Source organism: Pseudochaenichthys georgianus, chromosome 15, assembly GCF_902827115.2.
Source record: "Pseudochaenichthys georgianus chromosome 15, fPseGeo1.2, whole genome shotgun sequence".
In the NCBI taxonomy this organism is placed as follows: Eukaryota; Metazoa; Chordata; class Actinopteri; order Perciformes; family Channichthyidae; genus Pseudochaenichthys; species Pseudochaenichthys georgianus.
Window position 1 is genome coordinate 24,720,262 of NC_047517.1, and position 72,089 is coordinate 24,792,350.

The 72,089-nt window shown below is 41.2% G+C and overlaps 4 protein-coding genes across 5 annotated transcripts; 2 read left to right on the plus strand and 2 right to left on the minus strand.

Annotated features, from left to right (window-relative positions):
• Positions 1–20,458: 20,458 nt before the first annotated feature.
• LOC139435172 (uncharacterized) lies at positions 20,459–23,553 on the minus strand. Its single transcript, XM_071205601.1, has 3 exons — positions 23,306–23,553; positions 21,102–22,948; positions 20,459–20,509 (listed from the first exon to the last, which is right to left on the minus strand). Exons 1-3 carry the CDS (start codon positions 23,551–23,553, stop codon positions 20,472–20,474), a joined length of 2,133 nt encoding a protein of 710 aa, XP_071061702.1. The 3' UTR covers positions 20,459–20,471.
• A 15,847-nt stretch (positions 23,554–39,400) lies between these two features.
• avpi1 (arginine vasopressin induced 1) lies at positions 39,401–46,187 on the minus strand. Of its 2 annotated transcripts, none has more exons than XM_034101200.2 (3): positions 45,967–46,187; positions 40,831–41,206; positions 39,401–40,638 (listed from the first exon to the last, which is right to left on the minus strand). In XM_034101200.2, exons 2-3 carry the CDS (start codon positions 41,178–41,180, stop codon positions 40,380–40,382), a joined length of 609 nt encoding a protein of 202 aa, XP_033957091.1. In that variant the 5' UTR covers positions 41,181–41,206; positions 45,967–46,187; the 3' UTR covers positions 39,401–40,379. The 2 variants fall into 2 exon arrangements, with proteins under 2 accessions (XP_033957091.1, XP_033957092.1); XM_034101201.2 differs by having other exon boundaries at positions 40,831–41,153; positions 45,967–46,185.
• On the plus strand, positions 41,189–48,767 carry marveld1 (MARVEL domain containing 1). The gene is made up of 2 exons (XM_034100860.2): positions 41,189–45,313; positions 47,008–48,767. The coding sequence occupies exon 2, from the start codon at positions 47,435–47,437 to the stop codon at positions 47,930–47,932; it is 498 nt and encodes a 165-aa protein (XP_033956751.1). The 5' UTR covers positions 41,189–45,313; positions 47,008–47,434; the 3' UTR covers positions 47,933–48,767.
• A 5,378-nt stretch (positions 48,768–54,145) lies between these two features.
• Positions 54,146–58,452, plus strand: LOC117460058 (phosphoglycerate mutase 1-like). The gene is made up of 4 exons (XM_034101278.1): positions 54,146–54,429; positions 55,192–55,466; positions 56,456–56,636; positions 57,142–58,452. The coding sequence occupies exons 1-4, from the start codon at positions 54,291–54,293 to the stop codon at positions 57,309–57,311; spliced, it is 765 nt and encodes a 254-aa protein (XP_033957169.1). The 5' UTR covers positions 54,146–54,290; the 3' UTR covers positions 57,312–58,452.
• Positions 58,453–72,089: the final 13,637 nt, after the last annotated feature.

Consider the following 72,089-nt stretch of genomic DNA (forward strand, 5'->3'; position numbering starts at 1 on the left):
GTTCCCACAATATTGGATTTCTCAACGTATGCAGTCGGGAACACCGACCGTCCCAGCACGTCGGCCGCGCAAGACAATGACAGTGTCAACAAACGTGAAGTTCGAGCCACCAAACGAGTTGCTTCAGCTGCCGAGAGAGAGGTAAATATTGCAGCACTACCAGATTACTAGCTCACACATGTATTTACTGACACAGTGTGACCTTATTAATTAACGCAATCGCGTCCAAACTAAATGGTAGCTATTATTATGATGCACAATAGAGAATTGGGGGTGTTCTATAGCTCAACTAATTAAACTGGCATACACACGCTCATCTGTCGAAAACAGCCCTAAAAAGGCTAGTATTGCTATTGATGGATGGTATTGCAGGACCCAGAGCGCACGGAGCACAGAGCGGACAGCAGATAACGGAATTGCAGTTGTATTGCTTATAGATTATCAGAACATTTCAAAGGGGACACAGCCCCATTGTATATTAACCTATGGATTAACTACATCATCGTTTTTATCGTTGTAATGCCATTGAAGACCAGTTTAGACCAGACAATGAGGAAGGTAAGCCGTTAGCCTGGCGTATGTTAGTACCTAGCGCCACTTGTTTTGATGTACGTTTTTGTGGATAACCTCGCGAGTTTGTATCTTTCAGTGTTGAGGTGGGCACCGTTAGATTCTGTGTCTCCTTGCGATCATAAACGATGTGTTGGATGTGCGGCTAGGATAAGTAATAAGGGAGCTATCGGTGCAGTAATAGGTTAGCATTTTCGCTCGGGGCTAATTCAGAGGCTCACTGTTAGCATTGTGTTTTTTTTATTTTTTTATTCCGGATCGTATGCCACTCTATTCGACCGAATCGGTTCATAAGCATAGGCCATGGGATGCCTGGTAACTGTAGATGCTTCCACATCAATGTCATCTCCCGACGAATAGTCAAATTCATCGTTCAAAACGTCGATCTCATTGCAAAATTCCTCCATCGCTGCCATATCTGCTACGTTGTGTTGACTTTCGGTGGAGCGAAAACACAGCCAGTGACGTCACCATTTGGGACTCCCCTAATGGCGGCGGCCTGGTCCCGGAATTCCCCACCCGGCCGGCGGATAATTAATTTTCTTTTTGCGAGTAATATCATATACAATAAATATTACGATCAATATCCATTGTAAAATGAATAAACTACCGGAATATTATAACTGTAATTGGTGTTTCCTTTCCCCTTTAAACTGTGTACACCCCTGGAGGTTTAGGGGATAGGAAACACTCACATTTAAAACATATAATTAATAAATGGGTGAAAATTGCTTGTGCCCAGAATGGGCAGCATTAATATATATACCCACATGCCAGCTAAGGTCAGAAGAGCTTTATTTAACAGCTGGTCTTATGTTTGTGACCCCTCCTGTTGTTAATTGATAACATTACATTACATTACATTAATTGATAATCCTGAAACATGCACTTGTCAAGGTTCAGAGGCACATTTTGCAAATATGGCAGTAGCCATCGATCAGTTTAAGATAAGATATACTTTATTGATCCCAAGTTGGAACATTTGCGTTACATCAGCATGTGTAACAGTTAAATATGCAGTGGTGTTTATTTGAAAATCATTTAGTATAATCACACAAATTCTGTGTTTTATATTCAACAATTCTGTGTTCTTTATTTATTGATTGTTCAATACCTGACAAGAGCGGAGATGAAATATCTACATACATGTTATAAGAGTATAATACATTATGTATAATATCAGTTAAAATAAGTGCTTCAACATAGTTAACATTGCTGGAGGTATGCACAAATATTGATAGATGTCTTGTAATGCACTATTGAGGAACCTGCGACCCAAGTTTTTCATTCAGTGCAGAACTACACCATAGTTCTTGAAATCTTGAAATCTTGAAAGGGATGTGCAAAATAGTCATTATATACAGTCTTTAATTAACTATTAGTAGCGAATAATGAGTAATGAATATACTTTATAGGGATCCTATTAATATCTAATAATAAAAATAATGAAATTCAATAACATGCTTTAACCACTAGATGTCCCTTTATATCAGCTGTGCACCTTTATGGTGTAAATACAGCCTATCTACCAATTGGATCAAATATAAAAGTGAGCCGAATTAGTGTTGATACTGCAAGGAGACGTATTGTGTGAAAAGAAATGTAAGATGTTGTTTAATGGCTGATATATTTATAATCCACGTCACGTTTTCAGTTCCTCATGTTTGTCTAGAAGTCTTCTCATCAGGGCTCTATAAATACAGAACTACAGCAGATGTGTAATATTTAATGCAGCCGAACCGTGTATTACAATGCCGTTATGTGATGACTTTCAAAGAGAAAAGCAAGCACACTCGGAATAAAGTATTATTTATTTATTTTTTTAATGTTTTCGGTCTGTTTCCGGTATTTGTTAATGACGATGTGCTGTGAGATGTGAGACTGGAATTGCACAGGGGAAAATAACGTAGGCTATCTTTAGATGCGGATTTTGTTAAACTAATATGTTTGCGCTGTGGACCAACACTATACATTGACGGGGAAGGGGGTAGCAATAAATATAACACCATTAAACAGTTACACAACATAACAGAAATAATATCGATAGCAGCGTCCCTAGCAACCACCTTGGTAACAATGAAAACGTCGCGATTTCCTGAAGTAATCTTCGTAATAACTAGCAAACTAAAGATCATGTACATCCACTGCACACATAATCTGAAATAACAACTCATATTTCTCGCATCAAATGACATCAAAACGCATTTTAATGGCCAAACTAACTTTAAAATAGGCATTTTCCACCGAGAATAAAACGAAGTTCGGCCATGTTTTCTTTTTCTGCAGGGAGAAATTTGAAGATCACGTGACAAAGACGCCAGCCATTGGAATGAATGGTGAAAAAAAACAGGGTTTGTCAAACAGAGCACATGGTGTAGTCCAAACGATAGCTGGGGATTCTGGGTAGTGTAGTGTCTTCTGCCATCCTTTACTCCGAAAAAATATTTGTTTCTCCGAATCGAAGGGGAAAAATACAAAAGCATTGCACACAATTTAAACCAATCAATGTTTTGTCGACAGTAAGAGGAATACTTACATCCGGGTGTACAATTCTCCGTTATCCAATGGGAATGGACGCTCACATTGCCTTTAAGGGCAGCCGACACAAACGAATGCCGTGCTTCCATGAGCGTCAAATCCCGACGCAGATGGGAATACATTGCAATCAGTTGAAAGCTATTTGCGTCCCTTTATGACGCTGAAGGAGCCTAGGAGCGTCACAATTGGACGCCACGGACACTGACCAAACGTCGCTCCTGGACGCTTAGGGAGTGAGAGTGTGTTGGTTATTTCCTCTTTTTGTTTGCCTTCAACATGGTCTCCATCACTTCAGTCATGCATTCTTTTATACTTCAGTTATTATCCAGTGGAATGTCATTACCTACAGGCCTAGTTAAATCAAAGTGGTTACTTTTTTTTGGCTGGGCAGTATAGTTTTACACACCGTCTTATTTGACTTTCTCAAGACTTAAAACTGTTTTTTGGGGGAAAACCCCCTCAAAGAAAAAAATATATTTACACACGTAAGGTCATCATCTTAATAGTTTTGTATGCTCATCCGTGAGCAGAGCATCAAGTTGATGCCTATAATGTTGCTGAATGCGGTGATTACCATCTTGTTCAGCAAAATGCCTCACAAACTTATTAAGATCAACAGCTTTAGTGCATTGTGATTCAATGCTGAGTACAGCCAAACTGACAGTCTCTTCTCTGTCTTTGTAGAACGCAAATACCTCATTCCTTCAGTGCTTGGGTCCGAAATGAATGCTTCTCGTTTTGCGCCGTCCCGTTGAAATGAAATCGCCGCCAATCATATGTCCACGCTCGCGCCAGGACAGGGGGAGGGGTTACATGACGTGCATCTTGTGCTGCATTCACTTGCACTCGGACATTAGATATTTTCTCTCATAAATGTCCGATGAGCCACAACTTTTCTTTCAAAACAAAGCTGCCAACTGGGGTGGCGGCTGGGGTGGCAAGGCCTATTTTTAGGGTGTCAGTTGCTACCCCGGTAGGTGAAACTAGGCTACTAGCTACAGTACAGATGGAACTAGATGAGCTGTTAACTCTCGCTCTGAATTTTATTTTTTTAAACTCTCGCTCTGACTCTGGTTGCTTCTCAGGTCGACTATTTTCATTTCCTCGCTCCTCGGTCCTCGGTCTCACCGGAAGTTGATTTGCCTGCGCCATCTTGAGTACCGTCCCATGGCTCTTATTTCTGCCGGAGGACCGAGGATCGAGGAGCGAGGAGCGATCATGGAGGAGCGATAACCGAGGAACCACCAGACCATCCTCCGATGAAATCCTCAGATACTCACCCCGCCACCTTACTGTGTATCGCTCACTGATTGGACGAGGCAGTGCATGCACTGATCTGATGCTTCTTGACATGAGAGCGATACCCCAGCGGAGTGAAGAAAATACATGAACCTCACGGGACTCACTCCTCAGTTTATACCGTGTTTTGTTTCAATTAATGTATCATTTAGTTACAAATATGTGATCTGAACAAAAGTGGTCAAAAATCATTATTGGAAACATTTTCATGATCGCTTTTTTCGTTTTACAGTTTAATCTCTAATCAATATTAATCAAACTATTGTTCGTTTAAATACATTTTAAGAATGGCGTTTATCTTTTTTGAGAATGACTTCTTATTTTATTTCATGTATTTGGATCTACAACAGATGATACTAATGTTTATGTCAAACGGACGTCGCTTCACGTGACGCTCCGGAGGAAAGGACGTCCCATTGCTCTTAAAACTCATTTCCCTGCTTCTCGTGGTTTCCTTGCGTCCCTCCATCAGTGGCGGCCGGCCCATAGGGGCGCTAGGGGCGCCGCCCCACCTCTTGCCAGATACAAAATAAAAAATAAAAATAAATATTAAATAAAAAAATATATATTTAAAAAAAATATATTTAAAAAAAATATATATTTTATATTTTAATTTTTAATGAACAAGGTAAATATCATACAATTAGTATCACAAAAATGTATAATCTACAATACAATCTCGTTTAAAATTGTGTTACGATGTCTAAAGTTACTGATAAGTCACCTGTTTCCTGCCTGGCCTTGCCCATGGCATTAGTTTATCATTACGGGGCAGAGCCCCCGAGCGAAACAGCAGCAACCAGCAGGTTGCAAAAGTCTCAATAGTAAACTGTGCCGCCGAAACATAATTTCAGCCAATCAGCGCCGTCAAATATTTTAGTCACGTGGGCGCTCACATTGGCGCCCATGTTGCTTACGTGCGTGGACGTGATTTGTTTTTTAGACTCGTGAGTAACCAAGGTGACGCAGTATTTGGATGAGAATGGTGTGCAGGTGGAGTCGCCGGAGCCTTGGTCCGCCCAAGAGCTACTCTCCAATCCTTTTGAAAGGAGAAGTTTGGGAGATAAATTGATACTTAAAGACCTTGGACCGGACCAACCCGATTTGTATATATCACAGCAGGCTCGTGAAAAAGACAAAACGTATCAACAAGGCTTCTCACATGGCTAGCTGGATGCAAACAGGTAAATGCTATCTTTTCTTTCACATGCTTGCTCTTCAAACAGCCGGGGACAGATACGATCTGTTCAGAAACTAGACAAAAGTTAAACAAGTACAAACCACAGACTGTCTGTGTCATGGAGAATACAGTCGCTGGTTTATTTATGTCTGTATAGGCCGTTGTTGTGAGTGTGTACGGTCGGAGCATATATAGCGTTAGCTTAGCCAAGCTCCATTCAGGGAACAAGCATTCTAAAAGGTTTTTCGCCTGCCGTCTGTCTGCAGACTTGTCAAAGCATTAATTCATGGTTTTTACTAACCGGTATCAGTATGTTGTTACGTCGGCATCATTTAGAAACGTGTATTACAATTTAATCACGGTAAAATATGTTCATGTTGTTGTAGCTCCCGAGCCAGCGCGTCTTGTTTGAATGATGCGAGTAAACACAGCTGACAGCTGCGGTGAAACTCGAGCGACTAGAGCGATGCGATAGGAGCGTTTAGAGCGAAGCGAATATTCGCATCGCGTCCGGTCTGAACGCAGCATTAAAGCGAGCTCCACGCTGCACTGGAAATGCGCCATTACATCACCAGAAGTCCTAATTTAAGTGGTCATTTGTCCCAAAAAAAAATGTTTTACTCACTCTATCAATAGCCCCACCAAAAATATTTTCCACCAGCCGCCACTGCCCTCCATGCTTCCCTGGTGGGAGGGACTAAACGCAGGGAAACGACGCAAGTGAGGGAAGCAATTTAATCGACCTGAGAAGCAGCCTCAGACAGGTTGAAAGAGACGAGACACACATTTTTCCCACCCGCATTCCGCGAAGACCCGCCCTACTATGCCTCTGATTCGCAGATTGTTTGGGGGGGGAAACGCTGACAGGTTGCTGAATGTGATTGGACCAATGCGTTGAAAGATACACACAGACAGTGGAACAGGACATGCAGAGTGCAGTTTGCAGTCTATGGACATAGCGGATCATTTTTGACTCGTTGCGTTGTGGCGATGTCTCGCAGATAACACAGATAATCAGTGGCGGCGCCAGAGTATTTGTGTTGGGTAGTCTATGGTAGGGCTAACCCATACAGTGGTGAGGCTCGAGTCAGTATTTGTAATGTAATTACATACACGCTATATCGCACCCCTTGCCAGTGAAACGCCACGCGTGAGGCTTTTATTAGCTTTTATTAGTCTCCTTTTATCAGCTAAATTACATCGAGAGCAACAGGTGTGAGTTAAACAATACAATAGCCTATTCTGCTAATTCCACGTTGTTACAACATGCTACGCAGCGGCAGAAACAAGAAAAGTTGGCATATAGAATTGACACGGAGAGAGAGAGAGAGAGAGAGAGAGAGAGAGAGAGAGAGAGAGAGAGAGAGAGAGAGAGAGAGAGAGAGAGAGAGCACACAACAGGTGGCCTGTGTCTCTATTGTCATACAAAACACTTTTTCAAATGATCCATTATTACAAAAATATATTCAAAACTCACTATTGACGTTCTCAAAGCAGCACGATCCGCCGGTTGTTGTGGTTGGAAGCGAAAATGTCAATGACACGCTGGACATCCAGTGCCTTACGGAGCGTCCACACTACAGCTCCAAAAATAGCTTGGAGCTGGGCGTGTCTGGAGCTTGGGGATTTTATTCAAGCAACACGGCCAACAACCAATCACATGAATCTCCCGCCCCCGACATACAAAGCAAAAACCCCCGGGGATTTTATGCGAGCAATATATATATAAACTCCCCAAACAGGCGAAAACCTACCAGTTTCCCCCACTGTCTCTGCCACCTCCCTCCATGCCTGGTTCCTCCGGTTTGTATCCCGGTAGGTGAAGAGGGTCTGGACTTTTTTTGAAATATAGAAATGAACGGCGGGATATCTCTCCCAGCTTAGACGCGGTTTGATTGGCTAGCGCCTCAGCTGTCAGATTTTGGGAAACGGGATTTGATTGGCTGGCGCTGGCTACTCCGGCGTCCAGGCGACCAGAAGTTGAACAATGTTCCAGAAGTTGAACAATGTTCAACTTCTGGTCGCCTGGGACGCCTGAGACGCCTCGCTCTGCTACCCACAATTCAGTTCGGCAAAAAAGCGCGGCTACGTGACGTCACCCCATTGAAAGTGAATGGGCAGCTTGGAGCAGCTTGGAGCTTTCGACGCTGTCGACGCTGTAGTGTAGACGGGCCGTCAATGACACGCTGGACATCCAGTGCCTTACGGAGCGTCCACACTACAGCTCCAAAAATAGCTTGGAGCTGGGCGTGTCTGGAGTTTGGGGATTTTATTCAAGCAACACGGCCAACAACCAATCACATGAATCTCCCGCCCCCGACATACAAAGCAAAAAACCCCGGGGATTGTATGGGAGCAATATATATATAAACTCCCCAAACAGGCGAAAACCTACCAGTTTCCCCCTCTGTCTCTGCCACCTCCCTCCATGCCTGGTTCCTCCGGTTTGTATCCCGGTAGGTGAAGAGGGTCTGGTCATACAAAACCGGGTGATTTGCTACGGCGATAGTTAGTTTCTCCTCCAACTTTTTTTGAAATATAGAAATGAACGGCGGGATATCTCTCCCAGCTTAGACGCGGTTTGATTGGCTACGGCTTCAGCTGTCAGATTTTGGGAAACGGGATTTGATTGGCTGGCGCTGGCTACTCCGGCGTCTCAGGCGACAGAAGTTGAACATTGTTCAACTTCTGTCGCCTGACGGAGCGTCCACACTACAGCTCCAAAAATAGCTTGGAGCTGGGCGTGTCTGGAGCTTGGGGATTTTATTCAAGCAACACGGCCAACAACCAATCACATGAATCTCCCGCCCCCGACATACAAAGCAAAAACCCCCGGGGATTTTATGCGAGCAATATATATATAAACTCCTCAAACAGGCGAAAACCTACCAGTTTCCCCCACTGTCTCTGCCACCTCCCTCCATGCCTGGTTCCTCCGGTTTGTATCCCGGTAGGTGAAGAGGGTCTGGACTTTTTTTGAAATATAGAAATGAACGGCGGGATATCTCTCCCAGCTTAGACGCGGTTTGATTGGCTACGGCTTCAGCTGTCAGATTTTGGGAAACGGGATTTGATTGGCTGGCGCTGGCTACTCCGGCGTCTCAGGCGACAGAAGTTGAACATTGTTCAACTTCTGTCGCCTGAGACGCCTGAGACGCCTCGCTCTGCTACCCACAATTCAGTTCGGCGAAAAAGCGCGGCTACGTGACGTCACCCCATTGAAAGTGAATGGGCAGCTTGGAGCAGATTGGAGCTTTCGACGCTGTCGACGCTGTATTGTAGACGGGCCTCTACTTATTGATAGCCAGCAGGCCCAGGTTGCTGTTCCATGCATCACCACTGCTGTTTCTTAGATAATTCTTGATGCGACGGAGACAGGAGAAGCTGCGTAAGTCTGTGTAAATCCGTAAAGGCACCCTTGTAGGGTCGCATTAAAGCGCCTGTTTGACTTGTTGTACCTCAATGCGAGGGCGTTTAAGAACAAATCTATCCATCCGAAATATACAATTAATCCTAGAAGTTCTGCTGTCTGTCTGCAATTTACTCGGCGCGAGTTTGGGGACTTTTCACTGTGAACGTGACGTATCAGTAATGCATGACGCAGCAGACCCAACGTTTCGTTGCTCTGATTGGCTGTAGGTCTATTCAAATTGCATTTGGAGGCATTTTGATCTGACCGAGGCCGCGCTGATATTATAACACGAGAGAATTTTCACACTTTTAGTGTATAAAACTCCCCCACTACTTAGACTATTCCTTACACCCCTCTAGCATAAGCCCGAATGGTCTCAACCATATTGCGTCAGTAACGTGCACTTCAGGATCAGTTTGTGTGTTGTGGACACGACCGGTAGATTTTCGCAATCCGTGTTCTCAACATGCTTACTTTAACATAATTTTTCATGGTCGGGCTAAGGTAGGGCTAAGCCATTTCTTGGTATGGCTATAGCCCTACCCCAGCCATACCCTGGCGCCGCCACTGCAGATAATACAGATAATACATATGAAAAGTATAATTTGCTCAGAGTCCAGAGACAGTTGTGGTTCGGTCCGGATCCGGACCGGAGTCCGGACTGCTAGATGTTTTGGCTTTTTCAACGAAATACAATATAACGTGTACTACTAAAGATTATAACAAAATCTGTAAAGCAATTCCTATACCACTTATTGAAATGATTCATAATACTTTACTGTACTCAAATGTTGTATCAGTTTTACCTAGTTTGGAATTTATTGGCGATACTCTTAAGAATAACAAATCTATTAATGCTTCTTTGAAATCCCACATTTTTCACAATTTGAACAGAGGCTTATTTCCACAAGGGACCGATTTAGACACTTTATCTGTAATGGAAAAAGCTCTATCTTATTTTATAAAATGGCCTATTTCTCCTAAAGCAAAAGAAACTTATTTTTAAATTGTTCATAAAATCTACCCGGTTTCTACTTTTTTAAATTCAAGATTTAAATTTGAAGTGGAACTGATGAATCGTTGGAACATTTATTTTTCTCATGCCCTTTTTCTAAATTGTTTTGGTCGAATGTGAGAGATTGGTTGTTACTTAAATTAACAAACATTCCGGCCTTCAAAATACATCACATTTTATATTATATTGATAATTTGGATTCTCCCATATCTGATTTGGTAAATATAATTATTATGTTGGGTAAATACCATTTACATTGTAGTAAATGGAGAGGAGGCAAGCCCTCTTTTCCCTGTTTCATAAATGAGTTCAAGTCCTTTTTTCTGTCCCTATAGGAAAATACAATCTTGTAACATGTCTATAAAGATTTGCAATGACATTTCCAAATGGTTATTATTTTAAGTAAGCTTAATGCCTCTCAAATGTTTTTGTGCCTTTATGCTTTTTTCTCTCCCCCTGGCTCTTATTGGATGTATTATTTTTGTCTTATTGTGAATGAATGTCTTGCACTTATGTTGATAAGTTGATGATATCCTCACCAAGCTTTTGTATGTTTTAAAAATGTTCAATAAAACATTTTTTTTTTTTTTATTAAAAAATAAAATAAATTCGAACGGCACTTATCATGGCTGCCACTGAGGGACTTCCGGGTAATTTCACTCCGTTAGGAAGGTTCCTAAGCTAAATGGACAATTCGACTTCGGTCCGGCTTTTCTTGGCTTGTTTGAAGGTGGGTGGTAATGAACAATGACTAAGCTGCCAGTGCCTCGAGTTTAAAACCTAATTAGACAAAAACAAATATAGTTAACTAAGGTAGGCTACTAGCTAATGGATAAGTTAGCTCAAGGTTTAGCTGGCAATTTATCATGGACATGCAGGCTAATGTACTGTAGGCTACTTAAGGGGAGACTAAATACTAAATAAATAAATATAAAATGTATTTAGTCTAATTACAGACTAAATACAGTCAAATGTGTATAATAACGTCATCACAATCGCCACATTGATATGCAAATTAGGCGTTAACTAGGCCTGATTTAAAATGCGCTAATTTGCATGCAGTTACCAAGGCATTGCAGGTGAAAAGGATCAAACAAAAAACATATCACCTCACAACTTCCCCAGATAGTTACTTACGTCAAGTCAGTATTTTCCCCTGAAATGTTATGTTTAAATATGCAGATTAGCTTTAAATCTATAGATGAATTCAGACATGCAGTAAAACGAACACCATTTATATGTGTTTTTTGGAAGTTTTATTTCCATTAGAGTGAAAAAAAACATGGAAGCAAAATAGACCAAAATAAATAACCCAATTTACAATTACATGGAAAGATGATCTTTTTGCCTGTAATGTCCTGCCTTAAACAATAACTTAATAATTTTGATTGTTGGCTCCTCATTTAATAACTATTAATTTCACTAGTTTGTTGTCTGCTCTTGTGCTTAGTGAATACTGATTATTATGTAGAATTCTGTTGAGTATTAAACAATTGCGTGAGTGTGAGGGTATTAAAATAAATTGGTCAGTAAGTCAGAGATGTGCTACTATATTTAACTTTTTGTTTTAAAACATTTTTTATAAATGATTATGGGAAGTGCCTTTTTTCTCACTTGAGCTCCCGCCCCCCAAAATGTCTGTGCACGTCCCTGCTGCTCAGTTCATTTGGAGCCTTTATCTGTCAAGCTGACCACTTTCTTCTCCTCATAGCACAGCAGATGACTCACAATGAAGACAATCTCCTGCATGACATGTGATATTCTGCCAACCTAGGCCCTTTACTGTTGTTTAAAAGCCATGTTTGGCACCAAGCAGCCACTTGCCTTCTACATGAGGTCTCAAATAAGTTATATTACCAAAAGTGACAATGCCTGCGGGGAACTGTGTTCATACATATTTGCGTTTGTACCCTTTGAAGAGAGCAATGTGAATGCAAAGTGATGGGAAAGGAGACGTCTGCAAAGGTGCAAGGTTTTATCTGCCACACACGTTCTTTGTGTCCTCACATTGAGTCGGTGAGGGTAAGAGGGCTTCAGGGGTATTTTTCCATTAGGGATCTAATTCGTTTTAGCTCGCCTTCACACTCTCCCTGGAAGCTACAGACTGACTTCAAAGCTGTCGGTGGAAACAGTCTTACAGTAACCGGGTTCTATTCTTGTGCCTCCATCCTCTCTAAGTGATGGCTTAGCACGTTACACAAAACACACTCACACTGAAATATTTTACTCTTGTTCGTTTTCAAGAAATTCGTGGAAAATCTGTATGTGACAAGCAAAACGTTTGAAATTAAGTTCTTAATGCTGGTGTAGACACATTTTGAGAAACGGGCAAGCATTTGAAAGTATCCAACCATGAAAATCCCAGCCTCTCCAAAGCCACTCCCACATTCAATGATTTAATGGGGGTGAAATTAAATGATTAGATGTGACTATTAAAGGTCTGATACCGTATTTGATTTTTTTTGTGAGTATTTGCTGAAGAACTTGCATGATAAAGAGAGGAGTTCAACAAAGTCTCCAAGAAATGCTAACATCAGCATGCGAAAATATGACCATGGTTTCATGCCAACCTGATCTCACCAGAATGCGTGACTCACGTCACGAACTTTGTTACATTTACGTGTCTGCACGACGCAAACAACCCCAATGTAAAGTGAATGAGGCTCCTTTGTCGTGGTGCACACACGCATTTCTACCACATCCTGCAGTGAGCTTTTATTCTATAAAACGTTTTTAAAATCTACTTTATAGCTTGTAGTAACTCACGGGAGGCTTCTTTTATTTTATTTGTATTCATAATCATTTTAATTTTTCGTCAGAATGTATTATGGTGCATTAGTTACGAATTGTTGTTCTCAAAAAACAGTGCATTGTGTGTAATACAACTGTGATTTTTATTACATTAGTTTGTTTTTAAGGAAGGCCAGAGCTTCAGCTGTGTCAAATAGATTGTTCCCTTTAGTTAACGTTTTTTAAAAGAACATTATATTCCGATTTGATCATGTCCCCTTTATTGTATTACGGAGAGCAATGTGAGCATCCATTCCCATTGGATAACGCAGAATTTTACACCCGGAAGTAAGTATTCTCTTTACTGTCGATTGATTTTACAGTGATATCTGCATTACTCATCAACTCAAAAACACCAGATTATCCTTGTTGATTACACAACATTGATTGGTTTAAATTGTGTACAATGCTTTTGTAATTTTCCCCTTCGATTCGGAGAAACAAATATTTGTTCAGTTTAGGATGGCCGAAGACACTACACTACCCAGAATCCTCAGCTATTGTTCCGCGTTGCCTCAAGCTCTGTGATTGGTTGACCTCCAACTGCATTCCATATGAAAAAAACGTTTCGTAAAAGATAAATCATACTTTATTCAGCAGTGCTTGCTTTACTCTTTGAAAGTCATCACATGAATGCATTGTAATAAATGGTTTGGCTGCATTAAATATTACACATCTGTCGTAGTTCTTTATTTGTATTTATCTACAGAGATCGGGCTCAGAATAGACCGGAAACTATTCTTTTACCGTTCTGTTTTAATTTCACAATAAAGTTAGTAGTAATAATTTGTTTTGATATTATTGTTTTTTATTAACTACTAGACCGCTGGTTCATGTTAAGACCATCTTTTCTGTGTTGCTGTGGGGTTTTTCCATTTTGTGTTACAAATATCAAAACAATAACTAAATATATCCGTCGTAAACTAAACCAGAAACAGCAGTATATTTTATTTTGTTAACACTGTAAACTTGACAGCTTTTTAACCCAAACCACCTACTGGTTAAAGCACGTTATTACACGTTTAGAGTAATATTGAAATCTTGAAAAGGGATGTCCAAAATAGCAATGATATACAGTTTTTAATTAACTATTTGTAGAGAATAACGAGTAATGTATATACTTTATAGGGATCTGCAGATACATATTTAGTCTTCTCAAGCACCAACAATCATTACATTACATTACATTGCATTTAGCTGACGCTTTTATCCAAAGCGACTTACAATAAGTGCGTTCGACCAACAAAATACAACCTTGAAGAAAACAGAATCATATAAGTACATCAGGTTTCATAGAGCAAAAACATTTCAAGTGCTACTCAACTGACTTTAGATAAGCTAGTCCTCCAATCAAATATCTCTCCTGATTGTTGGCACTTGACAATCACCTTCCCTGAATTTGACTCAGGTGTAACTAAAGTCTGCTTTAAGGGTTGTTTATATTTCACATCATTAATCAGAATCTGTAAAGTAACTAAAATAAATGTAGTGGAGTAAAAATACCAAGTTAACCTTAAAGAAAGCCCTCAGGATTATAAAAGACCCCCATCACCCCAGCCACAAACTGTTCTGTCTGCTGCCATCTGGCACAACGGCCGCATTCTAGGAGAGGATGTGGCTGAACTGGAGGATCAACACTGACGCTGTGTACAAGAAGGGGATGAGCAGACTCTATTTTCTGAGGAAGCTGAGATCCTTCCATGTGTGCAGCAAGATGCTGGAGATCTTCTAGTCTGTTGTGGCCAGTGCACTCTTCTTTGCTGCGGTCTGCTGGATGGGCAACATAAGAGCCGGTGACACCAGCAGGATCAATAAACTGATCAGGAAAGCTGGGTCTGTCATCGGCATCAAGCTGGACCTTTGAAGCTGTGGTGGAGAGGAGGACACTGAACAGGCTGTTGTCCATGATGGATAACCCCACCCATCCTCTCCACCTGCAGCTGGACAGTCAACGGAGCTCCTTCTCCAACAGACTGATGCAGCTCCGCTGTCACAAGGACCGATACAGGAACACATTCCTGCCCACTGCAATAACTCTGTACAATAAATCACCTCTGGCTGGAAGAGAACTCTCTGCTCCATAGTTTCTCTAATACAACCTCGCTGTACATTGTACACATATATAATCTGTTCAATATTCCATATTCCATTGTCCTATATTTTTGAATATGTATATTCCCATATATAATATCTACATGTATGTTTTCTATTTCAACACGTATATTTTCTATTTTCTTTTCTTTCTATTCTTGTTTATTTGTGGTTTTGTTTTATTGTAAAATGCCTTGTCTTTTATGCTGCTGCAACAAAAACAATGTCTCAAATTGGGATCAATAAAGTACCATCTTATCTTATCTTATCTTACATCCGGACTAAAACCACCAGACTCAGGGACAGTTTCTTCCCACAGGCCATAAGACTATTAAACACCTGAACTTTGAAATAACATCCATAACATTCATCTGGCTGCTACTTAGAAATGATTTGTCTAATATATCATATATTCCAATCACTTGTATAGACTCTTATTGCACTTTTTGTATTGACTTGCACTATTTTTCTGCTTATCTGTTTTATTGTGTTGCACTGTTGGAGGAGCCTGTGACCTAAGGGGGGGGGGGGGTATGAGACGTTCGATTCCTGTTTTGAATAGTGTGCCGTCGATGGGTTTCATTCCAATTCAAAATGCTGTTTGTCACTCAGCGTAAACTTCAACATCCAACATCCAATCACAGAGCTTGAGGATAAACCACGGGGTTTGTCAAGCAAAGCACATGGTGTAGTCCCAAACGATAGCTGAGGATTCTGGGTAGTGTAGTGTCTTCGGCCATCCTAAACTGAACAAATATTTGTTTCTCCGAATCGAAGGAGAAAATTACAAAAGCATTGTACACAATTTAAACCAATCAATGTTGTGTAATCAACAAGGATAATCTGGTGTTTTTAAGTTGATCAGTAATGCAGATATCACTGTAAAATCACTCGACAGTAAAGAGAATACTTACTTCCGGGTGTAAAATCCTCCGTTATCCAATGGGAATGGACGCTCACATTGCTCTCCGTAATACAATAAAGGGGACATGATCAAATCGGAATATAATGTTCTTTTAAAAAACGTTAACTAAAGGGAACAATCTATTTGACACAGCTGAAGCTCTGGCCTTACTTAAAAACAAACTAATGTACGGTGGCCCTGAAGTGCAAGACACCACAGCATTTCACAAAACACCACAGCATTTCACAAAACACTACAGCATTTCACAAAACACCACAGCATTTCACAAAACACTACAGCATTTCAGAAAACACCACAGCATTTGAAAAAACACTACAGCATTTCAGAAAACACCACAGCATTTCAGAAAATGCCGCAGCATTTCAAAAAACACCACAGCATTTCAGAAAACACCACAGCATTTCAGATTGGACGGAAAGGGTATTCCTTTAGGGAGAACACTTCTTGTTTGTGATTGGACAGAGCCAGCCATAGAAGCACTGCTGTGATTGGTTGTTTTTGCTGCCAGTCAAGAAATGACGCTTAAGCATCTGAAGGACACTGTTCGAGTGTTACGAACTCAGATACTCAGGATATAGGACCCAATTGCAACAACCCATGAGACAGAGGTAAAGTACTTGTAAGTAAAAAAATAAACACTATCAAATCTCAAAATGAGATGACATAAGGGTACGAAACAAAAACGCTCACGTAGTGAGGAACAAAATCTTCTTAGTATCAAGGAGAGCATAGATCTGATCTATACATGAGACAAGACGAACTGACAATGAACACTGGGAGACTGGGGAATTTAAAACACACAACAACAAGACACAGGTGAAAACAATCAGGGGCGGGGCTGGTGCTGATGAGCACAGGAAACACACAAGGGGTGGACAATCAGGAAGCCTGGGGGGTATACTACGAAGCAGGATTTTCGCTTAGCCGGCTAAATTCAGGGAAAACTCCGGCTTTCCGGTCCTACGAAGCTGGTTCTCTTTTTAGCAGGCTAGATCTCTATGGTAACTTATGCTTAGCGGCTAACCTGGTCGGGACCAGGGGCCTATACTGCGAACCTGGTTCAACCTAACCTGGATATGTTTGAGTTAGCCGGTTGGCCTAATCCAAAACATACGCGCTCTCGCTAAACTGTCCTACGACGCTGGTTATCAAGTGGATCGCTCAAGCCAGCCGTGTCCTATCTAGTTAGGTGCGCGTTCACATGAAAGGGGTGGTATCTGGAGCATTCGACCAATCACAAACATGGAGAAGCGCACTGACAGCGCAGCGTCATACTTCCTGAATGAAAAGTGAACTTTAATACTAGTCAAAAATGAAGAAGTTAAACTTTAAACATCCATGACTTAAACACTTTATCCAGGATAAAAGCCACATAGCTGCACCTGCAAGGTGAATACAGCTGGTAAAAGAAAAAGTGTTTGAATGCGTACATTAACAGGTTTATGATATCACTGCCCGTCTAAAACACGATCTGACTTTAATTACATTTGTCTCGAGTGTTTCGTCAACTTATGTGTTGCTTAAAATAATACTTCTGCATACAGTATGTGACACTGTGAGTGTTGCACGGCCAGATACGGCTCAGCTGACTCAGATAAGGAGATATGTGATACGTTATGAAGTGATATGCCGCGGACTGTACTTAATGTACTCTGATCCGGTTACTTATGTTGTGGCCGATATTTAAGTAAGCTTTCTTAACGCTAATGTTATAATAGTCAGATTGCTCTGAAGATGGGAGGTGATATTCTATTAATGTTCACGTTCACACAGTCGGTGATTTTTGCCGGCCGTCTTTCCTGCGACGGCAGTTTTTCTGTATTTCCTTTCTCCTGTAATATGACTTGATCGCTTTAAACTCCGCACACTGAGCTCTGATTGGTCAGCAGGCAGTGCTTTCACTGAGTTGAGCTCTTAGCCTGCAACCTAACCTGGTCCCGACCAGGTTAGCTGCTTAGCATATATTACCATGGAGATCTAGCCTGCTAAAAAGAGAACCAGCTTCGGATGACCGGAAAGCCGGAGTTTTCCCTGAATTTAGCCGGCTAAGCGAAAATCCTGCTTCGCAGTATACCCCCCAGGTTAGGTTGCAGGCTAAGAGCTCAACTCAGTGAAAGCACTGCCTGCTGACCAATCAGAGCTCAGTGTGCGGAGTTTAAATCGATCAAGTCATATTACAGGAGAAAGGAAATACAGAAAAGTTGCCGTTGCAGGAAAGACGGCCGGCAAAAATCACCGACTGTGTGAACGTGAACATTAATAGAATATCACCTCCATCTTCAGAGCAATCTGACTATTATAACATTAGCGTTAAGAAAGCTTACTTAAATATCTGCCACAACATAAGTAACCGGATCAGAGTAACATTAAGTACAGTCCGCGGCATATCACTTCATGTATTATATATTTTCTTATCTGAGTCAGCTGAGCCGTATCTGGCCGTGCAACACTCACAGTGTCACATACTGTATGCAGAAGTATTATTTTAAGCAACACATTAAGTTGACGAAACACTCGAGACAAATGTAATTGAAGTCAGATCCACTCGTGTTTTAGACGGGGCAGTGATATCATAAACCTGTTAATGTACGCATTCAAACACTTTTTCTGTTACCAGCTGTATTCACCTTGCAGGTGAATACAGGCTTTTATCCTGGATAAAGTGTTTAAGTCATGGATGTTTAAAGTTTAACTTCTTCATATGTCTAATATTATAGTTGACTTTTCATTCAGGAAGTATGACGCTGCGCTGTCAGTACGCTTGTCCATGTTTGTGATTGGTCGAATGCTCCAGATACCACCCCTTTCATGTGAACGCGCACCTAACTAGATAGGACACGGCTGGCTTGAGCGATCCACTTGATAACCCGCGTCGTAGTACCGTTTAGCGACAGCGCTTATGTTTTGGATTAGGCCAACCGGCTAACTCAAACATATCCAGGTTAGGTTGAACCAGCTTCGTAGTACAGGCCCCTGGGATGAGAGGTAAATGGTGAGTGACAAAACAAACATAAAACAACATGAAAATGAATCTCTCTTAACATTTCTGTCGGTGCACAACATCGAGGAACTAGTTGTACCAAATGCTCTGTATGTGATGACTACTAGTGATGGTGAGATGAAGCCTTATGAAGCTTTGAAGCTTTCCAGCCAATTGGTTCGCAAAAGGGTTCATCATGGGCTTCATTTGAACACAAACCCCCCTGTTGGTCAAAGTGTGTAAAACAGGCAGATTGGACATCTCAACAGTGTGCTCTATCTCATACCGAGTTCCCATTGAGTAAAGCCTTAGAATAACTCTAAACAACGAACATAAAATCATATTTTCATGTTAACAATATTGTATTTTTCCAGTTTAATGATTGTGATTGAAAAGCCTAAGGAGGCTTGTTACGTGCCAGGCAGGCTGTACATGTGTGGTTTTCCTTCCCTCCTGTGTTTCTCTCTTCTCCCTGTCTTCTGCACAGCTAATCAGCAGCTGATCGGTATCTGCCTGTGCACCTGAGTCTGATGGCTGATTGGATCCTCTCACCCTCAGCTGGCCTATCAGCAACCAGGGCCGACCATAAAGGAGGCACCCAGGAAGTCTTCTCTCTCTCACTCTGGGCCTGTTGCTGAGGAAGGAACACGGCTGTGTTTAGCAACTAAAGCTATTTGAATAATCTGAACTTTGCTAATGTGTGTGTGTTGAGAGGTGGAGGAGTTAGGTAAGTCTGGGGTACCCTGTACATTTCTCACCACCGAGCTAACTATTGTTTAGACACACTAGGTAAGCGGATTGTTGCCACCCCTGTATATTGTTTTGTCAAATTCTTTGTAGTTAGTTAGTGAGGGTTTTTGTTTGAGTTTGGTTTCAAAGGATAGTTGTAGAGATAGGCCTGGTTTTGTTATGCTTGTTTCTTTTGTTTGGCACAATCCTTTGACTCCTCCTCCTCCTCACAAACAGAGTTTCTGTTTAATTGTATTATATGATAGGTTACAAGGAATAAACCTTTTGTCAACCTTTACTCTGACTCTCTCATAATTATTGGTTGTACGTTATTGTCTCCAGGTCCCCTAGACCTTAGTGGGGACGTAACAAATGGGTGGTGACGAGGTCTAGGGGACCTGGAGACAATAACGTACAACCAATAATTATGAGAGAGTCAGAGTAAAGGTTGACAAAAGGTTTATTCCTTGTAACCTATCATATAATACAATTAAACAAACTCTGTTTGTGAGGAGGAGGAGGAGTCAAAGGATTGTGCCAAACAAAAGAAACAAGCATAACAAAACCAGGCCTATCTCTACAACTATCCTTTGAAACCAAACTCAAACAAAAACCCTCACTAACTAACTACAAAGAATTTGACAAAACAATATACAGGGGTGGCAACAATCCGCTTACCTAGTGTGTCTAAACAATAGTTAGCTCGGTGGTGAGAAATGTACAGGGTACCCCAGACTTACCTAACTCCTCCACCTCTCAACACACACACATTAGCAAAATTCAGATTATTCAAATAGCTTTAGTTGCTAAACACAGCCGTGTTCCTTCCTCAGCAACAGGCCCAGAGTGAGAGAGAGAAGACTTCCTGGGTGCCTCCTTCATGGTCGGCCCTGGTTGCTGATAGGCCAGCTGAGGGTGAGAGGATCCAATCAGCCATCAGACTCAGGTGCACAGGCAGATACCGATCAGCTGCTGATTAGCTGTGCAGAAGACAGGGAGAAGAGAGAAACACAGGAGGGAAGGAAAACCACACATGTACAGCCTGCCTGGCACGTAACACCCCCACACATATAAATCCAAACAGTATGTTTGGCCCTTACAATGAACCTTCTATTTACATAGCACGAGATAGTGCATCGGCAAGAACATTATCGGACCCCTTTTTATGGCTTATGTCAAGGTTGTAGTTCTGGACAATCAACGACCAACGCATAAGGCGTTGATTGTGGTTGTACATCCTTGAAAGAAAAACCAGCGGATTGTGATCAGTGTATACCTTAATAGGTTTTACACTGGAGCCAAGATACACCTCAAAGTGCTGCAAGGCAAACAATAGAGCTAAAGCTTCTTTCTCAATAGTAGAGTACTTCAACTGATGTTTGTTGAACTTTCGGGAGAAGTAGCTCACGGGGTGATCGATAGCCTGTGCATCTTCTTGTAGAAGAACAGCCCCTGTCCCAACTCCACTGGCATCGACCTCGAGCTTGAATGGCTTCGAAAAGTCTGGTGCAGAAAGAACAGGAGTACAACACAGAATACCTTTTAGGCTCTCAAATGACTGCTGACACTCACCGGACCAAACGAAAGACTTTGAGGGACTGGTCAACGTAGTGAGTGGGGCCGCCACCGATGAGAAGTTTCTGCAGAAACGGCGATAGTACCCTGCCATTCCTAGGAAGCGGCGAAGTTCCCTCCTGGTGGATGGCACTGGGAGGGAGGCAATTGCCCTGATCTTTGCATCAGCAGGGCACACCTTCCCCCGACCAACCTGCTGACCAAGGTAGAGAACGGTACCTTTTCCAAACTCACATTTGGCAAGGTTAAGCGTTAGGGATGCGGCCGACAAGCACTTAAAAACTTCTCTTAAGGTAGACATGTGGCTAGACCAGTCCTTAGAATAGACAACAATGTCGTCCAGATATGCCTTACAGTCTGGAACATGTCCTAATACAAGATTTACAAGCCTCTGAAAGGTGGCAGGTGCGTTACACATACCGAAAGGCATCACAGTATACTGAAGGAAACTGTCAGGTGTCACAAAGGCCGAGATGTCAGAAGCACGCTGTGTTAAAGGAACTTGCCAGTATCCCTTTAACATGTCCAGTTTACTGACAAATTGTGCAGGACCAATTTCATCGATGCAGTCATCAATGAGCGGTAATGGGTGTGCATCGGGGACAGTGACAGCATTAACCTTGCGAAAGTCAGTGCAGAATCTGGGACTGCCATCTGACTTTGTGTCTAGCACACAAGGGGAACTCCAGGGACTGGAACTAGGCCTTGCAAATCCGTTTTTAAGTAGATATTCAACTTCCCTTTTCATAACCTCTCTCTTAACTGGGTTAACTCTGTACGCCCGCTGTTTGATGGGCGAGGGGTTGGTCAAAACCACATCATGAGCTAGGACAGAAGTTTGTGATGGAGTGTCATTAAAAAGACATGCAAAGTCAAATATCAATTTCTGTATATCACTTCCTTGGATATCAGGAAGATGAGACAAGTAATTGGGCAAATCAGCTAATACCTCAGTATTGCTTAGTCTTGCCCCCTGTGGTGTTGCACTGCGCATCACCAACTCATCCTCATCCTCATTTGAGCTCACCTTTGAAACTGAAGCCATAGGAGAGACGGTTGTCTCCACCTGGTGAGCTTTAGAAGACTCACTTTGGTCTTCCCTGGTGCAGTACTTCTTTAGCATGTTGATATGACACACTCTGGTAGGACGTCTGCGGTCAGGTGTTTGAATGACGTAGTTTGTTTCACAGAGCTTCTTATCTACAACATAAGGACCAGCAAATTTAGTAGACAGAGCAGAACCAGGTACAGGCAATAGAACCAACACCTTGTCACCTGGCTGAAACAAGCGTGCTACCGCCTTCTGGTCGTAGCGTTTCTTCATGTTCCCCTGGGTAGAGGTCAAAGCTTCCCTAGCCAAGGAGCAAGCACGATTTAGACGATCCTTAAGTTTGGCGACATACTCCGGGATACTGCAAACTGTTTTCGTAGGCATGATCAAATGCTCTTTAAGAACCCTTAAAGGACCTCTGACCTCATGTCCAAACACTAGCTCAGCAGGACTAAAACCTAGAGACTCCTGAACAGCTTCACGGGCAGCAAATAACACTAAAGGAACACCGTCATCCCAATCTTTATGAGACTCATGGCAATGTTTTCTTAACATGCATTTCATAGTCTGGTGAAACCTCTCTAATGCCCCCTGACTTTCAGGATGATATGGGCTGGATGTCACATGCTTGATACCTAAGGTGTCAAGTACCAGGGCAAACACTTTAGACATGAAGTTGGTACCTTGGTCTGTTTGAACTACCTTCGGTAGACCAAACATGGAGAAAAACTTCAGAAGTGCCTTGGTGATGACCGGGGCAGTAATTTTCCGTAGTGGGATGGCTTCTGGAAACCTAGTGGAAGCACACATGACAGTTAAGAGAAACTGGTTTCCAGTTTTAGTTTTAGGTAAGGGTCCCACACAATCCACAATCACCCTTTCAAATGGCTCTCCCATTACCGGAATAGGAATGAGAGGAGCAGGGTGAATCACCTGATTCGGTTTACCAACAACTTGGCACACATGACATGTTCGACAATAAAGAACTACATCAGACTTAAGTCCTGGCCAAAAGAAGTGTTTTAAAACTCTTTGATATGTTTTTGTTACCCCCATGTGACCTGACCATGGATGATCATGAGCCAAGGACATCACCTGAGAACGATAGGTTGTTGGCACGACAACTTGATAAATTGCTAAGGAGTCTGACTCCTCACAGGCATCACTAATCCAGCGACGCATTAATAGGTGATCTTCCATAATGTAGGCCATCTTCTTTGACTTGGCCTCTTCCTGACTGATAACAGAAGAGAGACATTTAGAAAGTGTTTCATCACTTAACTGGGCTGCCATGAATTCTTCCCGAGTGGCAGGCAGTTGTACAAGCTCTGAGCTGTTACTGGGTGATCCAGCACCAGCAGACCGGGCCTCCTCTGGCAGTCGGTCCGACACTGTCATGTCTTCAAGAAACTGCCCTGTAGCAAGAAAAGAATCAGACAAGTCCTCTCCGTATTTCTTTGACTGTGCCCTTGTAACAACACAAGCAGGAAAGATTTCGGGAGGTACTTCAGCTGATTTCTCTGCGTCTAAACTTAGATCAGGAGAATCAATGACCTCAGGTACTGGCTTAACTTTGCCCCCAGCCAAGTCATTACTGAGGATGAAATCAACACCTTTGATGGGCAAGGCAGGGAGGACAGCTACTTTAAAGAATCCTTTGACAAGAGATAAGTGAATATAAACATTGTGCAAAGGAGCCGCAACTAGTGTCATGCCTACCCCTTGAACAACAGCACTTGATCCACATGATGATCTGGAGGTTAAAGGTAATATGCCTTCCCTAATAATGGACTGAGAACCTCCTGTGTCCCTAAGTACCTGTACTGGCAGCTGGTCTTTAGGATCCCCTGTTAAAGAAACAAAGCCCTTGGAAATAAAGGGTTTGAAACAGGGATCAGGTACATCATCTTCCTGGGACATTTCTATATCTGATAGGGAAACTCCTTTAATGAGTCCCATGCCTTTTGGCGTTTGAAAGCGTTGCGAAAATTGTTGTTTACGCTTTAAGAAATGACACCCTGAAATAAGGTGTCCTGTTTTATGGCAGTAGTTACACTCACGGGGCCCCCGTGGAGGTGATGGTGGTCCTCTAGACCTTTCAAAAGTTGTTGGGCCAAGATCAGGTCTTCCGGTTAGTGATATTGAAGCACTATCTGGGCGCAAGGGTGAAGAAAACACAGTCTTATGAGTGAGCATAAATTCATCCGCTAAAACAGCTGCCTTAGCCAGTGAAGTAACCTTCTGTTCATTTAAGAATATCACCATCCTTTCAGGCAAAGTATTCTTAAAATCTTCCAAGAGAAGTAACTGACGAAGACTCTCAAAATGATCCTTCACTTCATTAGCCGCACACCATTTATCAAAGAGAATGCCCTTCTCTCGCGCAAACTCAACAAATGTCTGCGTAGCAGACTTTTTATGGTTTCTGAACTTTTGTCTGTAGGCCTCCGGCACAAGCTCATAAGCACGCAATATCGACTCTTTAAGCACTTCGTACTGCAAGCTTTCTTCCAAAGAAAGTGAAGATACCACTTCCTGAGCCTTACCTACTAATTTGCACTGAAGTAGGATTGGCCACATGTCTTTAGGCCAGACCAGTGCGGTAGCAATTCTCTCAAAAGCACAAAAATATGAGTCAACCTCTGACTCTCTAAAAGTTGGCACTAAAGCAATATTTTTACTAACATCAAAACTCTTTGTATGAGAGACTGTATGTGAAGGTCTTGACCTCTCAAATGTCTGCTCTGAAGAGATTCTCAGGGCATCAACTTCAAGCCGCTTTAACGTGATTTCTTTCTCAGCTTCTATCTCTAACTTGCGAATCTGCAGCCTGTGTTCATAGTCCGCTCTACGCTCCTTTTCCTGGCCCTCCATCTGAAGACGGACAAGACGAACTTTTAGTTTGGCATTACTACTTGCACCTAAGCTACCCGGAGAGAAAGCCTCAATCCTAGGAAGCGTTGCAGGAGGAGCTTGAGGACTAAACTTGTCAACTCTAGGTGTAGCTAATACTCTTTCCCTATCATCTTCAATAGACACCTCAGCCCTAGGCTGAGTTGACATGCTTGGGATTTCAAGAATCTTTAACTCCTCTAGTTTTTGCAGGATTTTCTCTCTTATCTCTTTTTTTACTTTATACTTGTCTACTGTAATGTTAAAGTGAGCTGCGATACATAACATGTCATCTTTGCGACAGGAATACAACGTATCAACACTTGGACTTTCAATAAAGTCCTGTAAGTCAAAACCCATTTTTCAGCCAATGTACAACACCTACAATGACTTCTCAATTATTGGTTGTTTTTATTTCAGGAAAATAGAGATCCCGGACGAGCCCCCATTTGTTACGTCCCCACTAAGGTCTAGGGGACCTGGAGACAATAACGTACAACCAATAATTATGAGAGAGTCAGAGTAAAGGTTGACAAAAGGTTTATTCCTTGTAACCTATCATATAATACAATTAAACAGAAACTCTGTTTGTGAGGAGGAGGAGGAGTCAAAGGATTGTGCCAAACAAAAGAAACAAGCATAACAAAACCAGGCCTATCTCTACAACTATCCTTTGAAACCAAACTCAAACAAAAACCCTCACTAACTAACTACAAAGAATTTGACAAAACAATATACAGGGGTGGCAACAATCCGCTTACCTAGTGTGTCTAAACAATAGTTAGCTCGGTGGTGAGAAATGTACAGGGTACCCCAGACTTACCTAACTCCTCCTCCTCACAAACAGAGTTTCTGTTTAATTGTATTATCTGATAGGTTACAAGGAATAAACCTTTTGTCAACCTTTACTCTGACTCTCTCATAATTATTGGTTGTACGTTACTGTCTCCAGGTCCCCTAGACCTTAGTGGGGACGTAACAAGGCTGGTAAACATTGCAAAGAGGGATTTGTATTCCTTAATCATATTCATAAACTTAACCATGTTGTAGCCTGAGAAAGGCTAAACCATATCAAAGAATACATTTATTAACTACATTATCTCATTTAGCTGTAGCTTTTATAAACAACAAAAAATACGTATTGTTCAGTCGTTGAACCAGGGACCCTGCGGTCATGAGTCAATTGCTTTCCAGCTGAGCCACAGCACACACACTGAATGTCCCTGAAAACACTGCAACATATTTATTCCTGTATTTATTCATTTATTTATTGATGTTTTTATTCCTACATGTATTTATGCTTGTATCTATTTATACTTATGACATGTTCCGATCTCTATATAAGTGAGGGTCTGAGCTCTCTTAATTACATCGTGTCAGCACCGGGCCCGGGTACAGGAGTGGTAATATGGTTCTTATTATACATCCATGGGTATTATGAGCGTTGTGGTTCAACGGTTCAACCGATCTGAATCGCTTCGTGAAGCAGTCACGTGGTATCGACAGGCAGGGAGGCTTCGTTTGTCATCGATGACGTCACTGGCCCAAAATGATACAAGCCTCGATACATGCTTCACAAAAAGCTTCGGGGATTACTCGACACACGCTCCGAAGCCTCGGCGCAATACGTAACATCACTAATGACTACTTACATTCTTGCAAGGATAATAAATACATGTAGGCCTATCCTGATATTGAAGCTCGAGCCGGTGACGAGTGATATTTTTCTAACAATAACCATTAAAGGTGGGGTAGGTAATTTTGGAGAAACCAGCTTGAGTGCGCTAGAATTTGAAAATACACAGCCGGAAGAAATCTGCTACTTCCTTACAGAGCCCCTCCTCCAACACACACGAACGCGCACATAACCAATGAGGGCACGAGATAAGTTTGTCAGGTAGGCCATCCAGTTATTTTAGCCGGGCCGGCTAAAATGATTGGTCGTGCTTTTTACAGTACTACGGCTTCCACAGATAAAAACATGTTATGGATTTTTTGTCAAAGCACTTAAGATATTCATTGCTATCAGGATGTTAAAGGGAAATGGAAACACTTTTCAAACTGCTTTCCATGCGACAATATTACCATTAGGAAATGTATTTATCTAGTCTATTTCCAATGTAAACGATCGAGATACGCGAATTTACTTTTTGAAATACGTGCCTAATGACCATGGGTGCTTCCATTGCTCCGGGACTTTTCCAGTGACGTCACTGATTGGGTGCGGCTTCCTGGGCCAAAGCTCAATAACAAACAACATGGCGTGCAATGCACCAGTAGTTTACATTACAAGAAAACGGTCGTCGTCAGGAGTTTATTGTATTGCCCCAGGCTGCACAAATGGATTTTATACAAAGAAGGAAGAAGTACATTTCCATAGGCTGCCACGAAAGGATGAGAAGCTGCTCAAAGTCCAGTCTGGATGCCTGGTTCAATACAAAACATTGTATTTGAAGCCAGGATCTGTTCCCACAATATTCGATTTCTCAACGTATGCAGTCGGGAACACCGACCGTCCCAGCACGTCGGCCGCGCAAGACAATGACAGTGTCAACAAACGTGAAGTTCGAGCCACCAAACGAGTTGCTTCAGCTGCCGAGAGAGAGGTAAATATTGCAGCACTACCAGATTACTAGCTCACACATGTATTTACTGACACAGTGTGACCTTATTAATTAACGCAATCGCGTCCAAACTAAATGGTAGCTATTATTATGATGCACAATAGAGAATTGGGGGTGTTCTATAGCTCAACTAATTAAACTGGCATACACACGCTCATCTGTCGAAAACAGCCCTAAAAAGGCTAGTATTGCTATTGATGGATGGTATTGCAGGACCCAGAGCGCACGGAGCACAGAGCGGACAGCAGATAACGGAATTGCAGTTGTATTGCTTATAGATTATCAGAACATTTCAAAGGGGACACAGCCCCATTGTATATTAACCTATGGATTAACTACATCATCGTTTTTATCGTTGTAATGCCATTGAAGACCAGTTTAGACCAGACAATGAGGAAGGTAAGCCGTTAGCCTGGCGTATGTTAGTACCTAGCGCCACTTGTTTTGATGTACGTTTTTGTGGATAACCTCGCGAGTTTGTATCTTTCAGTGTTGAGGTGGGCACCGTTAGATTCTGTGTCTCCTTGCGATCATAAACGATGTGTTGGATGTGCGGCTAGGATAAGTAATAAGGGAGCTATCGGTGCAGTAATAGGTTAGCATTTTCGCTCGGGGCTAATTCAGAGGCTCACTGTTAGCATTGTGTTTTTTTTATTTTTTTATTCCGGATCGTATGCCACTCTATTCGACCGAATCGGTTCATAAGCATAGGCCATGGGATGCCTGGTAACTGTAGATGCTTCCACATCAATGTCATCTCCCGACGAATAGTCAAATTCATCGTTCAAAACGTCGATCTCATTGCAAAATTCCTCCATCGCTGCCATATCTGCTACGTTGTGTTGACTTTTGGTGGAGCGAAAACACAGCCAGTGACGTCACCATTTGGGACTCCCCTAATGGCGGCGGCCTGGTCCCGGAATTCCCCACCCGGCCGGCGGATAATTAATTTTCTTTTGGCGAGTAATATCATATACAATAAATATTACGATCAATATCCATTGTAAAATGAATAAACTACCGGAATATTATAACTGTAATTGGTGTTTCCTTTCCCCTTTAAGAACATTACATGTAATATAACAAAAAGTGTATCTCGAGCCGGTTTCTCAAACTTACCTACCCCACCTTTAAGGTATTTTACTGAAAGCAAAAAATGTCAACCTGCTGGTAATACAAGAAAAAAGTTGGGGGGTCTCTAAAGTTAGTAGGCTTTAACCTCTGGGGAACCATGCATTCAAGCTGTATTGCAATTCATTCAGTCGTTGAATTGAGATTTATAGATCAAAGTGTTGAAGACTGGCAAAAAAAAGTGTAATCACTCACATTGTGTTAAGACCCGGTTACTGCCAACAACAGCACTGCAGAGATTGCTAAGTGACAATAACAAATCCTTTGAAACAATATACAAAGCCTTACACAAAACCCTCCATATATGTATTTTCCCTTTTGTACTTGTCTTCTTTTAATTGCAGCTATATATATATATATATATATTTATTTTTTGATAAAGTTCCATGTGTGTTTTTGTCCATGTACATCTCAGTGGAACATCTCAGTGCTGTAGCTCTGGTGAATACTACAGAGGGATTATGAGATGACAATAATGTTGCTAATCTTTGTTCTTTCTTCCTGTTTTATCATTAATTTAGTGATTGTCACTGTATAGTGTACTAGTGTCTTTGATGTTTAAACCAGGATGTTTTAAGAGTGGGCATAAATATCTGATGTATTGGTCCCATGCTCTGTCAGATTGTGTATGGAAATACTTTAGGGGGAAGAAGTAGGATAAATTAAAAATGCAATTCTCTGAGGAACTGCTTTTTATGTATTACATCTTTTGCCATAAAAATATACTACAAAAAATTAAAAGTAGCGATGCCATCCTATATCACTTGCGTCTGCCAGTAAGCACTTTCAGTTATTTAGTATCACTTTTCCCTCTGAAAAATACCTAATCATCACATCCACTGAACCACTGCAGGGGATTGTGTGCTCACAAAAGTTCATGTTTATGTTTTGGGGGAAATGTATGTCCCTTTGTTAGTGTCCCCATCACTGAGGTTTTGTAGCTGCGACAGACTCTGCGAGAAGCAAAATGATCACTGAACATACTCCTGTGCTGTGCTCTGTCTCATGTCTAACAGGTATCATCCCTGTCTGCAGGAGAAAACAAAGAAGGCTGAACTATACCATAAGGGCGTAAGCTGCATGATTTTAAATCTTTGCACCCATGCATGGTATTGCATGCCTGCATGCAAAAGCAGGGAGCCTGCATGCCACTTTCTTCAGAAACTCAAGGTTACTCTGTGTACACTCTGTCACTGGCTCTGAGGTCTGTTTTGAACTGAATTATTCAGATGTGCTTTCCCTCTTTCCCCCTCATGTTAATGTGAAATTAGTCCCATTTTACCCTGCTGATCTGCTGTTATCGCGCATCACAATAAACCAACCCTACAACCAGACATCTGAATAAATCAAGGTTGCATCATGTCAAGTTGTGTGAGTTGATGGGATACAAGCATGAATTTTCTAGTTGATGTTGTTAGTAAGTATGACTTCATGGTTGAATTTACCCCAAAAGAAACACCATGAAATGTAGTCTGCCAAGCACTTTTTATGACAAATTCTTTATGAAAAAAATAAAATTGATATTTACAGTAAAAACACTGAGGTAGTGAGGCTCAGGCGATATGGGATTGAAGTTTTGTTCTACTATTAGCAAACTTGAGCATTTCATCCTAAACAATCAATTGAAACCTTTCCTCTTTTGTGCTCCTGTATTCTACTCGGATTCATTTTGAAACAGGTGGATTAATTTTTTTTACAGTCATTCCAAATATAAAAAGTTAAGCTGCATTCACTTAATCTATTGTATAATATATGAAATCATTGAAATAATGATTGCAACTGGTGCTACTGTAACACCTATATTGGATTAGAATACACGTGGGAAATACATTTTGTCTTTGTTTTGTCTTACAAATGTAAGAATAATAACACCATAACCTTGCAGCCTTTAGAGAGAGCTGTTAATAGGTCTGCCTATTTAATTTGTAACACTTGGATGTGTTCTAATTATATGTCACATACATTCTGCCTCTCTGTTCACCTCTTCAGCCACATTCCCACAGAGACAACATGGCCCTCCTTTCCCCACCACCTGTCTGCCACACCCATCCACACATATTTTCCTTCTTCCCTCATGTGCTCGGCATGGCCTTTCCTCACCCACCTGCATTTCCAAATCCCTCACCAGGTCTTTTTTTCTTCTGTCAATTAATCATAATAGTTTCTATGGTGTCTCTGTCCGCCTGTTACCTGCCTCTTTGACACTTTGCCATTTGGACTCTCTGCCTATAAACCATTCAAAGTAGGTCACTGAATTCATCCTTCTGCCTCCAGCTGTCTGAATGTGGGTCCAATCCTCATTGTCCTGCATTACCCACCTCGACTTTATACTCTATAAAGCAGGGAACAACAATGAAAACCCAGCTGGCCTTTGAACAATATACAGTATGCAACTTATAAATTACTATTCTATGATCTTCAAATAACAGACTACTGTAATCAAAATAACAATCTTATCTCTGTGGGTTCAGATAAAGGACAAAGAGTAAAAGAAGCGTCACCACCATCTTACATACACTTTTAAGGTACAAGGAGGATGCTTTTAAAATGACTTCCTCCCTGCCTCTGGCTCCGGCTGCTGGAATGGGTAATGCAAATGTAATACGATGTGATGTGAATTTGGCTGTACGTGTTTCTCCACAGTCCAGAAGCGAGCAAAGCTTTAAGCCAGACAGAAAGGTCTCAGATGTGGAAATCAGTTTGACCTTGTGGATACATACTGAAGGCACCAGGCTTGTAGTCAATTTTTCTATATCAATTTCCACTCTCATTTTGTGACTATGGCTACCATTTCAGCTTCAAGTCTTGTTTCATAGATCCAAGAAAGCCATATTTTTTCTACATCAATAAAGCCGTTTTTAATTTCCAAAGAGCATTGATCCCCTTTAAATGGAGTAAACTGAAAAGGTGCTGGCCCCGGCTCAGCAGGACACTCCTGTTGAATCATGTTTGATGTTGTGTGTGCACCTCAAAGTGGGGTGGTGCCATGGTGGAGTTTAGACACTGCAGAAGCAACTGAGAGCTGAGTTGTAGGCTACAGTACTGAAAATAAGAACAAAGGCGCACAATGACACAGAGGAAGGAATAACAATGAGTGCTGTAGCACAGTGTTGTCTGATTCTCATGTGGTACAGGGGTTGTGTGTGTGTGCGGGTTTGGGATTATTATCAGAGCACAAGAAGCATGTACTGTATATATAATTTCCCTAATTACTGTTCGGTGCTCTAATTACAATGCAGCAGGGACACATTCAATTCTCAGATCCTTCCTTATATAAAATCTCAATACGGCTTCCGTTGTCAATCATAGAGACATGCAAACACCGAGAAAAATAAAATAGAAGCTTGTTTCTTCTCCCCGTCTTCCTTTTGAAAATCTGATCTGCTCCCTGTGCTCTCCACACAGCTGTCACTGCTGTGGTTCTTGATATTTTTGTCAGCTTAACCTTAATTTATCTTTGCCAAAATGTCTGGAGAGCAGTGACCAAAAACGAGATAAGCATTTTTGAATTCTCAGAATACATTACTGGAAGGACATACATCTTAAGACATTGTTCTCTCTTGAAATTCAAATGTATGATCATTCGAAGGAGGATTGAAACACTGCAAAAACACTGGGAAAAGCCTGTAGCACTTTTTGTCCCTGCATTAAAAAGGTGTAAACAGAAAAAAGACTGAACATGATCTACACATAATTTGCTTGGTTAACTTGAAGCTACTTTGGTCCAGAATTGCAATGTATAACCACAACGGAGCATACTGTGCCACAAATGCATGCCATTTACAAAACCATTATAAAGAAATCTCTCCCATATTTCATTACCTTCTAAATTGGCCAAATCATTTTGGGAACATAAAGACATTCATCTATATGCACATAATTTAGAAAAAGCTGCATGCCTGAAAGGCAACAATGTACCACAGAGGAATCTCAGTTTGCCACTGTGCACATAACTGGCTACAAGTACAGAAGTCAGCATGATTACATTCTTTACGCAACTCTGTTATAATTTAACATAGATTCAGATGCTGTTTTATCGCCATTCAGTGTGTCTTAATGCAAGGTTTTCCCATTTAATTCTACATCTTACCATAAAGCCCACCACCAACATTGTTGGAAGACATATTGTATTACATTATACATAAAATATAAAAATACTCCAGTATTTAAAGTGTACCTATCATGCTATATTTGAAACATATATTGTAGGGCCATACCTATATAAAACATGACTGTGAAGTTTTTTTTTCAAAATACCAAACAAATCATGCATTTTAGCCATGCCTCATTTCACTCTATTTGCTCTTTTCCAGCCCTGTTTTTGCAGGGGCTGATTCTGCTTTTGTGGCAGACTACAGCGCCACTTACAGGCCTGGCATATGTACTACAGCGTCTCCAGCGCTTTCGAGCGGTCTCTCATTCCCCTGATAGGTGGAGAGTTGCCCATATAGGTGGAGCACCCCTTTTCTGACGTCAGAAAAATTCAAATGATAATCAGCTCCGTTGCAGCCCCGTTTTTAGAAATTTGGGTATAGGAAAAGAGAGAGGGTTGTGTTTTCTGACACTTGGTGAGTACCCTGACACACCGGGGACACATATTAATGTATAAAAGACGTACAAAAGTGCATTTTGCATGATAGGTCCCCTTTAAGTAAAGGTCCTGAGGTCAGGATCCTATTAAAGTAAATGAACAGAGTATCACATTTTGTAATAAAAAAAAATGTGCTTGATCTTCAGATCCGCTCTTGAAAAAAACTATAACCTGTGGAGTGGTGGTTCACTGAACATCCCAGGTGGTGTGCACATTAAAACACTGGATCCAGCATGCCGTTTAGCATTTTATTTGTACAATCTGGTGGTTTGGTGGCGGCTACAGCACAAAGGACAAATGTGGATGCTTTTATCTAATTAAAAGAATATGGGCAACACATCACCAGTCTTATAATAAAAACTAAAAGAATAATTCTAAATAAAGTTCACTATGTCACTTACATCATGTATGCATTCCCAGGATTACTGCTCACTTTCCTTCAACATGTGTTCAAATCAAAGGGATCTAGCAGGTTGATAAACAAAACAATCCGTTATCTTTAAACTAAACATTTCATTTCAAACAGTAACAAACAATGTATGATAAGTGGGATCGGAAGAAGAAAGTATTGCTTTTTTATTTCTTTTTTCATAACATTGGACACTTTTGTCTCTTTGGGCAAAGAACATAATTGTTTAAAGGAAATAAACTGAGTAGGGAAGAGGAGCACAACACAACTCAAAGACATCTAGAATATCACAATAAGGAGTACACAATGCTTTTTTGTAAGTAGCCGTCTCATAGCATTACAAGCCACATGTTTTGTTTGACGTGAAAACTTAATATAATAACTAAAGGTGTCAAATACTTCTTAGAAAGTAAGAAATATTTCCTACTGAGTTTCTTCCACTGGCCATAACAGTAAAGAATGAGCTGAGGCACAAAGCAAACCTCTGAGTCTAGCTGCAGCTATATTACTGCTGGATCATCATTCCACATCTATTGTCATAAGATTTATGGAGGGAATGAGAGGTTAAGATAACCTATATAGACTCCAAAATGAGGTTTTCAGTGCAATGAGCTTACTTTACACAACAAGATGGGAAGCTCAGCGAATGGCGGATTACCTCAGAGCCAATCTGCTGCTTCCCCTGCTCTGAGGGAGTTCGCTGGGTTTCAGCACCTTATAAAGCTCCCCTGCAGGTGATGCCTCAGATTGCCATTGCATAAATAGCACTACCTAGTACAGGGGTGGCCAACCCGCGGCTCTCGAGCCGCATGCGGCTCTTTGCCTAGTTTCATGCGGCTCTTCAGTTCATATCGAATTGTATATGTGTGAGTTTGGGGGAGAGACACTGACTCTTGACTAGTGTTGTACGGTGTACCGATACTTGAAAGGTACTGCGATACCCTGCCGTTAAAATCGTTACGATTCCTCCGTTTCATTAGTATCGGTACTTTAAGAATGACGGGGAAAAGTACTCCGGTGAGAAAGCGCCGTTTTAATAAGAGCCGTGTGTGTTCAGCGCTCTGCTTCCACTCCCTGCACTGCAGCTGTGCCTGCAGTCCGAGAGGGGTCTGCCTGCACTGCAGACCTCCACTCTCAGGACAGTTCCGGTGCAGACCTCCACTCTCAGGACACCTCCACTGTCAGTACAGGAAGTGCACGCTAAGAATTCCAAAATAAAATCACCACTATCAGTACAGTGCCAGTTTCCAAACAGGAATGCACGCAAATACAAAATAAAATTGGATCGTGACGGATCGTGACACTTATTATATACATATGTATATATCTATATATATATATATAGATATATATATATATATATATAGATATATATATATATATACACGGACACCTTGTAGTTACTATCAGTACAGCCGCAGCGCCACTTTCCGAACAGGAAATGCACGCAAATACAAAATAAAATCGTTCTGACACTTATTATATACATAAAGTATATATAGATATATATAAAAATAGGGACACCTTGTATTGTTTACTCTCAGTACAGCACCACTTTCCGAACAAGAAATGCACGCTAATACAACATAAAATAGCACTGACACTTATTATCTATATATATATATATATATATATATATATTATATATATATATCTATATAGATATATTTATTTATATATATAAATACGACATCTTGTATTTTAGTTACACCCGCTAGACAACAGTGGAAGGTTCGAGAAACAACCGTGTTTGCCGGGTGCACCGCGGCGGAGCTGGGGAGGTTCCAGCTGGGAACCTCCACTCCGCTGCGGGACCCGTGGGACGCCTGGACGGTGCGTCTTGTGTCCCTTTCACACCAGCGCCTTTTCAGCTCCGGCTCGGAGCTAGAGCCTGAAAAGCGCCGGGTTTTCCAGTTCACACCGGAGCTGCGCCGGCTCTTAGCTCCGGAATCCGCTTCATTTCCAGCTCCAAAAAATTGTCGGTCCAGAGGCAAGAGCTTTGGAGCTAAGAGGTGACGTCGCTTACGTCGAGGCGTGCAGGAAACTAAACCCACCTCCCATGGGTCGACTGTTATGCCTGCCTACAAGCAGTAGTGCCTATAAACACACTTTATAAAGTCAGGCAACACTAACCAGGCTTTGTGTGATTCTGTTTATTTGTGCCTTACTTTTCCGTTCGCTGTTATCGATCATTGTGGAGAGAGGCAGACGTGTTGTTTTGTATTATTGCAGCTATCGGATGCAAGTAGTCAGTTTAGCTTCGGTTGCTATGCTAACATCACCCGTTTTATACCAGAGAAACTTTCATAACAGCGTTGTGATACCAAACAGTGTCAATTCAGACTGACACACATTCACTTAGGCTAAGGGAACTGGGGATATGCATCAGCTGCTTGTGTGAGTCGGACAGTGAATACTTTAGAGCGGCCGCTGCAGTGTGAGCTAACCGGGAGCTAACGGGAGAATAAACTCCTGTGGAAGAGCAGCACTGCAGCGGTCGGTAAATGCTGCAGAAACACATTAATAAACAATGAATCACGGCACTCTGGAGAAAAGTATAAGGTTGGAGAAGTTGTTATTCAATTTATTCTGGCTTCGTGTGATTAAAAGCAACACGATCATCGACCCGACGCAGTTGTTGTTGTTGTTGTTGTTGTGAGCTGCCGTTGGGGGGCAAATCAGCGATGTAAACGGTGACGTCATGACGCAGCAAGGGCAGCTCTGGGGCGCCAGTGGGCGGTGTGCACAGAGCGGGAGCTGAAAAGGGAAACCGGAGCTGAACCAGAAAAGCTCCCGCTCGGAGCTAGAAACTGAAAAGCGCTGGTGTGAAAGCCGCATTGGTCACGATTCATATCGGCCGGCGCGGAGGCCCTCCGACAGTGGGTCGCGTTTGCCATTCGATCAGTGAGAGGAGAGGAGAAAAATGCAACACAAATGGTCAAAATCCATTAATATATGGATGAGTGTGGGGGGGGGGCTGGACACAGGCCGTGGGGGGACACCCGAGACCGGGCAATGTCCCCGGTAGTGCACGGTGGTCGGACTCATTACCTCCGTAATGAGTCTCCATTGTGATTTGAAAACTTCCATCAAACGAGTCCTTGGGTGGGCGGGGAAAAAACGCGTCAGAATCGTCACTTCCTGTACTGACAGTGGAGGTGTCCTGAGAGTGGAGGTCTGCACCGGAACTGTCCTGAGAGTGGAGGTCTGCAGGCAGGCTCCCATGTGCAGTCCCGCCCCTCTCAAGCACACTCAAGTGCCTCCCCTCTCTCGTGCACGCGCTAGCTGCCAGAGCATGTGAGAAAACGAGAAGCATGGCTGCAAGTGGGAGTGCAACTGCCGCTGCGCCTCGGCTTGTTGACGCCAGAAGCTAAATTTGTATGTATTTCAGCTATATCTCTGACAGTGAGGGCAAGCCTACGGACACCACGAGGCCTGTCTGTGAGAAATGTATTAATTTTATTTAATACGTATTATTGTCATTTATTTCATTTATTGTTCTCATTGTTTAAAAGTGTGTGTTATGGTTATGATTCTAGTGTGAAATAAAGCACAATAATTACATTATTTCCCTTTTTTTAAGAAAAGTATCGAAAAATAATCGGAATCACAATTCTTGACTTGGTATCGAAACCAAAACGTTGGTATCGTGACAACACTACTCCTGACAGTTAAACCTGATATTTAGTAGGTCTGTTAAGTATTGAATGCTGATAATTCTGACGTAATTTGGCCGTTCAAAATTGTTTGGGCTCGGATAAAATCGCTCCATTACTTTCGTCCCGTGTTACTTTCGTCCCGTGTTACTTTCGTCCCGGCTCTCCCTACGTGTGTATGTGTGGTGTCAGGTGTTAGTATGAGAGGATGACAGCGCGTCTAATTTTGATGTGGCCCAAGAGCCAATCACAATAATACCTGCGATGCAGTGAACCAATCACCTTTGAGGGGGGGAAACCTATCGTTGATTAAACACTATCCAGTGTTTCCCCTACCATTGTCTTGGAGGGGCGCTGCGCCCCGCCAACGGAACCCCGCCAACGGAACCCCGCGCCCCCCCCTGAAATTCAATATATAATTTTTAAACTAAACGCTTTCATTTTAAGTTGTGAGTTTAGTGTTTTTGACCCTAAGAAACACTGATGCATTAATCAATAACAATAATCTCCTCTCTCTGCTCCAGAGGATTTAAAAAATATATATCCCAATGCCACAAAAATGCATCAGTGACGTGGTTGAAATCTTGAAACAAGCGGTATCAGTGACTGTGTGTTTGATGTGGCTCTTTGCAGTAACATAGAAACAATGTGGCTCTTAACCTCTGACTGGTTGGCCACCCCTGACCTAGTAGATCCAGGATGTTATCTTCCAGATAACCTGTGAATCGCTTTGCATCGCCAAGAAGGAAATGGAAGAAACTGATGAGGAAGAGAACATGTGGTGGGTGAAGGGAGGGAGACCTGAAGCAAATATCAATTTTCACTAAAAGATAAAGGCCTTGCTGTGTGATATACCCAGTGATTCCTTCCTTCCTGCGTCTTCTTGCTTACCTGCGGCAGTATGATAGTGTATGGAAGTATGGATAAAAGGCATGCATAATCAGCCTTGTTATAGGTCTAATATGTTGTATTGTTATGATGTGACTGCCTGATATTTTGGATCTTTAAAACTTTCACTGCACTAAACATGAGAAGCAAGGATCAACAACATTACCTATTTGTCTGCTAACATTAGTTTGCCCTTTAAGCCCCTAATGACATAATCTTGTTTTTGTGGTTCTCTGTGGGAAAGTCTGTGCAATGCATCTCAAGTATTACAATTCCCTGAATCAGTGTAGTGGTATTATTTCCCAAAACCAAACCTTCTGTGCCATCTAGTGACCGCAAGCTGAGTTACATGATAGCATCAACACTAGACGTGACCACTGGGGGGCAGCATTTCATTGAATACAGCTTTACGAGCTGTTACTAGGCAGACTTTTTATTCTCGAGTTATTGCAAAGGCATTAGGAACAGAAAGTCTTCATGCACTGTGAAAGGAAATGTGTAATGCTTTTCTATTCAACAATAACTGCTAATGAGGTGTCCTTGAGCAAGGCACGTAACACCAATCTAAGCCAGTGGAGCTGCTCAGAGGAACAGTGTCAGGCTGTGGCGTGAGCTGCAGTCCCTGGGTGTGAATGTGTGAAAACTGTGTGTACAATATGTTGGATCACGGTAAAAATGAACATCCAAAAATGGCAAACTAATAAATATTGTAGGCCACCTTCATAGCATTTGTTTAGCTAAATGGTAAAGTATATATATTGATGAAAATCCTGAACATCAATTTAAAGGGGCCCTATTTTCAGGTTCCTATTTGTATTCTGTGCATCCGTGACATGTTTACATGCTTTAATGTTCAAAAAGTGAAAAACTGCATGTGGAGGGAACTTTGGGATTTGAGCCTTTGCACATCATTTACATGCACAACAAATAATATAACATACTACAGTAAAGGGGAACCCCAAAAGCATACTAGGGCCCCTTCAAACCCATTTTCATAAACACATTTTAAATTTTCATTACTTTAAAAATGTTTTAGTGGTTAAAGAATGGTCACTTTCTTATAAGCATATTTATTTTTGACAAGAAAAACAATACAAAGACTCACCTATCTTTCTATTACTAAAAAAGTGACACAACTAGCTTCATCTAGTTTCAAGCAATTTGTCAGTGACAGTCATTTCATAGGCTAAGTGGGTTTTCACACCCAACTTACCTCACTCATTTTAATATGAGAACATTATTTGTCAAGTTTTCCTCAACAGTAGAGGATCATTTATATATATTTGGTCCCTAGGCAGAGTGAACCACCTGGATTTTACTCATATGTTTAAATCATTTTATATCTAAATGTGCATTATATGGAAATGCATGTATACAACTCAAGACACTTACATTAGCTCACAGTGCACACTTACCCTAAAGTGTTGTGTGACATACTACACAACTAGGATCATACATTAGTGGGTGAAACAGCTGAAAATGTATCCTTAATGCAGCCATACATTACAGTATCAGTACTTTCAACCTGATAGGGCAAATACAGATTTTTATAGTCACTTAATTTGCCTTACAGTGATCATAAGTGTCAAGTTGTTTACTACTTGATTTACAGATGTGAACTACGAACATACCTAAACACCACTACCCTTAACAATCCTTATGCATGGTTAGTGTAAGTGGTGGGATGAATATAGGAATACACAAAAGGCAGTTCTTGAGAGGTAACCACATTATAAAAGTGTGAAAAACAGGAGCTAGTGAGTTGTTTGTGCTGCTTTAAGTATTCAGGAGTGCCAGAGATGTGTCTGCAACAAGTTAAAGTGCATTGCCAGTATAGTACCATCTGATCAGAGCCATTACAACGACCAGGCTTCAAGGCAATAGTCTATTCTCTCAACCTGCACAGTTACACATATGACTTGCTTTTTCCAGAGGTTAATTCAAACCTAGCAACAGAAGTATTCAGGAGGGACGAGCTGGCTGTGTGACTGAAGTGCTGGCAGACTCAGATTGAAAGTCAGGTTTGGGTCAAGTCAGTGACGTATTCTGTGGAGGTATCTCTCTGGATTGTTCCCTTCTCCTCTCTTCAGTCCTGAGTTGGGTCTAGCCGGTCTCTCAGAAGTCCCTGCATGGTCCAGGCCCTCAGTTAGTCCCACTGTAGCCCCTGTAGCTCCACCTGATGTCCCTGATGAGGTGTGTCTGCCTGACTCTGGACTATCGTGGGCTCCTGCCTCAGATGCATTCTCCTCTGCGGGGTCCTTCCCCGGGCTGCTGGGAGAACTCTCCCCAATCCTAGACAACATAAACAATGTTGTTAAAAACCATATGGATGCCACAATTAAAAAAGCGACACGGTTTTATGTTAGGAATGTGCTGCCTATTAGAGCTGCAAAGATTATTCGGTTAGTTCTCAACTATTAAATCAAATTTGCTAGGTAAGATAAGATAGAGCTTTATTGATGATGAGGTCAGCAGTGATTTTACCTGAGGTGATTGAAGGCTCGTAGCCAGTGTGAGCCCAGTGCTTCTCTCCCATTGGACCTCAGCCCTCTCCTTTGACTTCGGGCCCTCAGTCCTATCAACGCCTGAGCCAGTTCAGCTTCATCTGTTTGGCCCCAAACCAGCTGGGCCCTCTGCTCGGCATCCTGATCCCCCGCTGCCTTGAACAGTCTCTGGAGCTGCCACAGGTTCACATCGCTGAAGATGTTCGCTGAGCCTGCTTTCCTGCTCCTCCTATCAGCCAGTCGCCACAGTGGGGAAGGGCCCGCCACCAGGGAGGCAGGTGGGGAGGCAGGTCCGGTATCCATCTGGAGAAACAAGGGAAAGGGTGGCATACACCGGCTCTACTCTGTGGAGAAATCTGTAAGAGTTTCTAATGATTAGGATGTGTAAAATTCTTTAAAAAAACAGAACAAAACAGGAGCACAGACTGGGCCACAACACATTCACAGCCGTCTCAACTGAAATCAGTCAACTGGAAGTCTACTACTCTGATTCTTAATCCTACTTTAGGCTAATGCGGATGGAAACTGTCTTTACTCACATTAAGTTTAAGATGGACGCTAAGAGACACACAGAGCGTGGCGTGGGAAAAAAATTAGGGGAAGCCAATAATATGTCCTTTCTTTTGGGTCGGGGGGGTGTGGTGGTCAATATAATAACATAACCAGATGAGTTATTACAGCACCCGGTATCATTTTACACACATTTGTATCATACAGATGCAGGACTTACACACGCCTGTTATCTAACCGACAGGTCCGCACTCACTCTCCAGCCCAAACTCTAATAAGCATTCATTCACAAACTAAATCAGGAGACCTTTAACTTCCGATTCGCTCCTTTTTTCCTCTCTGTACACAGCTCCAGTTTGGGCATCGGCCTGTCATCAGATTGCATTTGTTGTTGCTGCTGTAGCGGAAGTTTAGTACAATTATTTTTGCGTAAATACTCCAAATCTTCACCCTCCATAATTGCACTTGCTTCAGTTGCTTGCTACTTGCTAACGGCGGTGAGAGTGGTGCAGTGACGCTATCTATCTTCTATCGATTCGATTTATGATTCGAAAATTATAAAAGTAGGGTAGACATGTGAATATTATCCAACTTAACACAACGTGTATTTATCTAACAGGTTCGTTTTCCACTGACCTTATTTCGAGCTATTTTCCAAAATCCTATGGAGAAATCCCATTGCTTTCTGTCGAGGGAAACCGAGCGCAGCTTACTTCCGGGTTTTAGGACGCGACACTAAGTTGATGCGATTTGATTGGATTGTGAGGCAAGGGAAGCCAGCCGCCTCTGGCTTCCCTTGGCATGGCCCTGACCAATCACAGTTTGGCAGGGGCATCACGTGAGCCTCATCTGATTAGCCAATTTCGGCTAGCCTCCTCTCGCAACAGAGAGTGCAATCTACTGTTTCACCATAACATCTAGAGGGGCGCTGTTTCACTCTTTGTACAATACTCAGAGAATGGGGGAGAGACCTATGGGAGAGACGGGCCGGCAGCAACACACAACAAAGAATTTCCTAAACTAAACGAAGTGTTTTTATTTACCGTACTTTTCGGACTATAAGCCGCGACTTTTTTCCCCATTTTTTTTTGTACAGCTAACGGCCACTAGGGAACCTCCTAAATCTATGGATTTTACAGGTAAAAATAACCACCTTTAACACTATGGGCTCTATGACCGGTCCGCGCCCGCCACCTTTAAGCGGTGGGCTCCAGCAGGAAAAGCTGGAGGCCGGAAAAGAGTGAGACAGGTAGCGCGCCAAAGTAAAAGTGGAACCGAGAGACAGAACGAGAGCAAGACAGACGGACAATTTAGCTGCTGCGGCTTATATGCAGGTGCGCTTTATAGTCCGAAAGGTACGGTATTTATTCAAATATAACTACACTCCGAAAAAACAGGGGAAGCCTGGCTTCCCTTGGCCTCCAGGAGAAAACGCCACTGCACTGAGTGCCAAGGATCATTACTGAATGTGGCCTTTCCACTGAAGCAACTTTCTTAAAGCTTGACAAATTAATCTTAAATAAAACGGTCCATTTACTTTTCAACAAGAGATCATAGCGTTTTATATAGATGAAAACTCTTCTGATTAAAACTGGGAATGGAACAAATGTTGTCAAACTTACCAATAAGGCAGGAATTAAGTTTAACATTTTCTTTTGGTTAAACATCTGACTTCCCTTGTTACATATTAAGAGGCAAACAGAAGTGGCCACCTGTTGATTATTTATTGTATACTAGGCCACATTCAACCTAGTCTAGTCCTATATGGGCCATTCTACCGAATTGGTGCAAAGTCAGGTTGGAACAGTTGACATTTTGTATGTTTTTTCCCCAAAACTTTGTCCATATATATTTTGTATAAATTAAATTACACATATCTAGTGAAAGAACCGTACATTTTTATATCGTATTTTCAGACTGTATTGGAATGTTTTTCCTCTACCAAAAATGGTCACTACCGAAACATAGTACATACACTGTAGTAAAAAATTATATATTAACCTGTTAAGATTGTTTTACCTTCCCTTCTCTAAATAGTATTTTAACAAATATTTCTTGAGGGTTCACAATTAAATCAATACAAGTGCATTTTTAATCAAATTTCAATTTATACAATTCATAAAAATCATAATGCAAACTTTCTTTGTAAAATGCATAATACTGATCATATTGATTCCAGAGTTGATGATTGTTGAAATTGAACACACATTAAACCGATCAGTATCATATCATTTTAGTTGATAACTCACTATACTTACATTTTTACAAAACATCCACTGTTTCGGTAGTGACTGCAGTATTTTGTTCTCAAGGTTGTATCATTTTCCCTCAACCTTAATGCTTAATCTTAACTCATAAGTAACATGCCTTATGTTGAAGTGTGAATGTTTGAAGCTACTGACCCAGAATCAGCAATTTGCTGAATAGCAGGGGATGAGGCTAGAATCATGGATGTATAATAAGAACTGGATACAGCGTGGGAGGCGGGGCCTCATTCATTCCTATGAGAGTTGCTCATTAGCGCATGATGATAAAATGGCCCAACTTTTGAGAGAGTGAAACGTCACAGATTACCCGGCATGCCTGAGAAGTACCCGTATGTGCGCTCATAGCGCATGCGCAACTTTAACCAAAATGCTCGTTCACATCAAGCACGTCAATTTGCATACACGTAACAGTACCACGCGGTCATGACAGCATGGTAATGGTTTGTTATTATGATGGATTTGATATTAACGAGGCGGCAGTTAGCAGCTAGCTAGTAATTATGCTAATGTACACATCAATCGTTATGTACTTATATTACGCTGTAACAGGATCTAGTGATATCCAAGCAACAGAGCTTCATTTAGCATGAAAGAATTATTGCACTGTATGTGTATATATATATATAGTGCAATAAGCTTCTTAGTGCAAAAATAAGCTACAGGGACGTTAATCTAACATCGGTAATATTAACTTTATTTAATACAACATTTACGGTACAAGATTTAATCATACAGCCCATGTAGTATAATATTTTACAAATGATGAATTACAGCAAACATGTGCAATATATCCATTATTACAGCTCCGTGGGATGGCAGTAACGGCCCGTCCACACAGCGGCGTGCGTTGAAGCTTCCAACGCTTCTGCCCATTCACTTTGAATGGGGTGACGGCACTTTTAGCCGAACTGCATCGTGGGAAGCGACGTGGAGCGTTGCTGGCGTGGCTCGCTGCAAAAGTTGAGCAATGTTCAACTTTTGACGCCTCGGCAGAAGCGTCAGCCAATCGAATCATATGCCAGTACAAGCTCTAGCCAATCAAACCGCTGCTTGTGTGTCAGGGGCGGGAGATTCATGTGATTGGTTGTTGGTCGAGTGTCAGACACGCCCGCCGGCAAGCGTCAACGCACGCCGCTGTGTGGACGGGCCGTAAGGCGATATGGGTCAGTTCTTATTGTGCATCCATGGGTAAAGATAAATAGTGCTGAACACGTAACATGAACGTGCCGGGTGGCGCGGTCCCGTGGGTTAGATGTGCGTTCATAATGCAGAGGGAAATAACTCTCAGAATAACGTTATTAGCACATTTTTACAACTTGAGGAACGAATGTTTTTAATAAGGGCTATACAAGTGTTCATACTGGGTTGTTTATTTAGTTTTTAAAAAATTATCCAACGATTTACAGACCACTCTTTCCCCATGTAAGTCAATGGGAAAAAGTGTTTCGGGGCCTGGCAACCAAACGGAAGTGTAGTACCGCCGTTTGGCCACCACGAATATTTTCCAAGCCCCCAGGAAGTGCGCCGGACTCAGATGAAAATATTCGTTTTCCTCTCAGGCTGCAAGACACTTACAACTACAATAAGCATGATAATGTTACTCTAACAGCTCCGGTGATCCACTAGCACCCCCCCCCGGCGGTGGTTTTGAAATGCTCCCGATTTCTGAGGTGTCAAGGTTGTAAAGTATGTATATAATCGAATGCCTTGTCTTTAAATAGACCATAACATATTCTTAGTGAATATCTATGTCTGAATACTTAATTGTTTTGTTTAAAAGTGTTTCTTGTTGTGGGACCGTACTCTGTACTAATTCGGTAGAATGCCCCATATATGTAATATTTGTCAGGAAAAGTCTATACGGAAATAGAAGAGAAAAACAATACACTGAATCCTAAACAACTTGTGAGTAAGAAGTGAAATGCTTCAATGCATACTTACTATAACAGTAAGGCAAGCCTGTGATTGTCCCTCAATATAGTATTATATGATGCAACTTTAGACAGTCAAACACTTGCACTGTAACACAACACTATGTTTTGAAAGTAGGTTTACATTAACCTAACGACACTCTCCATTGTTTCCCTCCAAGTCTACCGTCAATACTGCAAACAAACACTCTGGTTTCTGCATTAAAACCGGATCACTTGCAGAAAAGTCGCTAGAAATAACTTGAAATCCTCTTTACAATATTAGTGGTCGTATTGCTAAACTATAAAACACAGCGCAGTGACTGAAAACGTACCTTACTGCCTGCTATGTGTTGCATTAGGCTGTGGTTAAAAGGTAGTAAACAAGAATCCCATGAGAGTCATGTGAAGGAAAGGACTTCTGCTTACCCGGAGATTAACTGTTGTTGGTGGGCTTTGTTCCTACAGAAACTATGTCTGCGTCGCCATTCCTCTTCACAAGAGCTTCCACAATGGCTGAAATGTAGCAGGACAGCCTGTTAGTCCAGCAGCTTCACCTGCAAACAAATTCTGTCCTTGAGCCGAACGTCAATCGCTGTCGTCAAACGACCTATCAGCGTGTAGAGATCCTCTGATCCCTCCTGGAAACCTGCTGGAAACACATTTATTTCGACCAATCAGGAGTTTGGGAGAGGAGGAGAGGGAGGAAGGCTCCGCCTCATGGCCACGTAGAGTGTGTGTCGTGTTTGTTGAAATCCATTGACGTCAATGAGCTGGGCTAGCATAAGAAGAGTGTCAATTATGTGAGGGAGGGGACGTAACATGTGAGCATCCTGTGCAGAAACACGCAGACAAAACATGATGACGAACAAGCCACTCAATATCACATTATCTTATTATGTTATCCTACATATCCAGTGAAATAAGAAAATCATATTTTATTTGACGTAGCCTATATTATATTATAGGCTATTATATTAAATTAGCCTAGATTTTCTATCAGGCTTATATTATATTATACCATAATGTACAAGGCTTAATAGGCTATGTTATAGGCTGTTAAATTATACTATATTATATAAGGCCTACTAGCCTATTATAGCTTTTAATTTTTGTATTAGGGACATATTATTTATTATATTGGTGCTTCTCAAATTGAAATATGTGTGGCATTTATGCATGTTTCAGTTTTTATTTTATTTGGTATTTTTGTGAAATGAACAAAAAAAGTAATACATAAATAAAGTAAAGGTCTTCTAAAATAAAGAAATGTGATTACATGTCAGTGTTCCATTGCAAAACGAATACAATAATAAGATTAACTTAAATAATGCCTGCTTACTAAATGTGTGATTTGGCTTTGAAAGAAATCTCTGTCTTGCTGCCTCGGCAGACTTTACATCTGGTCAGCTGATCTGGTCATACATCTCTTTCATAAAGCCTCTCTTCCCCTATGCTCTTCCATGAAAGCTGTGAGGAGAAAAGGTCACACAGCCCAGGCCCCAGGGCAAACTACACCTCGGGGAAATGTCCCAGAGGAGCAGATGAGCGGACATGACCTGGAGGATCCAGCACGCCAGCAGAGGAGGAGCAGGGTTTGAATTACAGGCCGCCCCCTCTCCCTCAACCAGCCCCCCAACACAGACGCTGCATTCTACAGAGGAAACGAAAAAGACGAAACATACAAAAGGGTTTTTCATTTGAAACCCCGGGGCTGTGGAAAGAACAGATAGTTCCTTTTAAGGTCTACACTTATTTACTTTTGGCTTTATTGTCTGACCACAAACCGTATTTCTTTCCGCTATTTGTACTGTTTGCACATCTTTTCCCCAGCTGTTTACAGCTGGCTGAAAGCACCCGCCCTGTTCGGGAAAAAGGGACCGAGAGTGACCGGAGGATGCCACCCCAAACTTCCCAGCCGCAGGTGAGGAAGAACATCCTGAAGTTCCTCAAAAGTTTTTTGGGAATCATCCGGATCCTGCAGATTGTTTTCGGAGCCGGGCTGTGGGTCACCATCGCTGCAAACAAATACGAAGGATCCATCCACTTCGTCCTGTTCGTCGCAGTCCTCTTCTGGCTCCTCACCCTCGCCCTTTTCTTCCTCACCCTGCTGGACAAGCAGGACCTGGTCCCGCTGCTGGGAGGAGAGCGATGGTTGTGCACTAACCTGGCACACGACGTGGCCGCCGCCGTGCTCTACCTGCCGGCCATCGGAGTCATGATCTACAAGACGGACCGTAACTCCTACTGCAACCTGGAGCTGTACAAACACCTCTGTCTGTACAAGGTCTACCTGACCGCCGCCGTGTTCGCCTGCCTGTGCTGCCTGGCTTACCTAGTGTCGGTTATTTATGGAGCCTGCAGGAAGTGTCGAGGAGAACAGACGGTCATCTGATGAGACTGAAGGGGGTGAGGGTAACAGGGGGGTACGGTTCCTTTTTCAGGGGGCATCCACAGCAAGATGAGGAATAGTTAACTTCACTGTAATTTAACTCAACAGAGCTCTACTTATCGCAGGATTTTGTTTATTACTTTGTCCCCCATTCCAAGCTTTACACTCTGGTGGTGAAGCAGAATCAATTCAAAATCACTCTCAGTTTATTTTAGAGTTGCTGGCAGGAAAAATACACAAGTAGCTCAGAGGCCTATAGTTACCCTGGATTGAGTCTGATTTGAAATGTGTTAGGAGGTCTAAAACATATTTCATGTGTCTCCTAGCTGTAGGTAAGGCCTTGCATTTATCTCTTATTTAATGTAATTTTCCTGCAGAATAAATATATTTCTGCAAGTGCTACTTATAGAGGGGTAGCAGTATAATTATTGTTTACGATTCAATGGCCTTAACATACCGTGTTTAGATTTGTGTTGGTACTGTCAATCTGAAACCTCTCATAGGGGTTTTCTTTTTCTAAGAGATATTTTGTATTACCTTTTATATTATATGTTTTTTATGTTTTGTATGACAGCAAACTACACCGAACAGTTAGTGGGAATGACTACAACAAATGGTGGACTTCCTTTTGCTCTGTTTTTTGTTTTGTATGACTCCAACTTTGCAAACAGATTTATCAGTGCCTTTTTCAGTACTCTGTATACTCAACGAGGTTTCTTTTTTACAACAACAATCCCACAATACAGTTGTAATTGGTGCTACAATGTCTATGCTGAACGAAAATATCCTTTAAGTGTTCATTATGTAAAGCCAAAGAATAAAGACCAGTTAATTGAGAGCAAGTGATACGTATCTTTGGTTATGATCCTTTATTAGAGAAAAGCTTTTCAAATTGAGAGGAAGAACTGGACTACGTGTTTTGCTTTTGGTGGCTTTTACCAAATGAGACACAGATTTAGAGGGACTAGTGACGGAAGCCCTCAGGAACTTCCTGTTGGGAGATAAAAGCCTTGGCCAATCAGCAGAGATCATTTATATGCTTCATGACCACATGAAAGACATGGATCCTGAGACCTATCTTTGTGTGTGGGGGGGGGGGGGGATTGTGTGATCATCTGGGAAGAGGATTGTTCTTACCGGGAACAGTCTGCTGGTTCCGGAGGTGGGCTGACGTTCAGCCAATGAAAATTAAGCCAAATAGTAGACTGAGATGTGTCATCTATTTCAGTCAGCATACAGTTCTTAACAACATGCTGCAAATATGATGATTAAATGCAACTCACACATAAAAGCACCATTTCCTTTTTTGGGAAATCCACCCTCTTACACTATAACTCCAGATCCACAATCAAAGCATGGCAACAAAATGCAGAGATTAGAATATAAAAGCAGAAGTTTTACAACACATGAATTGAAGACTAAAAAATAAGAAATATATTCTGCTTGATGGCCGAGAATATCTTCTTTTATCTGACTCATACAAGTAGCCTTGACTTATGTATGGTCTAGTATAGACAGGGAAACAGGGAAACTTGAAAAATAATTGGACTTATTAGTATTTCATTTGAGTGTTTTGTCAGTTTGTACAGAATATCCTCCTCTGCGTTTCTATTCAACGACGACAGAAAGAATGCAATGTGCGTGTTGAATGCAAGGTGACATCTGTGGTCAGAGTTACAGGAGTGAAAGAGTTAATGTTTACCAGCTGCAAAATATAAATCTAGCATTTCCAAAGGAGGAAAGGAGTCCCACTCCCACCCACTCTATCCCCCTCCTGAGAAGTGTTGTTCTGTCCACGTGTCGCTCCTGCAGAAACACACTGCTGTATACAACCAAGTGGAGACAACACAGCAGCTTTACATGCTGCATAAACAAAGACCCAACCTAGGGTTTAATTTGATATTGAAAGTAACCATAGTGAATCGTTTGAGTTTGATGACTCACAACTATAGCATACGCTGACATTTAAAGCCAAGAATTAGCTATCCACATTTACCCTGCAATCTTTTTGAGGTTACCACATTAACATGCTCCTTATTATTACACAGACCACAGTTTATAGATCAAGTCTGTTCAGATGTGTCACTGTTGTGTGTGAGCCCTTTATGAATGTAATCCTCAAACATCATTTCCAACAAGAAGGCTAATCACAGGGAATAACACCTATTTGGAAACCTTTACTACATCCTGACATTATTAAAAGGGTGTGTGTACCACAAAAGTGAGGTTATTGTACTTTTCCCCTAGCTACAGAGTAAAAAAAAAAACAGACAACTTGGTAAAAGGATGTATAGAGCAAGGCACTTCTCTTGAGTTCATACCGTGTGATTTTTTGTAGGCTACTCGTCTACTCAACCAATGAGACATTTCCTGTCTGCGCCTACCCACCCTTCTGAAAGCAACTGCCCGTCAAATAGTCCTCATGACACTTCCAAATGGTTCCTCTAGCCCTCTCTGTAAGCACAGCATCATGTAGCTGTTGCCATGGACTGATGTCAACCCACTATAAATCTGATATTATGTTTGCTGCCAGAAAAACCTTGAAGTCACTTCTAAAGTCCATATGGATAACAAGGACATGACTGTGAATCATGGCGATAATTAAATCACTGGTGAGATAATCATAGAGAATTGTTAGGAATGTCTTTTGTCCCTTGTAATTAAAATGCTATTCGCCTTCCAACATAGCGGTGTACAGAACAACAGTTATAGTCTTTTTGGACAAGACTTCCTCATTTTGCCAATCCACCAAAGCTCAGCAATGAAACACTGTCTGGAAAACAGAAGGAAAGGCATCGACTCGATTTCCTCATAGCTTCAACTAAACATCAGAAAGCATTTTTGTGCGTGAGGGATGTGGATCTTTCACCGAATTTCTTACATTGAAATAACTTTTAAGAAGAAATCCCCTCACAACAACTGTTTCAACAGTAACAACATGAGAAACATTACAGCGACCAAAACCCATTTCAATACAAATATGTTTATGTCAGTGTTTTGGACTTGAAAAAACATATTGGTTTGTTCAGCATTTTTCAACAGGAAATGTTATTATTTAAAGGTCACATGTCATGGCCATTTCCACTGATCATAATTCCATTGTTGTGGTCTACTAGAATAGATTTATACTGTGCAATCTTCCAAACTCACATTGATTTTGCATACAGCATCTCTGTAAAGTATGTGTATTCACTCTCTCCACTAAACGGCTCGTTGCATCTCTTGCCCCCCCTCCCTGTGAGCCCAGTGTGCTCCGATTGGTCGGGACCGGGACGTTGTGAATCGCGCTGAGCTCCGTGGAGGTGTTGTTTCCTTGTTTAGCGATACACAGCGAAACACAGCAAAACTCACCCTGAGCACACACAAAGTCACAGCCGAAGTAAAAACAATAAGTGTGGCTTGATATTGAGTAAGAAAAAGGTTGATAAACGCTGTGAGAATGGGTCTGCAGAGAGAATTTCGCCGCGATCCCAACTGTCTGTTATCAGCCTGCAGCCAGGGAGGAGAGATCAGCAGAGCTGCCTGCACTGAGTGTGTGAGGAAGTCCGTGGATTGGTCAATTTGGACCAATCAGCGGGGGCTTAACGTAACGGCTCCGCGGACTTAACGTAACGGCTCCACGGATTGGTCCATTTCGTTCCGGGGACGACATGACATCATGATGTACCCGGAAGAATCAAATGGACAGTGACGTATCTCCAACGAGGCGTTTTGGGGAGGTATTTTCTGTGTTAGAGTTTTACTCCCTACATGGTGTACTTTGAGGGTTTTGACTCTGCAGACCGTTTACATGCATAAAAACCTTCATAACACACAAGGGGACGGGCAATAACCGGAAAAGCATGACATGTCACCTTTAAAAAATATTTGTACTTTTAAATTATTACCCACATTTCTTTTTGTTACTGTGCCCAGTCCTGATTTACATCTCCTTTTTTTTGCAAGACCAGGGCCAGGTGTTAACTGAACCAGGTGCATTTACCTGTTTTGGTTTAAACTATATTCAGCAGCTGCTTTGGGCATGAAGTGCCCCGTCCGTCTTTGTTTCCCACCCAAATTCTGTGTCTGCATCTTTTTTACCTGCTCATGGCCCTCCTCTTCTGTCTTGCTTGGGAGGCTACTTGTATGCACATGAAACATGAAAACACAGACACATGCACACAGCAGTGCACTGTCAACCACTCCTTCATCAGATACTGCTGAGATGCACATTCCTCTGCAAAGGAGAGGGAAACATGTGAAAACAGATGGAGACTGACAGAACAAGTAAATGGGCTGGAAAAAATATCAAAAAGGTAATGTCATGAAGATCTAAGCAGGAATCTGAGATCGACATTTCCTGTCTGTGTCAGGCATGAATGTGCACAGTGTTTCAGCCCTGTCGATTGCCTGTGATACTCTCCAGTTTATAGTTTCCTAACATGGTGACTACACATCTGTTTCAGCAGCTTTTGCCCACACAATACGTCTGAATGGGCACAGTGTTCGTGAGGCCAATGGCAGCCAGTGGTGGGAAATGATGATAGCTATTTATAGAGCGTTGAAAATACCACCACTTCCTCAACTTGCGAATCCTCCGCCAAGACGTTGAGAAGATTTTTTACAGAGTCTAAGAAAGTTAGGGAGAAAGGAGGGTGGTCAAACTGATTCGTTGGCACTAATTCATGAAGATAATCAACAACACCTCTGTCAATCATCTGTATTTTGTACCTTAATAAAATACAATGTTATAGAAGGAATCAGAAGTGAAATCCAAGGTGATAAAACTCTTACCGAGCTTTGCATCTTGCAGCATTAGTAGACGACACACAAAGTAAAACAAACATTCCTTCAGAGCACGGATCATGGAGTTCCTGATAATACCTTACATGGCTCATAAGTATTTCCCAGGACTACTTTTCACACAGATTTCACACACTGTAGTTCTGAGGATAAAAAGACAATTTAAATTCACATTTTCTCTTTCAATTAAAACAATATCCCCTATTTTTTTCTGGTTATTAGGCTCCTGAACTTGCATTATTTGGTATCCTTGTCAGAATGAACGCATACAAAGTTTGGATGCAACAGCAAAATAAAGTCAAAAATAACAATGTTGTGGAGTCTATAGCTCAACTGTCCAGACATAAATAAATATTTCAGTGTCAGCCAAACATTCCGGACTGCTCTAGATTTTAACCAACAGTGATGGATTTACCCACTAGGAGGTGATATAGGGTTTCACAAAACATGAATTGGACGACATTTAAAACTATTTTCTTATTTGCCACCTTTAAAAAGAAAATCACTGTAGTGAACTGGACTAACCCCGAGGTCTGGAAAAAGCTATGGCAAGTGGACATTAGTTGGGGTAGAACGTCAACAATTACAGTGGCTACAAAAACATGTAAAGGGCTGGTAATGTCCACAATCAAAAAAATGATAAAACATTTTATTTGTTGAGTTTATATTCACAAATACAAGTGACTACTGTCTTGTGCAGATCATAATTCAGAGGGATGAATGGATCTTATCACATTCTGGGCAATGACAAATCTGTGAAGCTGTGTTTGGTCAAGGGGAAAAACTGAATAAAATGTTGACATTATACAGTCAGCAGATGGTTGCAAGGCGAAGCAATCACAACAACAACAACGGTCCTTTGTGAGAGGGTTGAAGGAGTTCTCTCCTTAATATAAATATATGCAAATATGTTCTGTATGCAGTCATCTTTGTCATAAAAACTGAGATGGCTTTTGCCAATATGTCATGCAATACTTAAAGCTCCTCCAAAAAGGGCCAACATGTTATGGGACTGCTACTGTACTCACATTTAGGGACATGAAGAGGTGCTGCTCCTGGTCATTTGTACATTTTGAACTTTTAAACAATTGTTGGTAAATATTTTGATGAACAGTAGGAAAAGCAACACAATTGGTTATGGGATCTTAGACTAAGATATTAATGTAGATAGATAGATAGATAGATAGATAGATAGATAGATAGATAGATAGATAGATAGATAGATAGATAGATAGATAGATAGATAGATATAGGCAGACAGAAAAACAATGAAAAGTCAACGGAGTACAATCTGTACACAGTTTGAAGGTCAGGGAAGAGTCTCCGCAGCTGACGCCCACCGTTGTCATTGGTCGAGAAATGAACAACCCGTTTTTTTTGCGGAATCTTATTGGATGTGAAAACCAGGAAGTGAGGGACTAACCAATCCGCGGAATAAAAGTACTCAGAGGTTCGACAGCACAGGAGTGTACCTGTGTTCTTTTTCTAAAGAGGAGAGTTGTCACATTCACAGCCTTTGTATCCTGTTTTAAAACACATTTTGTCTAATTTCTTCACCTAAGGCATAGTATTGTCAATCATGGCTGTCTACAAACTAGTGTTGATCCGCCACGGAGAGAGCAACTGGAACCAGGAGAATCGCTTCTGCGGCTGGTTCGATGCAGATCTGAGTGAAACCGGGGAAAAGGAGGCGAAGAGAGGAGGACAGGCCTTGAAAGGTGAGGAGGAACTCATTCAATTTATCCCATCATCCAGTGTGCTTTCTCTGAAATACCGTAGGGGCAAGTGCACGAATCTGGTTGCATAATGGCTTCTCTGCACCAGACCAGACCCTGGACTGCCCTGCCCTGTTAACATGCAGAGGTGATGCCTCCATTATGCTTGTCTGGCACACTGCTATTTAATGTTAAAAGAACATACAGTTAACATATCTGTTCTCATTTTAAAAAACAGGATACTTTTTTTATGATGCACTACTTGTGGACTTTAATGCCAACTTGAATGTTTAGGTAACATTCTTTAACCATCATCCATCTGTCAGAAAAAGCATCAATACATTACAGCAAACCACATTTACCTACTAATATATTCACTTAGACTTAAAAAGACATTGTGCTTTTCAAATGTGATATTTTGCTGTTTTCACATGTGACAGTAAACCAAATATCTTAAGTTTTGTGGACTTTTTAAACAAAGATAATGAATATGTTTTGGTTGTAGCCCCTAAATGTAGCCTCATATATTTTTTCAGTTAGGCTTCAGACTCCGTTGCTTCTGTTCATGGTATCAGGGTGTCATTTATAAGAGATGTTTAATGCAACAAGTGCATATACTTGTGGTTCCCTGAAGGCATTGCAGAGGAATTTACTAACTAAACAAAGCTGAAGGAAGCCATCAAAGTATCCAGGTGGAATTTTCTGTTGACAGTTTCAGTAAAAATGCATTAAAATCCAATGTATTTCACTCTCTGGAACTTACAGATGCGAGCTGTGAGTTTGACATTTGCTACACCTCCGTTCTGAAGCGGGCCACCAGAACACTGTGGTTGGTCCTGGATGCCATTGACCAGATGTGGGTGCCGGTGCACCGGACCTGGCGGCTCAATGAGCGCCACTACGGGGGCCTGACAGGGCTAAACAAGGCAGAGACAGCTGCCAAGCATGGAGAGGCTCAAGTGAAGATCTGGAGGCGCTCATTCGATACCCCACCTCCTACCATGGGACCAGACCATGACTACTACAGTATCATCAGCAAGGTAACATAATATATCTACTGTACATACATACCATAACTAGCTTTAGTTTGCATATAAGGAACACATTTCTTTGTGTACTGAACAGCTTACTGCTGTGTGAAATCAGTGTGAAGCATTTATTGATTCAAGGTCTGTTTGTGTGCAGCACAGTCAGCTTGAATATCTAAGTGTTTTAGAGACAGCAGTGCAAATGCAATCTGATGGAAATCCAACAAACTGGAGATACATCACCTTACTGCTTAGTAGCATATGCCCTAATGCTGTTGCCTAGTGGCCCCTACACACGGCGGCGTGCGTTGAAGCTTCAACGCTTCTGCCCATTCACTTTGAATGGGGTGACGTCACGCTTTGCTGACGTCACCCCATTGACGTCAGCAAAGCGTAGAGCTTCAAAAGTAGAGCAATGTTCTACTTTTGAAGCTTCGACGGAAGCGGCAGCCAATCGAATCCTATGCCAGTACAAGCTCTTGCCAATCAAACCGCGTGCTTGTGTGTCCGGGGCGGGCGATTCATCAGACTTCAGACACGCCCGCCGGCAAGCTTCAACGCACGCCGGCGTGTGTAGGGGCCGTAATAGTAAGTCCAAGGGGAGTTAATAAATGACTGGCAGAAATAAGGTCTGCTAGGATCAAGTTCAAAGTTCAGTCAAGGTAGAAACACACTGATCAGAAGTCTGTGTAGACCGAGGTATTTTGAAGTTAGGATGTGGTAACTCGTAGCTGGCTGTCAAAACATTGATAAGCAACATTTACCCTGTTGACAGTGTAATAAGATCACAGCTGATTCTTTCATGCCTGCAAATGACAGAAAACGTCACCACATTGCTTTTATATGACACTTCTTCTTGCCCTTACTCAAAGTTCCTTTCCTATTTCAATAAAGGTCTCTTCAGAAAAAGCTAAAAGACAAAGCGATCTAGGTGCTGATTTTTGCAGTGTTCATTTTTGCCTTTTTATATATTTTTAAAATTGAGAATGTCCTCCTTGTAGGATCGGCGCTATGCGGACCTGAGTGAGGACCAGCTTCCTTCCTGTGAGAGCCTTAAGGACACCATCGCACGAGCTCTGCCCTACTGGAACGAGGAGATTGCACCTCAGATCAAACAGGGAAAGAGGGTCCTAATCGCTGCCCATGGAAACAGTCTGAGGGGGATTGTAAAGCACCTTGAGGGTGTGTGGCGTTATGAATAAGGAAATTTAAGTAGTTTGCCAAATTACATTTTTATGTCTTTTACTTAAATTAAAAACAAAGGTCCTAGTTGTCAGGAATTTTCGTAAGATTTAATTAAAAAACTATACACTAAACTTTATTAGGTACACCAGAACAATCTACCACTATTCAACACAAATCCAATTCTCTGACACTGTCATAGAAGTGTTAATTCGATTGTATGTTTAGCATTGAGGTCTTTGTTAGGGGTGTAGTTTCCCTCTACTGCATTATAATGAGGGGTCTAATATCCTTCCCCCTTCATGTATTAAAAAAAGAAGAAGAAATAGAAACACCTTTCTATGTAATGTAGTCCAGTACAACACCATTGTGAATTACAGCTTCAATAATATTTTACCTAATAAAGTGTTAACAAGAGTATATCCATATAACACATTTTGCGTTAAAAAAAACAAAACATAATCTGTAAATTCTCTAACTTGTTTGTATATGCTGCCACCTGTAGGAATGTCTGATGAAGCCATCATGGAGCTGAACCTGCCAACAGGCATCCCCATCCTCTACGAGCTGGACAAGAACCTGAAGCCTGTGAAGCCTATGCAGTTCCTGGGAGACGAGGAGACCGTACGCAAAGCCATGGAGGCCGTGGCTGCTCAAGGAAAGGCCAAGAAATAAAGACACAGAAAAGTCCTCTCTGTGAACAGAAAAGGCTGCCCCTAACAACTGACCACATACGTGTTTTCCTTATACCTTGTTTATTTTGGATTGTAATACATGAGTACACTGTAGGTTATTGTCAAACACACCCTTACTCTACTTGCACAGTGTAGGGATAGTAGATAGTAAACCATTGGGATATGTTAGGGCAAGGGAGCCACAGCTCTCAAGAGATTGGAAATATGTATTGCTATAACGGCCCATCAATATGACAATCTTTAAGAAATCAGAATTGAACTGTAATTGCTAGAACTGCTAATACATGCTGTTTATCTGTGTATTTGAATAAGTACTTGAATAAATGAATGACTCTTTGAATAATGAAAACCTTATATTTTAGAATTTCTTTTATTTGGTGTCTTACGTGGGGATGTTAAATGGTAATTCAACCAATTACAGAAGAAAATATACCACCACACTGATTGTGGTAGGGAACTTTTCATACTGACTTTATGATTACCTGTCCAGGACGACAATACTATTTATTGAATTTAAAAACAAAGTGTAAGTATTTAATTCTCAGTCTTTCACTTTTTAGTTTCATAGTCTTAATGAGATGATTTTCAAACAAAATGGACCACTCACCTTCTGTCTTACTTTTACATTTTGAAATAGGGATGAATGTTTGCAAACTCTTGAGAGCAAGACAACTAAAAAGTCCTTTTCTCTTTTTGTCTAGAGACGGTATTTGTGCCATGACCTTGTATGATGTTGGTGTACAGTGTCGTACATTGAATTTTTTCTTTTTAAGTTTCATAAGGTTTGGAAAAATGTTAATGGTGCCAAACACTGCATTGCTATCAGAATGGCCTTGTTTAAGGGACCAATCCATTACTTGGAACACCATTGAAACATGATTAACAGAAGATAAATTGTATAAAAGTAACCTTTATTTTTGTTACTCTGTGTTTCTGCCTTGGTGCCCGCTTTGTCTTTATGTGCATCCAGCTATTTCCCTAAAGTAAATGTCTACAGCAGTAGGCCTGCATTATGTCTTACAATATTGAAATGTTTCCTTTTTTTAAATGTAATTTCTTCTGTATTGGTAAAATGTATCCTGAAGGCTCCAAAAGTAATAAAGAAAGGCTTCAAGTCTAAAGTTGTTGCTTCTGCTTGGCATGTGGGATATAAATGTATATTCATTTTCACATAGTGATTCGAGTATCATACTAAACCAGAATTCCAACCCAGCTGGATCTCTATTTATACAAAATATAACTAATAAATGATGTATTACAAGAGATTAAACTACCTAGCAGTATCATTTTTTTAATGATTTCCAGCTGTATCTATATTAAATAAATATATGTGGTGGTTCAGTGACGAGTCCTAAAACCCGGAAGTGAGTTAGCATATTACCCTGATTTTACCACTACGGGTTCCCTCGTCTCAGAGTCAATGGGATTTTCTCCATAGGATTCTGGAAAATATCTCGAAATAAGGTCTGTGGTTGACACACATTTAAGAGACGGATCACGTTTTGTTCTACGACATTAAATACATCAGTGTAACCGTTGTGGTTAAGCGGTCTCTGCGTTGTGTTGATAATGGACGAGACCCGAGCCAGCGTAAAGTTGACATGCGCGCATCCATGTCTTTGTCCCGCGAGATTTCAACGTCTCATGTAGGCGAGCCTCCAGGCGCGAGATGGGTCTGTCTGCAGACCGCAGCAAGGAGGCGTCTCCTATAGGGGCGTTTCCTATAGGGGCGTTTCCTAACTTTTTTTATCCAGCTGCTTTTATCAATCCTCCCAGAAGAAGTCAATAGGCTTGTTTGAGACACATTGCGGCTCGCCTCGAAAGTAGACGAGAGTAGCCGATCGCAGCCGGGGGAGGTGTCAAAAAGCTCGTCTTAAGTCGGACAGCTCGGACTCGGAGTCGGCTTGACTGGCTGGGTTTGCAATGGCGGAAATTGTGTTGGCGTTTTTCGTTGCAGATGAAGTGGATGAAATAGAAATGCTCCTCCCTCTTAATGTTTGCAAAACTGATAGGTGGACAGGCTACAAATGATCAGTCCCTTCAGATCCGCACACATGAAGCTTCATGAGCATGAATTGAACAGACCTGCTGCTGTGTTAATTCTTTAGCTGCCACTTTAAGCTTTATGATGTGTACAACATGATTGCAATTTGATTTAATCTTGCCATTTTAAATGATGTATTCAATAAATAAGGTTAAACCAAATCATTACATTACAATAGATTTTATTTTAATGATTTGGTTTAACTTAAAGAGAAACTTTATTGTTATTGCACATATTACAGGTACTGAGAGAACGAAATGCAGTTTAGCTTCTAACCAGGTGCAACAAGCAGTGCAGTGGAAAGTAATGTACACAATCTACAGAATAACATATAGAATGAATTGAATGATGAATAAACAGTGGGGTATGAATACACTAGATATCAGCCTGTGAGCAGTATGAACAGTGTGTATGAATATGCTAAGATATATAAAGTATGAAAACGGTAAGCAGTATAGTATAAAATATATAGATATTAATTTCATGATGATAAACATTGTGGAACAATGATGAAAAATGGGAATGGATGTGGTGACGTAAAACTGACACAAAACAACAACAAACTTTTGCCAGCCAATTGGAGAGTTTAATCAGCAGCACGTGGTAAAAACCACCAATGAGCGCTCAGCTCGAGATACCAGCGAGCCGTTTCCCATCAAGCATTTCGCTTCCGCAGCTCGTGGAGAGCAAGTGCGCCAACTCGCCTCGCCTCGCTCTCAAGGCTGCGGGCGTCTTTGTCCCGCGAGATTTCAAAGTCTCATGTGGGCGAGCCTCCAGAGCAAGTCGGACAAAATGACTAACCATCATGCAACGCACTAGCAAGACGTTGATCGCAACTGCGCAGGTCTGCGCAGGTCTTGCTTGTCTCAAACAAGCCTATTGTTCTAGTGATGGGAATTCCGGCTCTTCTTGCTGAGCCGGATCATTTGGCTCACCAAGAAGAGCCGGCTCTTTCGGCTCCCAAAGGGCTCTTCAGTTTACCACATAATTATTATACCTTTTAATTAAATCAAATGTAGCGCTGTTTTGACTAATGATTTATATGTGTACACATATATCACTTAAATTATTCAAGACATCCTTTGTACTAAAGTATTCAAAAGTAAAAATTACATGTTTAAAATAAATTATTTGCTGTGGCCAATTGTTTTCATTGCATTTACAGACCCGTGTAACTCTCTGATACCACCCAATTAATGCATTGACTTGCTTGTAGAACCACGCTACACAAAACAGATGGCAACACCTATAAAAACTATTTTAAAAAAGGGGCTACTGTATCAACCTATATAAATTATATAAATATAGTTTTTCTCCCTGCAGGAGAGGGGAGCGTGCTTTGAGATCAACTGCTAGGCTGCAGCAGGGAGAAGAGGGGGACAAAAAGTAGGAAGAGAAGTAATCAGAAACCCTCCTTTTTACGCAGCGGTCCAGACATAGACATCATAGCTACGGCGACATATATTCAGTTGCCAGTTACTTTTGGCATTAGGGCAGGGATATCTTTCAAGGTTTGACATAATGAATTGTGCTACTTTTAAAGCAAGCAACGATCTTTTCAAATCTGTAATCAAAAAGCTCCTCAAAAACACTATAGAAGCAGTTCCTGCCGTTGTTACGTTAGTTCAAACAGTAACAACGGACTACTTTTCTTAGCGGATGCATGTCAATTTAAATCAATACAAAAAACTATTTTTTAAATCAATAAAATCTTTTTCTAAATCCATAAAAGCATTTCAATTATTATTGGGAGTCATGTCGTTACTTTGTTGAGAATATGGCCATGTGTAATAAGCGGGATAATGTCCACATTGCACATCGCATAATGTGCCTTCATGCCGATCTAGATCCCTCCGCAAAAACAAAACAAAAAACGTCTGGTTCGCGGGCGAGAGCCGGCTCCCGTCGTTCACTATAGGAAACGCCCCTATAGGAAACGCCTCCTTGCTGTGGTCTGCAGACAGACTCTATTGCCAGGCGCTGCTCCAGAGCAAGTCGGACAAAATGACTAACCATCATGCAACGCACTAGCAAGACGGCGATCTTGGTTGAAAGTTTTTTGTCCCAGCCAGAATCCATGTGGTTCCATATTCCAAAGGCCATATTTAAACGTCTAGGAGGGTTTGATTTTCTTTTCAAATGTGATTTTGAGGTTAATAAGATTCCGACCAAATTGTCAAATTTTCATAAGCAGATACTTCATTATTGGAAAATGATATTTACCCACAATTTTTCTCCTCATGGATCTACTTTATGGAACAATAGAGTGATTATTATAAACAGAAAATCCTTGTTTAGGAGTCATTGGCATGAGAGGAGTATTTTGTTTGTTAGTGATTTACTAGATTGCATTGGTAAACTGCTAGATGTTTTGGCTTTTTCAACGAAATACAATATAACGTGTAGGCTACTGCTAAAGATTATAACAAAATCTGTAAAGCAATTCCTGTACCACTTATTGAAATGATTCATAATACTTTACTGTACTCAAATGTTGTATTAGTTTTACCTAGTTTGGAATTTATTGGCGATACTCTTAAGAATAACAAATCTATTAATGCTTCTTTGAAATCCCACATTTTCCACAATTTGAACAGAGGCTTATTTCCACAAGGGACCAATTTAGACACTTTATCTGTAATGGAAAAAGCTCTATCTTATTTTATAAAATGGCCTAGCAAAATAAACTCATTTTAAAATTGTTCATAAAATCTACCCGGTTTCTACTTTTTTAAATTCAAGATTTAAATTTGAAGTGGAACCATGTTCCTTTTGTAATTTATCTGATGAATCGTTGGAACATTTATTTTTCTCATGCCCTTTTTCTAAATTGTTTTGGTCGAATGTGAGAGATTGGTTGTTACTTAAATTAACAAACATTCCGGCCTTCAAAATATATCACATTTTATATTATATTGATAATTTGAATTCTCCCATATCTGATTTGGTAAATATAATTATTATTTTGGGTAAATACCATTTACATTGTAGTAAATGGAGAGGAGGCAAGCCCTCCTTTCCCTGTTTCATAAATGAGTTCAAGTCCTTTTTTCTGTCCCTATAGGAAAATACAATCTTGTAACATGTCTATAAAGATTTGCAATGACATTTCCAAATTGTTATTATTTTAAGTAAGCTTAATCCCTCTCAAATGTTTTTGTGCCTTTATGTTTTTTTTCTCTCCCCCTGGCTCTTATTGGATGTATTATTTTTGTCTTATTGTGAATGAATGTCTTGCACTTAAGTTGATGATATCCTCACCGAGCTTTTGTATGTTTTAAAAATGTTCAATAAAACATTTATAAAAAATAAATAAATAAAAAAGTTAGCTAACATTTAAAAGTCCTCCAAAAAAGATGCAAGGTTTTCTTTAAAAAAAAAAAGCAAGACGGCGATCGCAATTGCGCAGGTCTGCGTCGGTCTCGCTCGTCTCAAACAAGCCTAATATGGCGCACCGAGTACAGGTAATTAACGTCTTGTGGTTTTAGATATAGTTACATACTATTTAGGTTCTCGGTTGTTTGTCGATTTGGCTGTTTTGGGCAGTGTAATTAGGGCCCGAGCACGAGCGCTAGGATCCAAAGCTGACCCAAAGGTGTCACTGCGGTCAAGCCAGCCTCCACTTGGGAAAACACAATCAAGCCAGCCCGCACGTGATATTGGGGTGCGCGAATATTAGAAGCATTACGGTAAAATCCCAGCGCTTACTCGGTCAATCACAAAAGCACCTATAAAAACAAACCAAACATATTAAATTAAGAAATATGTACTATATAATGTGATCAATAATTAATTAAAACAAACTACGTATAACTACCACGAGTAAATGTAAAATGTAAGGAGTTTCAAAATAAAAGTCCTTTGAAATCTCATATTGAAATCTCATATATGAGCTATCAGCCCTGTGTTTAGATAAGAATAAAACGAAATCTCTCCCTGATCCAAGACTCATCTAACTGCAGGGTGATAGAAGGACACCCCATCTACTCACCCAGAAAAAATCAGGACATTCTGATGTGGAGTTTCAAAATAAAAGACCTTTGAAATCCCATATATGAGCTATCAGCCCTGTGTTTAGATAAGAATAAAACGAAATCTCTCCCTGATCCAAGACTCATCTCACTGCAGGGTGATAGAAGGACACCCCATCTACTCACCCAGAAAAAATCAGGACATTCTGATGTGGAGTTTCAAAATAAAAGACCTTTGAAATCCCATATATGAGCTATCAGCCCCGTGTTTAGATAAGAATAAAACGAAATCTCTCCCTGATCAAAGACTCATCTCAATGCAGGGTGATAGAAGGACACCCCATCTACTCACCCAGAAAAAATCAGGACATTCTGATATATAGTTTCAAAATAAAAGACCTTTGAAATCCCATATATGAGCCATCAGCCCTGTGTTTAGATAAGAATAAAACGAAATCTCTCCCTGATCCAAGACTCATCTCACTGCAGGGTGATAGAAGGACACCCCATCTACTCACCCAGAAAAAATCAGGACATTCTGATGTGGAGTTTCAAAATAAAAGACCTTTGAATTCCCATATATGAGCTATCAGCCCCGTGTTTAGATAAGAATAAAACGAAATCTCTCCCTGATCCAAGACTCATCTCACTGCAGGGTGATAGAAGGACACCCCATCTACTCACCCAGAAAAAATCAGGACATTCTGATGTGGAGTTTCAAAATAAAAGACCTTTGAAATCCCATATATGAGCTATCAGCCCTGTGTTTAGATAAGAATAAAACGAAATCTCTCCCTGGTCCAAGACTCATCTCACTGCAGGGTGATAGAAGGACACCCCATCTACTCACCCAGAAAAAATCAGGACATTCTGATGTGGAGTTTCAAAATAAAAGACCTTTGAAATCCCATATATGAGCTGATTTTTTCTGGGTGAGTAGATGGGGTGTCCTATCACCCTGCAAAACTACATTCACACTTCATTCACACTTCATTCATAATACTAGATTGTTTGACCACATATTTTATGGGCTATGCTCTCTACATAGAGGAATGTCCTGATTTTTTCTGGGTGAGTAGATGGGCTGTCCTTCTATCACCCTGCAGTGAGATGAGTCTTGCATCAGGGAGAGATTTCGTTTTATTCTTATCTAAACACAGGGCTGATAGCTCATATATGGGATTTCAAAGGTCTTTTATTTTGAAACTCCACATCAGAATGTCCTGATTTGTTCTGGGTGAGTAGGTGGGCTGTCCTTCTATCACCCTGCAGTGAGATGAGTCTTGCATCAGGGAGAGATTTCGTTTTATTCTTATCTAAACACAGGGCTGATAGCTTATATATGGGATTTCAAAGGTCTTTTATTTTGAAACTCCACATCAGAATGTCCTGATTTTTTCTGGGTGAGTAGATGGGGTGTCCTTCTATCACCCTGCAGTGAGATGAGTCTTGGATCAGGGAGAGCTTTCGTTTTATTCTTATCTAAACACAGGGCTGACAGCTCATATATGGGATTTCAAAGGTCTTTTATTTTGAAACTCCACATCAGAATGTCCTGATTTCTTCTGGGTGAGTAGATGGGGTGTCCTTCTATCACCCTGCAGTGAGATGAGTCTTGGATCAGGGAGAGATTTCGTTTTATTCTTATCTAAACACGGGGCTGATAGCTCATATATGGGATTTCAAAGGTCTTTTATTTTGAAACTCCACATCAGAATGTCCTGATTTTTTCTGGGTGAGTAGATGGGGTGTCCTTCTATCACCCTGCAGTGAGATGAGTCTTGGATCAGGGAGAGATTTCGTTTTATTCTTATCTAAACACAGGGCTGATAGCTCATATATGGGATTTCAAAGGTCTTTTGTTTTGAAACTCCACATCAGAATGTCCTGATTTTTTCTGGGTGAGTAGATGGAGTGTCCTTCTATCACCCTGCAGTGAGATGAGTCTTGGATCAGGGAGAGATTTCGTTGTATTCTTATCTAAACACAGGGCTGATAGCTCATATATGAGATTTCAATATGAGATTTCAAAGGACTTTTATTTTGAAACTCCTTACATTTTACATTTACTCGTGGTAGTTATACGTAGTTTGTTTTAAATCATTATTGATCACATTATATAGTACATATTTCTTAATTTAATATGTTTGGTTTGTTTTTATAGGTGCTTTTGTTATTGACCGAGTAAGCGCTGGGATTTTACCGTAATGCTTCTAATATTCGCGCACCCCAATATCACGTGCGGGCTGGCTTGACTGTGTTTTCCCAAGTGGAGGCTGGCTTGACCGCAGTAAGGTGTCCTAGCCATGGTCCTAGCATGAAGTGGCGAAGTCCCTCCCCTTCCGTCATGGGTACCACGTGACGTCACTGTATTCTAGCGCCGCCATTTTGGTGTCCGGTCACAGCAAGTCATTACAACAACAGAGAACATGGAGGAAGCAACAGAGAAAGACACGTCGTGAATAATAAAGTTTGTGGATATGCCTGGGATTTGTTGTGCTGTGGGCTGTGACAATAGTCGCCAGAGGAACCCCGGACTACAGTTTGTATCGATCCCCAAAGACTTAGACCAGGCATCCTCAAAGTACGGACTCCGGTCCGGATCCGGACCGAACCACAACTGTCTCTGGACTCTGAGCAAATTATACTTTTCATATGTATTATCTGTGTTATCTGCGAGACATCGCCACAACGCAACGAGTCAAAATGATCCGCTATGTCCATAGACTGCAAACAGCGCTCATCGGACATTTATGAGAGAAAGTCTCTAATGTCCGAGTGCAAGTGAATGCAGCACAAGATGCAAGTCATGTAACCCCTCCCCCGGTCCTGGCGCGAGCGTGGACATATGATTGGCGGCGATTTCATTTGAACGGAACGGCGCAAAACGAGAAGCATTCGGACCCAAGCACTGAAGGAATGAGGTATTTGCGGTCTACACTGACAGAGAAGAGACTGTCAGTGCGGCTGTACTCAGCATTGAATCAAAACGCACTAAAGCTGTTGATCTTAATACGTTTGTGAGGCGTTTTGCTGAACAAAATGGTAATCGCCGCATTCAGCTGTAATACATGTCAACTTGATGCTCTGCTCACGGATGAGCATACAAAACTATTAAGATGATGACCTTACGTGTGTACATATATTTTTTTCTTTGAGGGGGTCTGCCCCCAAAAAACAGTTTTAAGTCCTGAGAAAGTCAAATAAAACGGTGTGTAAAACTACACTGCCCAGCCAAAAAAAAGTAACCACTTTGATTTAACTAGGTTAGTAGTTAAGGACATTCCACTGGATCATAACTGAAGTATAAAAGAATGCATGTCTGAAGTGATGGAGACCATGTTGAAGGCAAACAAAAAGAGGAAATAACAGGTCAAATCAAGCAAATCCCCTCTCAGATTCCACAGCAACCAGAAGAACATAAAGACTGGCTGGTGATTTGATGAATCAGCTTTGTGATGGAATAAAAAATGCACAGTGCATTTCCTTAGCTGTGGGTGAGTCCACTGACACCACTGACAATGCTCAGTTGCTGGTGTTTGTGAGTTTTTATGATGAGGCAAAGGGGGAGTTTGTTGAAGATGTGTTGGGCCTGACGAACCTCAGTGGACACACAAGGGGGCCAGACATTTATAAAGCAATAATGGGAATGCTGAATGAAAAAGAGTGCAGCTGCCTTTATTCATAACTGTGCAGCTCTTACACTGCGACTCTCAGGGGTCAAGCACAGACACAATAACAATGAAAACTGCTGCATACAGATTATTTTTGTTTTTGCAACCTCGTGTTAAGAATCTTGTTGCAATTGTTTAAAAGTTTGAATGACCATAATAAACGGACCTTTGTCTTATTGAAACATTTATTTTGGACCTTTAAGATTTGTATTTGAGTACCCCTGACTTAGACCGTCGTAATAAATGGCTGGCTGCCATCAGAAGGGATCACTGGCAGCCGCCATCTAACTCCAGATTGTGTAGTCAACACTTTGTTTCCGGTAAGCTCTTCACTTATTGTTATCTTTTAGCTTCTTTTGTCAGAAATAAGTTTTCTAAATACTTCAACATAGATAATTCAGTTGCCGAATAATAATTACGTTAGCAGTGTAATGGTAACATAGCACGAGTAAAATATTCCCAGTTTTGAAAGGACTGCATTAGTTTTGCTCTGTGTTCCTTTACGCTTGAAACCGACTGCATTTGAATAAAAGACACATTTCTGGGAGAAAACTGAGAAAGAAATTGCCGTTCTCAATATTATTGAATGCATGCCTTAAATTACTTGTGTATTTATATTACATGTATTATTGCTACTTTTACTTTAAGGATCGTAATACAGTACTTGTCATTATTTTTATTAGGAGGCCTTATACACACATTCATATTCTATCATGTTTGCCTCTGTCTGCTTAGGAAGAAAACATGACAACCCCATGAGTCCTGACTACATCCCCAGCCTGTTTTCGCACACGTCAGCTGGACAGCGGCAGAGAAGCATCTATGCCACCAGCAGATTTGAGCATACTCAGCAGATGAAAAGGAATCGACTGAGACTTTGGTTCCTGATAGTGACCATGAGAATGTGGCACCTTCCAGCACCAGTGATGCCACTGGGCTTGACATCACCTTAGTTGAACAGGTAGAATGTGTGAAAGATGACCACAGTTACTCTCAAGCCATTCTTAGCTCAGGTATTGTGGAACCATGCTCAAATGCAGCCTGCCAAGCTACAGTCAAGGCATTGACAAACGAGTGTGCACTAAGAGCTGAGGTTAATTGTCTTTAGGACAAAGTTAATGTGCTGTCTTTCAATGAAGAAGCCTTCAAAGGAAATGAGATGGTACAGGAACTAACAAGCCTACCAAGCTATGTTAACATGATGGTTGTTTTTGGCTTCCTTGTCTGGGTTTGTGAAAGCCGGTCCAAGACTGACTCCCTTTCATAGCTTTTTATTAACACTGATGAGAATGAGGCTTAACTTACCTTTATCTTTTTTTGTTTATCTTTTTCATATGTCTAAGAGCAGTGTTGTCAGAATGTTCAACAATACTTTAGATTTCATGTATGTCAGACTGTCACCACTTATATTTTGGCCCTCAAAAGATCAAATTCAGGTTAGTGCCCATGTGTTTCAGGGATAATTTTAGCAACTGCACTTCCATCATTGACTGTTTTGACATTTTTGTAGAGAAGCCAAAGAATTTAAGGGCCTGTGCACAAACATACTCCTATTACAAGCACCACAACACTGTAAAATATCTAATTTCTATAACACCACAGGGTGTTACATCCTTTGTGTCAAAGGACAAGCGACAAGTACATTACAGAAAACTGCTCATATCTTGAGAAATTATCCCCAGAAGATGTTGTTCTTGCTGATAGAGGCTTCAATGTGAAAGACACTGTGGGACTGTATAATGCACAGTTGAAAATACCAGCATTCACCAAAGGCAAGCAGCAGCTGCATCCACTGGAACTTGAACCCACAAGGGGACTTGCTGCCGTCAGGATCCATGTGGAAAGTCATTGGCCTGGTCAGGAACAAATACACCATCCTTCAGAGCACCATCCCGCTGTCTCTTTGCCAAGCAGCCACTCAAGGACAACCAACTTCCCTTGACAAGATGGTAACAGTTTGCTGTGCTCTTTGTAATGTCTGCCCATCTGTGGTACCCACAGAATAGATAGATACTATTTGTAAGTCGCTTTTGATAAAAGCGTAAGCTAAATGAAACAAAATGCTTATTGTGTATTCCCTTTTCTATGTATGTTGGATCTTCTCTCTATTATCTTTACAATTAATACATTAAAATGTCCAGTTTTTAACTAATAAACATCACTTTTTTTAAATACTCCTACTTATACTACAATGCATCTGCAAGTATTAGATACAGTTATTTATTGCACAATCTACAGTGTATGAATATGTAAGCTTAATGGGTAAACAAAAACCTGACCATGAAGACAAAAGAAAAAGACCAGTGTCTGACAAGAAGAGCTTATTTATTGTCAGCTTCTTAATATCCCTCAGATGTTTTGTCAGAGGTTGCAGTGGGGGAGAAGCGTGGCACAGTAAACCATTTACCCAACAACTCTGGTAGTATCCCCGTTCTAATGAAGTTTACCACCTTTGAATGTGCAACATCAAAAAATGCGCCATCAAACATGATGCGCTGTTTAAAAAGTTCTTGAGGTGTCCACACAACAAAATCACAGAACATTACCTCTGCGACACGCATTTGTGCCTGCACTTGATACATATAGCTGTGATTCAGCTTTAGGCTTATCAACCCTCCCTCAGGGACAGTCAGGCAGAACCGCGAGTCTTTGGTGCATTCAAGTAGACTGCAGTCTTTAGCGCTGAAAGGACACTTAATTTCTAAAATGCCAGGCTCATGGCAAGCACAGGTCACGACACCATCTGGGGATGCACCAATCCATGGCAGCTCTGGGTTGAGGATGAGCCCTGATGCTGCAACATTGATGTCTTCATGGTGATCTTGCATAGCCACCAGGTAAGACTTTTTGGCAGTGTCCTCGTTTTGTAAACCCCATCTGAGGAAAAGAACATGTTATTTTGGAAAAAAACTCATCCCTTTAAAAAGCCCCTAAAATACTGTTATTAGAATGTTAATATCTTGTTTTACCCTCATAATATCTAGTTACTCAATTCTTGTATTTATTCATGATGAAGTAGTGAAAAGAATGTATGATTTAGTCTTGCTGCCTAAATGTATATATACACCTGGTCGCTTCAGTGGAAAACTGAGAGGAGCGAGGATAGCAAACTCTTTTAATCAAAGACGAAGAGCTCTCTGTCTTGGCTGCCTCATGGAAGGATGACGCAGTAACTCTCCCTGCTCTCTGCTCAAACCAGACCCTCGACCTACTCTGTTTCCTGGTCTTCTCCTCAACTAACAAACACTCAAAAAGAATTGAACTATCAAAAGAGCTGTAATTATCAGAAAGCAGTGAAGTTATTCTTAATGAATATAGTGATGTTTAGGATTTAGCATTGTGACACGCTTTTATTTTACCGTAAACCATTTCTATTTCTTACCTGCTCTGGTGTGAGATTCAGCTCATCAAAGACTTTGGCACCCTCCTCTAGCAGTGCAGGCAAATCCAGTACAAGTCTGCTGCTTTGATACAGACTGGTAAGGGGTGTTGGCAGATCCAGTTGTACAGTCTTTCGCGTGTATCTGTGGGAATGGCCTTCAATGACCGACAGGATAGCACTTTTCTTGGGCTTTCTCTCTTGTTCTTCACTTTGGTGGAGTTGTTCAAAGAATAACTTAAAATCATCAGCAGATGGTCTCATGTGCTGAAACAGGTCTTCGGTTTGAACTTGTTCTTTAATGGCGAAGATGTTAGACACCTCATCGTACTTCACCATTTTAGTGCTAGGCTGTGTCCATGTGCATGTCTGGTTTTCTCTCTTCTCAACAGCAGCCACAACTGTAAACATAAGTGCTGCTGCGTGGGAACAAACCTCTCCTAACCCTGCCATGCAGCGCTTACTCGGTCAATCACAAAAGCACCTATAAAAACAAACCAAACATATTAAATTAAGAAATATGTACTATATAATGTGATCAATAATTAATTAAAACAAACTACGTATAACTACCACGAGTAAATGTAAAATGTAAGGAGTTTCAAAATAAAAGTCCTTTGAAATCTCATATTGAAATCTCATATATGAGCTATCAGCCCTGTGTTTAGATAAGAATAAAACGAAATCTCTCCCTGATCCAAGACTCATCTAACTGCAGGGTGATAGAAGGACACCCCATCTACTCACCCAGAAAAAATCAGGACATTCTGATGTGGAGTTTCAAAATAAAAGACCTTTGAAATCCCATATATGAGCTATCAGCCCTGTGTTTAGATAAGAATAAAACGAAATCTCTCCCTGATCCAAGACTCATCTCACTGCAGGGTGATAGAAGGACACCCCATCTACTCACCCAGAAAAAATCAGGACATTCTGATGTGGAGTTTCAAAATAAAAGACCTTTGAAATCCCATATATGAGCTATCAGCCCCGTGTTTAGATAAGAATAAAACGAAATCTCTCCCTGATCAAAGACTCATCTCAATGCAGGGTGATAGAAGGACACCCCATCTACTCACCCAGAAAAAATCAGGACATTCTGATATATAGTTTCAAAATAAAAGACCTTTGAAATCCCATATATGAGCCATCAGCCCTGTGTTTAGATAAGAATAAAACGAAATCTCTCCCTGATCCAAGACTCATCTCACTGCAGGGTGATAGAAGGACACCCCATCTACTCACCCAGAAAAAATCAGGACATTCTGATGTGGAGTTTCAAAATAAAAGACCTTTGAATTCCCATATATGAGCTATCAGCCCCGTGTTTAGATAAGAATAAAACGAAATCTCTCCCTGATCCAAGACTCATCTCACTGCAGGGTGATAGAAGGACACCCCATCTACTCACCCAGAAAAAATCAGGACATTCTGATGTGGAGTTTCAAAATAAAAGACCTTTGAAATCCCATATATGAGCTATCAGCCCTGTGTTTAGATAAGAATAAAACGAAATCTCTCCCTGGTCCAAGACTCATCTCACTGCAGGGTGATAGAAGGACACCCCATCTACTCACCCAGAAAAAATCAGGACATTCTGATGTGGAGTTTCAAAATAAAAGACCTTTGAAATCCCATATATGAGCTGATTTTTTCTGGGTGAGTAGATGGGGTGTCCTATCACCCTGCA

What these genes read in the sequence shown, in the direction of transcription:
- LOC139435172 (XM_071205601.1), bottom strand. Translation starts at nt 23,553, where the DNA reads ATGACAGTGTCGGACCGACTGCCAGAGGAGGCCCGGTCTGCTGGTGCT. An exon ending in ATTAGTGATGCCTGTGAGGA is followed by an intron (nt 22,949 to 23,305) that starts GTCAGACTCCTT and finishes TGCTTCCACTAG; the next exon opens with GTTTCCAGAAGCCATCCCAC. An exon ending in AAAGTCTTTCGTTTGGTCCG is followed by an intron (nt 20,510 to 21,101) that starts GTGAGTGTCAGC and finishes TCTTCTGCACAG; the next exon opens with CTAATCAGCAGCTGATCGGT.
- avpi1 (XM_034101200.2), bottom strand. Translation starts at nt 41,180, where the DNA reads ATGCCACCCTTTCCCTTGTTTCTCCAGATGGATACCGGACCTGCCTCC. An exon ending in CGAGCCTTCAATCACCTCAG is followed by an intron (nt 40,639 to 40,830) that starts GTAAAATCACTG and finishes TATGTTGTCTAG; the next exon opens with GATTGGGGAGAGTTCTCCCA.
- marveld1 (XM_034100860.2), top strand. Translation starts at nt 47,435, where the DNA reads ATGCCACCCCAAACTTCCCAGCCGCAGGTGAGGAAGAACATCCTGAAG.
- LOC117460058 (XM_034101278.1), top strand. Translation starts at nt 54,291, where the DNA reads ATGGCTGTCTACAAACTAGTGTTGATCCGCCACGGAGAGAGCAACTGG. An exon ending in AGGAGGACAGGCCTTGAAAG is followed by an intron (nt 54,430 to 55,191) that starts GTGAGGAGGAAC and finishes TGGAACTTACAG; the next exon opens with ATGCGAGCTGTGAGTTTGAC. An exon ending in ACTACAGTATCATCAGCAAG is followed by an intron (nt 55,467 to 56,455) that starts GTAACATAATAT and finishes TCCTCCTTGTAG; the next exon opens with GATCGGCGCTATGCGGACCT.